The sequence below is a fragment of the Bos mutus genome, chromosome X, assembly GCF_027580195.1.
Source record: "Bos mutus isolate GX-2022 chromosome X, NWIPB_WYAK_1.1, whole genome shotgun sequence".
In the NCBI taxonomy this organism is placed as follows: domain Eukaryota; kingdom Metazoa; phylum Chordata; class Mammalia; order Artiodactyla; family Bovidae; genus Bos; species Bos mutus.
In genome coordinates, this window is record NC_091646.1 from 52,039,317 (window position 1) to 52,111,405 (window position 72,089).

Genomic DNA, 72,089 nt, shown 5'->3' on the forward strand with positions numbered 1-72,089 from the left:
AGTGTTCACAGCAGCATTATTTACAATTGCCAACATATGGAAGCAGCCTACATGTCCATAAAAGACTGCTGCTGCTGCTGCTAAGTTGCTTCAGTTGTGTCTGACTCTGTGACCCCATAGACGGCAGCCCACCAGGCTCCTCTGTCCCTGGGACTCTCCAGGCAAGAATTCTGAAGTGGATTGCCAGTTCCCTCTCCACCATAAAAAACTACTCAGCCATAAAAAAGAATGAAATTTTGCCATTTGCTGTAACATGGATAGACTTGGAAGGCATTATGCTAAGTGAAATAAAAAAGACAAATACTGTATGATATCACTTATATGTGGAACCTAAAAGATACCAAAAACTAGTGAATAAAAGATGCCCTAGGATACCCTCCATTCCTCTCATGTCCCACGAATACTTTCACCTTATTCCCTCCCACTCAGCTCCCTCCTTGACAAAAAAGACTCAGATATGAACTAGTGATTGGTTACCAGTGGGGAGAGGAAAGTGAGGAGGGGAAATATAGGGACAGGAGGAAAAAACAGAAAGTTAGCAGCCTAACTAACAATAGCAGCCACAGTGAGGGCTGACATGATGCTTTGGATGACACAAGGACACTCCTGCAGGGGCACATACTTTCATTCCTTCCTGTAATACACATATTTAATGATGATGTTCAGTTTGAGATTTCATATACCCTTTCATTCTTTGTGCCTAGAATTGTGTGTGAATATGATCTTGCCTTCAATTCTGTAAGCTCCCTAAGTTCAGGGACTTGGTTTTCTACTTCCGTGTCATCTAAAACAGTGTTTAGCATCACTAGAAGCATTGGGAACTCTTGATAAGTAATGATTGAATATCACTGAATTTAAGAAAATATGTACATAAGTTAATACATAGAATAGAATAAATTAAATGGTAGTTTTAGATTCAACAAAACATTGTTTATTGCAATTAGATCTTTACCTTGAGGTAAAGGGGATATTTTAGGGTGATAGCCCAGAAGTCTTTCTTAAAGAATCCCTGTTTTCAGTCCAGCCTAATGGTCTGAGTGAATTGACTCTTCTGTAAAACAGCCTTATTATGTGATTTTTTTTTGCATGGGTTCATGCTCATTTGGGCTTCCTTCGTGGCTCAGACAGTAAAGAATCCACCTGCAATGTGGGATACCTGGGTTCAATCCCTGGGTTGGGAAGATCCCCTGGAGGAAGGCATGGCAACCCACTCTAGTATTCTTGCCTGGAGAATCCCCATGGACAGAGGTGCCTGCAAGGCTACAGTCCATAGGGCTGCAAAGCATCAGACATGACTGAGTGACTAAGCACACCCGTGTGCTCATTCAAAAATTGCACAGCCATGTGTCTGGCTTGGTCAAGACTTGGTCCGTAGATGTGGATCACAGACTTATTTATAGAAACAAAGTAACTTACTGACTAGCCCAAGTTTTTAGTTCAAACCAGTGGTCAGTCTTTGACAGGAAAGGAAACAGATTTTTTTAGAATCTACTGGTCAACATCACATCCCCAAAGTGCCTTGGTCATCTAGCCCAGTGGTTTTCAAACTATAATTTTCAGCTTCAGAGGGCCCCATGGGGGTGCTTCAGGGAATTTCTTATATACTTTTAAAAATGATCTTTCTGTGAATAAGTGAATACAAAGTTATAAAAATACAGTACATGGTTTATCTTCTCTGGCTTCAGATCCCTCTTTGATTCAATCTAGTATGTTCATTAATTGATATCCTGCTCAGGCTCTAAGGTTGTGCTTATCTAATACTCCCCTTATCTAATATCCCCAAACTCAGAACTGGGCCTTTATATACTTGGCTTGGACTTTCCCATGTTTTATCTTTCTACCCAGGTTCCTTTTCTAAATCTGGATGCTTTGTACCCATTGCTAAAACCTGTCATGCACACAATGGCTGGAATGATTTTGCAAAGTCCCCTTATGGATTAATGAGAATCAGTTGTGTAATTCCAAAAGGAAAGTTCTTTCCAGTTGGGACTTGATATTTCTATATTTAATATAAGTGAAAATACATATATTAGCTCAAGTACAGTTACAACAATCCCAGGACATGCTATAGAGGGTGTTGATGAAATATCTTTTATATACTATTTACTAGGGAAATACATGGGGTAACAGTGGAAACAGTGTCAGACTTTATTTTTGGGGGCTCCAAAATCACTGCAGATGGTGATTGCAGCCATGAAATTAAAAGACACGTACTCCTTGGAAGGAAAGTTATGACCAACCTAGATAGCATATTCAAAAGCAGAGATATTACTTTGCTAACAAAGGTCCGTCTAGTCAAAGCTATGGTTTTTCCAGTGGTCATGTATGGATGTGAGAGTTGGATTTTGAAGAAAGCTGAGCACCGAAGAATTGATGCTTTAGAGCTGTGGTGCTGGAGAAGACTCTTGCGAGTCCCTTGGACTGCAAGAAGATCCAAACAGTCCATCCTAAAGGAGATCAGTCCTGGGTGTTCATTGGAAGGACTGATGCTAAAGCTGAAACTCCAATACTTTGGCCACCTCATGTGAAGAGTTGACTCATTTGGCCACCTCATGGGAAGAGTTGACTCATTGGAAAAGACCCTGATGCTTGGAGGGATTTGGGGCAGGAGAAGAAGGGAACAACAGAGGATGAGATGGCTGGATGGCATCACCAACTCAATGCACATGAGTTTGGGTGAACTCCAGGAGTTGGTGATGGACAGGGAGGCCTGGCATGCTGCAATTCATGGGGTCGCAAAGAGTCGGACACGACTGAGCTACTGAACTGAACTGAGACAGCAGATACATAGACTTTGTTAATATCCTAGGAGAGCTTGACTTTGACAGAATTATTTCCATTTTAAAATTCTATTTGGTCTAGCTCCACTCAATCTGATTCATCTTTTGGACTCTGAGTTACAGAAAGGTTAACAGGCACTGCAAAATACTCAAGGTTGAGTTGAAACACAAAGGTCTGAAACACAAAGGTTGATTATCATTGTGTGAGCAGGTTGTAATATAAAATCTTTCGGCAACTGTTACATCTGGGGGTTGCAGTTAATAACCCTTTTGGATCAGTTCCAGGACACAGATCTTCCATGTGCTCAGCCCTGCTAAGGTTGCAACCAATCTGAAGTAGGTGGGGTGGCAGTATAATAAAACAGCCTGATATAAACAGCAGATTAAAAGCACTAGTGTCATCATGTCTGCCTGGGAAAGGGTCTTTCAATGGTCATGTATGGATGTGAGACCATTGGTTGTTTTTTTCTTCCCCATGTATAGGGCAAGTATGTAAAAAATAAAGTTAGGAACTTTTTATTGAAATTTTTAATTAATACTTTAATTTTAGAGTAACTTTAGGTTCTCAGCAAAAGTGAATGAAATGTACAGAGATTTCTCATATACCTTCTGTCTACTCCCTAACACACAACATCCTTCACTATCAACATCCTAAACCAGACTGGTATATGGTATATGGTGTGTGTGTGTATACAACTATATATATACATATATATATATATGTGTGTGTGTATATATATGTGTGTGTATATATATATATATATATAGTTGCAACTAATGAACCTATGATCACCCAAAGTTCATAATTTACATCAGGGATAACTGTTGGTCTTGTACATTTGATGGGTTTTGACAAATGTATTATGATATGTACCCACCAGTAGAGTATCATAAGTAATTTTACTTCCCTAAAAATACTCTGTGCTCTGCTTATCTCTCCCTCCTCCTACTCCCTAATAACCACTCATCTTTTTACTGTCTTCATAGTTTTGCCTTTTCTATATGGTTGGAATAATACAATATGTAGCCTTTTCAGATTGGCTTTTTTTTTTTCACTTAGTAATATGCATTTAAGTTTCTTACATGTATTTTCATGGCTTGAGAGTTCATTTCTTTTTAGTGCTGAATAATATTCCATTGTCTGGATGTACCACAGTTTATTCACCTACTGAAGGATATCTTGGCTGCTTCCAAGTTTTGGCAGCTATGAATAAAGCTGCTATAAACATCCATGTGCATAAAATTTTTATTTTTTATGGACATAGGTTTTCAATTCTTTTGGGTAAATACCAAGGAGTGTATTTGCTGGATCATATGGTAAGAGTTGGAGAAGGAAATGGCAACCCACTCCAGTATTCTTGCCTGGAGAATCCCATGGACAGAGGAGCCTGGCAGGCTACAGTCTATGGGGTTACAAGAGTCAGACACGATTCAATGACTAAACCACCACTACCATGGTAAGAGTATTAAGAACTTGCCAAACTGCTTTCCAAAGTAGATGTACCATTTTGCATTCCCACTAGCAATGAATGAAAGCTGCTGTTGCTCCATATCTTTGTCAGCATTTGGTATTATTGTCAATGTTTTAGATTTGGGGTCACTCTAATCAGTGTGTAGTGGTATCTAATTGTTTTATTTTGTAATTTTCTAATGATATATCCTGTTAAATATATTTTCATATACTTATTATCATTTGTATGCCTGATTTGGTAAAATATCTGTTCATGTTTTCAGGTTGTTTTGTAATCAGGCGGTTTTATTATTGTACAGTCTTAAGAGTTCTTTGAATATTTTGGATAATAGTCCATCAGAGGTGTCTTTTTCAGATTGTTTTCCCAGTTTAGGCTTGTCTTCCCATTCTCTTGATATTGTCATTCACAGAGTAGAAGTTTTTAATTTTAATAAAGTACAGCTTATAAATTATTTCTTAAAAAAAGTCATGCTTTTGCTGTTATATCTAAAAAGTCATCACCATGCCCAGGGTCATGGAAGTTGTCTCCTATATTATCTTCTAGGAGGTTTCCAATTTTGTGTTTTACATTTAGTTCTATGATGCATCTTTTGTCAATTTTTGTGAAGGATGAAAGGTCTGTGTCTATATTCATTTTTTGCATATACATGTCCAGATGTTCCAGAACCATTTATTAAAGAGACTAATTTTGCTCTATTTTGTCATCTGATTGTTGTCAAAGATCAGTTGATCATATTTATTCAGGCCTACTTCTGGACTATTTATCATCTTCCATTGATCTGTTTGTCTAATCTTTCAGTGATACTACAGTATCTTGATTATGGTAACTGTACAGTAAATGTACAGTAAGCTGTGTATCATTAGTTCTCCTACTTTGTTCTTCTTTTTGAATATTTTGTTGGCTTTTCTGGATAGTTTGCCTTTCCATATAAACGTCAGAATCAGCCAGTTTAGTTTGTCAATGTCCACAAAATAACTTTCTATGATTTTCACAGATTGCATTCAATCTATATACCAAGTAGGGAAGAACTGACAACTTGAAAGTGTTTAGTCTTCCTGTCTACAATTATGGAATATCTTCCATGTATTTATTTCTTTGATACCCTCCATCAGGGTTTTGTATTTATTTTCACATGTTGTACATATTTTGTAAAATTTATACCTATTTCATCTTTGAGTGAAAATGGTAATGTGTTTTTAGTTTTCCCAAGTTATTGAATTTAACTGACATATGAGATTGTGTAAGTTTAAGGTATACAGTATGATGAGTTGATGCACATACACATATATACGTATGTAGTGAAATATTTATCACAATATGGTTAGTTAACAGATTCCTCACATCATATAATTACCATTTTGTTGTTGTTACAGTGAGAACATTAACTACTCTCATAGAAACTCTGAAGTATACAACAGAGTATTGATAACTATAGTCAATATATTGTACATTAGATCCCTGGAATTTATTCATCTTATAATTGAATATTTTATCCTATAAACATCTCTCCATTTCTCCCACCCCCTAGTCTTTAGCAACCACCATCTATTCTCTGTTTCAATTAGTTTGGCATTTTTAGATTCCACATTTAAAAGAGATCACACAGTATTTGTCTCTATCTATCTGACTTATTTCATTTAGTTGATGCCCTCAAGGTCCATCCATGTTGTTCAAATGGCAGTTTTTTTTTTCTTTTTCTATTTTATGGCTGAATAATATTCGTGTGTGTGTGTATGTGTGTGTGTGTGTGTGTATTATATACCACATCTTTTCTATCCATTCACCCATCCATTTAGTTTGGTTCCATGTCTTGGCTATTGTGAATAATGCTTAAAAGAACATGGGAATGCAGATATCTCTTTGAGATGGTGATTTCATCTTCTTTGGATTATATACCCAGAAGTTGGATTATTGGATTTATATGGTCATTTTTATTCTTAGTTTTTGAGGAACCTCCATGTTCACTTCCATAATGGCTATAATGCTTTACATCCCCACCAAGAGTGCACCAGGCTTCCCTTTTCTTTTTATCTCTTGCCTTTTTGATAAAAGATATGAGGTGATATTTTACTCAGGTTTTGATTTGCATTTCCCTAATGATTAGTGATATGGAAAAATCTTTTTTTGAACCTGTTTGGATATCTTCTTAGAAAAAATGTCTACTCAGATCCATTGTCATTTTTAAATTGGAATCATTTGCTATTTTGCTATTGACTTGTAGGAGTTCCTTATATTTTGGATATTAAATACTTATCAGATATGTGATTTGCAAATATTTTCTCCAATTTATAGATTTCCTTTTAATTGTATTAATCATTTATTTGGCTGTGCAGAAACTTGAGAGTTTGATATAGTCAAGTGAAGTTGATTTTTTCCTTTTGTTTCTTGTACATTTGGTGTCATATTCAAAATGCCACTGCCAAGACCAATGTCAATATGTTTTTTCTTTATATTTTCTTCTAGGAGTTTTATGATTTCAGGTCTTATATTTAAGTCTTTAATCCATTTCAAGTGAATTTTTGTGGGTCATGTACAATAAGGGCCCAATTTAATTCTTTTGCATGTTTATATCAAATTTTCCCAACATCATTTGTTGAAGAGATTATTCTTTTCTCTTTGAGAATCCCTGGCTCTCTTGTGAAATATTAATTCACTATGTCTACATGGGTTTATTTCTGGGCTTTTGATTCTGTTCCATTGATCTATATATCTTTATACCAGTAACATAACATTTTAATTATTGATACTATAACTTTGTAATATAGTTTGAAATCAGAGTGTCATGGCTCCAGCTTTGTTCTTCTTTTTAGAATTAAATAACTACATGGGATCTTTTGTGGGTCCAAACTAATTTTAGGATTTAAAAACAAATTCTGGGGAAAATGCCATTGGAATCTTGATAAAGATTGCATTGACTCTATAGATGGCTTGGGGTAGTATGGACATTATGACAATATTAATTCTTCCAAACAATGAACATTGTCTATATTTCCATTTATTTGTTTTCAGTTTCATTCATCAGTATCTTGCAGTTTTCAGTGACTAGATGTTTCATTTCCTTGATTAAATTTATTCCTATGTATTTTATTGTTTTTGATACTATTGTAAATGGGACTGTTTCCTTTCTTTCTCAGATAGCTCACTATTTTTGTATAGAAATGCAACTGACTTTAGTATGTTGATTTTTTATCCTGAAACATGACTGAATTCCTTGATTGTATCTAAGAACTTTTAGGTAGATTCTTTAGAATTTCCTACATATAAAATCATGCCATCTGCAAACAGACGGTTTTTATTGCTTTCTGATTTGAATGATTTTTATTTACTTTTCTTGTTAATTGCTCTGTCTAGGACTTCTAGTGCTATGTTGAATAGGAGTGAAGAGAGTGAGCATCCTTGTTGTGTTCCTGATCTTAGAGAAAAAGATTTCAACCTTTTACTGTTATATATGATGTTAGCTATGGACTTGTTTATATGATCTTACTATGTTCAAGTTTATTCTTCTATACCCAATTTGTTGATAGTTTTTATTATTTTTATATTAGAAGGTTGAATTTTGTCAAATGCTCTTTCTGCATCTATTTAAATCATTTGATTTTTATTATTTTTAATTTGCATATGTTGAACAATCCTTGCATCCCAGGGTTGAATCCCACTTAACTGTGGTGTATAAGCTTTTTAATGTCCTGTTGAATTAGGTTTGCTATTATTTTGTTGAGAATTTTTGCCTCTATATTCATTAGTAATATTGGCCTGTAGTTTTTTTCTTGTGGTGTCCTTATCTGGCTTTTTATGATAGTAGTGCTGGCCTTGTTAAAAAAAGAAGTTTGGCAGTGTTCCTTTTTCTTGAAATTTTTGTAAGGGTTTGAGTAGTTCAGTTCAGTCACTCAGTCGTGTCCAATTCTTTCCGACCCCATGGACTGCAGCATGCCAGGCCTCCCTGTCCATCACCAACTCCTGGAGTCTACCCAAACTCATGCCCATTGAGTCGGTGATGTCATCCAACCATCTCATCCTCTGTTGTCCCCTTCTCATCCCGTGTTCAATCTTTGCATCAGGTGGCCAAAGTATTGGAGTTTCAGCTTCAACATCAGTCCTTCCAAAGAATATTCAGGACTGATTTCCTTTAAGATGGACTGGTTGGATCTCCTTGCGGTCCAAGGAGATCTTCTCCAACACCATAGTTCAAAAGCATCAAATCAAAGAGTTTGAGTAGAACTGGTATTAATTCTTTAAATGTTTGGAAAAATTCAAGAGTGAAAGCATCTAGTTGTGGACTTTATTTGGTGGGGGATTTTGGATTATTGATTCAGTCTCCTTACTTATTATTGGCAGTTCAGATTTTCTATTTCTTCATGCTTCCATCTTGGTAGATAGTATGCTTCTTTCTAGGAATTTATTCATTTTTAAGGATGTCTAATCTGTTGATGTATAGTTAATAGTACTGTATTATAAGCCTTTGTATTTCTGTGGTATCAGTTACAATGTCTCCTCTTTAATTTATAATGCTATTTATTTGGATCCTTTCTTTTTTCCTTGATTAGCCTAGCTAAAGGTTTGTCAATTTTGCTTTTTCTTATTGTATTAATCTGTCCTATTGTTTTGTTAATCTCTATTTCATTTATTTTTGCTCTAATCTTTATTATTTCATTCTGCCTAGCTTTGGCTTTAGTTTCTTCCCCCTTAGTACTGCCTTTGCTGCATCATGTGAATTTTTATAAGTTATATTTTCACTGTAATTTAATTACAAATGTAATAAAATTTCTCGAGATATTTAATATGTGTTATTTAGAAGTATGCAGTTTAATCTTCAAGCATTTGGGGATTTTCTAGCTGTATTTTTGTTGTTGATTAGAGGATATATTATTTGAGTCCTATTGTTTAAAAACATTTTAAAGTGTGTTTTATGGCCTGGGATATTGTCTGTCTCGGTGAGCGTTTCATGTGTACTTGAAAAGAATGTGTATTCTGCTGTTGTTGGATGAAGTAATCTATAGATTCTTTATATCCAGTTGATTGATGGTGTGGTTGAGTTCACCTGTGTACTTTTGATGTTTTGCCTACTGGATCACTCTGTTTCTTACAGAGTGATGTTGAAGTTATCATACATTATAGTGGATTAATGTATTTCTCCTTATAGTTCTATCTGTAAGGGGACAAGTCTCCTGGCAATGTGTGTATATTAGGCAATTCAGTCATGTCCAACTCTTTGCAACCCTATGGACTGTAGCCTGCCAGGCTCCTCTGTCTATGGGATTCTCCAGGCAAGAATACTGGAGTGGGTTGCTGTGCTCTCCTCCTAACTGGCAATAAATTCCCTGGATTTTTGTTTGTCTGAGAAAGTCTTTATAGTTCCTTCACTTTTGAAGTATAATTTCAAAGGGTACAGAATTGTAAGTTGGTGTTTTCCCTTACGTTATAGTTCACTCTCTCTCTTTTTACCACACTGTGAGGTATGTGGAATCTTAGTTCCCCGACCAAAGATTGAGCCCATGCCCTCTGCAGTAGAAGCATGGATTTTTAACCAGTGGACCAGGAGGGAAATCCCTGACTCTACTCTCTTTTAGTTTGTAAGTTTCTGAGGAGATCAGATCAGATCAGTCGCTCAGTCGTGTCCGAATCTTTGCGACCCCATGAATCACAGCACGCCAGGCCTCCCTGTCCATCACCAACTCCTGGAGTTCACCCGGACTCACGTCCATCGAGTCAGTGATGCCATCCAGCCATCTCATCCTCTGTCGTCCCCTTCTCCTCCTGCCCCCAATCCCTCCCAGCATCAGAGTCTTTTCCAATGAGTCAACTCTTCGCATGAGGTGGCCAAAGTACTGGAGTTTCAGCTTCAGCATCATTCCTTCCAAAGAAATCCCAGGGCTGATCTCCTTCAGAATGGACTGGTTGGATCTCCTTGCAGTCCAAGGGACTCTCAAGAGTCTTCTCCAACACCGCAGTTCAAAGGCATCAATTCTTCGGTGCTCAGCCTTCTTCACAGTCCAACTCTCACATCCATACATGACCACAGGAAAAACCATAGCCTTGACTAAACGGACCTTTGTTGGCAAAGTAATGTCTCTGCTTTTGAATATGCTATCTAGGTTGGTCATAACTTTCCTTTCAAGGAGTAACCGTCTTTTAATTTCATGGCTGCAGTCACCATCTGCAGTGATTTTGGAGCCCCCAAAAATAAAGTCTGACACTGTTTCCACTGTTTCCCCATCTATTTCCCATGACGTGATGGGACCGGATGCCATGATCTTCGTTTTCTGAATGTTGAGCTTTAAGCCAACTTTTTCACTCTCCACTTTCACTTTCATCAAGAGGCTTTTGAGTTCCTCTTCACTTTCTGCCATAAGGGTGGTGTCATCTGCATATCTGAGGTTATTGATATTTCTCCCGGCAATCTTGATTCCAGCTTGTGTTTCTTCCAGTCCAGCATTTCTCATGATGTACTCTGCATAGAAGTTAAATAAACAGGGTGACAATATACAACCTTGACGTACTCCTTTTCCTATTTGGAACCAGTCTGTTGTTCCATGTCCAGTTCTAACTGTTGCTTCCTGACCTGCATACAAATTCTCAAGACACAGATCAGGTGGTCTGGTATTCCCATTTCTTTCAGAATTTTCCACAGTTTATTGTGATCCACACAGTCAAAGGCTTTGGCATAGTCAATAAAGCAGAAATAGATGTTTTTCTGGAACTCTCTTGCTTTTTTCATGATCCAGCAGATGTTGGCAATTTGATCTTTGGTTCCTCTGCCTTTTCTAAAACCAGCTTGAACATCAGGAAGTTCACGGTTCACATATTGCTGAAGCCTGGCTTGGAGAATTTTGAGCATTACTTTACTAGCGTGTGAGATGAGTGCAATTGTGTGGAGTATTCTGAGGAGAAGTTGGATATAATTCTTATTGTTGCTCCCTTCTTGGTAAGGTGTTTTATTCCTCTGGCTTCTTTCCAGATTTTTACTTTGTCTGATTTTATGAAGTTGAAAAATATGTCTAAATATAGGTGTTTGTTTGTTTGTTTGTAACTATCCTGCTTAGTGTTCTCTTAGCTTCCTGGATTTTCGTTGTGTTGTCTAATGTTAGTTTTGGGGAAATTCTCAGGCATTATTGCTGCAAATGCTTCTTTTTCTTTTCTTTTCTTCTTCTTGTTTTTTTTTTTTTTTTTTTTTTGGTATTGCCATTACATGTGTGTTATGCCTTTTGTACTTGTCCCACAGTTCTTGGACATTCTGGTTTTTTGCAGGCTTTTTCCCTTTGCTTTTCACTTTGGAAGTTTCTTTAGGTATATCCTCAAACTCAAAGATTCTTTCCTCAGCCACGTTTAGTCTACTAATGAGCCCATCAAAGATATTCTTCATTCCTTTTAGAGAGCTTTTGATCTCTAACGTTTCTATTTGAATCTTTCTTAGACTTTCCATCTCTTTTCTTACATTATCCATGTTTGTGCATGCTATCTACCTTTTTTTTTCATTAAAGCTCTTAGCATATTAATTATAGTTTAAAAAAAAATTACTCTCCTGTAAATTCCAACATTCCTGCCATACCTGACTCTGGTTGTGATGCTTGTTCAGTGTCTTTGCACTGAGTTTTTTACCTTTTTAGTGTGCTTTGAAGTTTTTGTTGAAAAGCAGACATGGTGTACTGTGTAAAAGGAACTGTAGTAAATAGGCTTTTTGTAATGTAGAGGTAAGCTGTGGGGCAAGGGGAAGAGTTCTATAGTCATATGATTAGGTTTCAGTCTTTTGAGGACTCTCTGTCTCTGGACTGTGAGATTCACCAGTGCTTCTCAGTTTTGTCTTTCTCTCCTTAGGTGAGATAGGATGGCTATAGAGACCTAGAGTTTTATATTTTCCTTTCCCCATGTTAGAAGAGGGGTTGACATTGGTTATCTCACTTCTCCCAAGCTGACTGGGCTCTGATAAAACCCCAGCAGGCTAGGTTCTGGTAAAATAGTTTCTCATGAGGGTAGGCTGTATTAAGCAGACTGTTTTGGCATATTTCATAATTGTTCCTTTTACCCTCCTGCTGGAAGCATGAAGGGATTTTTCTCCAATATTCACTATAAGAACCAAGTTGAGTTCATGGAGGTAAAACTCAAAAAATGTGATTCTCCCTATGGTTGGGCCTCCCTGTTTTAACTCTTAGAGTTGTCCACATCTAGCCTCCAGCAATTTGTCATTATAGTCCAGATTTTTCTACCCAGAACTGGTTTCCATGGAGGTTTCTGTTTGGGGTTTCTGATCTGATAAATAATGATTCTCTGAATTCTCCATCTATTGCTCCAATTTGGGAAGCAGTGGTTTGCCCTGTGACCTTACTTCTTTATTAGACCTAAGAGGAGTATTGATTTTTTTTCCCAGTTTTTTCAGCTTTTTACTTTTGTTAGAATGGAGTGGCAACTTCTCAGCTCCTTACATGCCAGACTAGAAGCCAAAAGTAAAGCAATAAGTTTGTACCTAAAATTTTTAGTTGTATTCTGGGCCCTCCAGATCCAATCATGGATCTCATGCCCCATGTTAGTGAGTGGATCCCTAGGTAAAGCCACACCAATACTCACGTACCACCAGCACTACCAAGCATCACAAAATATTCACAACCCCTTACACATGTTTAAGTTCTTCTTCAAAACATACTCACACTGAATATCAGCTAGGTATCCATTTGCTTTCTTCTCAAGAAGACAGTTCCATGTGTTTGGAGCCTCTTGTGTGATTGTCTATATTTTATGATACAACTTCTGTGTACTTACTATTCTTATCTTCTTGAGAGTTTTATGAAATAGCGTTACATTATTTGGGGAGTTTTTTTTTTTTAATTTTAGGGAAATACATTTTGTAAAGGAAATAATTTTGAAAGAGGTAATTGCTAAATAATCCCCATGCCCTCATGGTCCATATCCAGTAACTGACTTCTCTTAGATTCAAGCTAATTTTTGGCAGGAGTAATGGAGGTGGAAGGGAAGCAGAAGGTTCCCAGAGAGGAAGCTGAAGGAAAATTCAGGGTGAGGCAGAGGCTAGAAAGAATCCAAAATGAGCCAAGGAGTATTATGTTGAGAACTATTGACAAAGCATAAACAAAGGCTTTTAAATTTTCTTTTTAATCCTTTTTTTCCCTTAAGGGTATTATAATAGTCTATTAAATCTAAGCACACATGTCTTATTTTCTCTTTTACCTTTTTAAGAAGGATATTTATCAGATGGTCATGTTCTAATGAAAATTTTTCATGTGTTTTAATTTTATTATAAATAACATACCAGAGGTTTCTCCTAAATTAACTTTGTTTCACTTCTTCTTTATCAAAATTGATTTGCTAAGGATGTTTAATGAGAAACATGAAAGTGGGATAAAATGGTAGAATGGAGAAGTCATAGATATTTGAAAAAAATCTTAATCTCTACCTCACAATGGAAGAAAAAAATCTTGATAATTGAAGGTGCCAAGGCTCTCATTTCCTCATCTGTGAGTATGGGCATTTCAGGCTAAATCATGTTATTTTAGAAAAATGAATAGGTCTTATAAAATTACCAGCCTCCTCCTGAACGCAGAACAGTGTTTCTAGAAGCAACTATGATTTGTTGCTCTGTTCTATGTGTATACTTACAGAAATCGATGAGAGATATGGAATAACTAGATAACTCCTTGGCAGTCCCTGATAAGTTACTTTTCCTTCCATTATGAGAGGAGAAGAATATTTTATCATTATGGAAATTCCAGAGTAAATTTCCACTGCCTTCTCTGGCACCCCCACTGAGAAGTATAACCTAAGCTCTGTTGTTCAGCATAACTTTCAGTCAGTTCTTTTAGGCTCAGTTCTGTTCAGTTCAGTTTCTCAGTCATGTCTAACTCTTTGCGACTCCATGAATTGCAGCACGCCAGGCCTCCCTGTCTATCGCCAACTCCTGAAGTTCACTCAAACTCACATCCATCGAGTCGGTGATGCCATCCAGCCATCTCATCCTCTGTTGTCCCCTTCTTCTGCCCCCAATCCCTCCCAGCATCAGGGTCTTTTCCAATGAGTCAACTCTTCCCATGAGGTGGCCAAAGTATTGGAGTTTCAGCTTTAGCATCATTCCTTCCAAAGAAATCCCAGGGCTGATCTCCTTCAGAATGGACTGGTTGGATCTCCTTGCAGTCCAAGGGACTCTCAAGAGTCTTCTCCAACACCACAGTTCAAAAGCATCAATTCTTTGGCGCTCAGCTTTCTTCACAGTCCAACTCTCACATCCATACATGAATACTGGAAAAACCATAGCCTTGACTAGATGGACCTTAGTTGGCAAAGTAATGTCTCTGCTTTTCAATATGCTATCTAGGTTGGACATAACTTTTCTTCCAAGGAGTAAGTGTCTTTTAATTTCATGGCTGCAATCACCATCTGCAGTGATTTTGGAGCCCCAAAAAATAAAGTCTGACACTGTTTCTACTGTTTCCCCATCTATTTCCCATGAAGTGATGGGACCTTTTAGGCTGTTAGACACAAAACAGGTCACAAACATTAATTCTTCTGCATGGGCCATTTCCTCACCATTCAGACAAAGGCAGCAGTCAACCTGGAACCCCAGTGGAAGTCACAGAATAGCCTACTAAACAAGAAATATCGGACTACTGTTGAGGGTATTTGAGCCCCATAGTGGATACTCTATCCTTTAAATTTACCATCTATAAAACACGAAAATCAATGTCTTTCACATACTAATTATAATGGAGATGAACAAATTCCACAGAAAATCCTCCAAATTACGTTACACATGGGCTTCTGCCTACTTTCTTATCTCAGCCATCATAGCTTTCTACATCTTTGCCCTGGGGAAATTATTGGGAAACAGTGGAATGGTAAACAGTGGATGGAGGGATGCAGAGGCAGTAAGAATGGAAGAGTTTCCACCAATTAAGGAACTGATGCTTCTCTCAACTCCAGCATATTTGTTACCAGGTCACCGCTACCAGACATTTCAGCACAATTAGTTAAGAACATAGGGCTTTTGTGTTAGGTTTGGGTTTGAATTTTGGTTCTACCACTCACTTACTCACTGTGGGGTCTTGGACAAGCACCTACTCTTTCAGGTTCAATTTCTTCATCAGTAAAATGAAGCTAAGAATGCCTTCATTAGTTTCCTTTCATGACTAAATGAAATTACTGATGTAAAAGTAGTGTAGCATGCAGCCCCAAAGCAGTACTCTGTGAGTGGAGTTTGTGGTAGTGGTGTTTATATTTGTTGTCTTTCTTTGGAACCCATATCCACCAGATGTTTGGTTTCTTTTAACATTATTGTTGAAGGCAGGTTCAGTTCATACTGTGTAAGCTGGTACAAAAGGCCATTGCTCTGAAGCCATTGAATACCTGTTTTTGTCATTTTTAAAAGATGATTTTTGTTTTTGTAAAATTTCTACTCATCTTTACAAACACAGGTTGACTTTGTGTCATGACTCTGGAGCCTAGAGAATTGCCAGGGGTTCAACAAAAAGTCAGGTGACATGTATAGAAAGAGTAACATGGAAACTTACGGGGTGGGATGGGGAAGAAGATGGGAGGGAGTTTCAAAAGGAAGGGATACCTATGGCTGATTCATATTGAGGTTTGAAAGAAAACAGCAAAATTCTGTAAAACAATTATCCTTCAATAAAAAGAAATTGATTAATACAAAAAGTAATGATTAGCTGGTTGTCATTACTAACTAACCAGAACTTTAAGCAAAAGTTCCTTCCTAACTAATCTGCTGATAGAGAAGCCATTCAATCAAACTGAACCAAGGCCTTGTGTTTCAGGCCTATCATTCTTCACTAAGTGGTAAGGCCTGTGAGAGGGAGTGTTAAACTATGGGTCATGAAACCAGAAAAGTTCAGTCACTTGTGAGATTATGGAAGCTGCTAGGCTTTAAAATAATGAATTCTAGAAGGGATGAGTCAAGATGGCAGAGTAGGAGGACCTAGAGTTCACCTCTCCACACAAATACATCAAGAATACATCTACAAATGGACCAGTTCTCATACAGCACCCACTGAACACTATCAGAGGACCTCAGACACCTAAAAGAAAAAGAAAGACCTGGGTAGGATGAAAGATAGAAGGGAAAAAAAGAGGAAGCAGTATGTAAACTGTGTCCTTGAGGGGAGCTGAAGGAGAGGTTCCTGCACCCAGGGAAGCCCCCACACCAGCAGGGATATCAACTGGGACAGAAGGGGGGGTGCTTTGGGGACTCGGAGAACAGCCCAGCAACCAGTTTGTGGTAGGCCAGATAGAGTAAGACCTACACAGATAGTCTGTGCCATAGCCTATGGCCCCAGTGTAAGAAATGTATCCACTGCTGTGGACAGGAGCTGGGGGCTGGAAAATGGGGTTGGGAGAGAGGACTGCTGTTGGCTGCAAAGAGATAGCCTGAAGAGATGGGAGTGAGGAGTTTTGCAACCAGGAATGTTCATGGAAGAAGCCCAGGGCACCATAGAAATGAAGTGCCATTGCTGAATAGCGCATGAAGGTGAGGCCACCATTGCAGCATCTTTCCCCAGATGCTGGCCCTCCCTCTGCAGGCACTAGGCAGAGCTCCTGCCTAAATAGGCTCATATGCCCTGGTACGTGGCTGCCTCAGCCCCTTGCACCTGGGCAGGCTAGTGTGCTCCTGGGCAGCCTCATGAGCAGATGCCAGTGGATGGCCCATGAACAGAGGTGGGGCTGAAACCACAGTTGAGCCCCAGGACCATGCAGGTAAGCAAGAAGAGTTGAAATCTCCCATCATGACTGTGTGAACCATGAATTTACACCCCTACTGCTGGCTTTGTGAACTCAGTGCCCACAGAACAGACCACAAGTGCTCTTGAAGCTGAGGTGGGTCTAGCTTTAGCAACTGTGGCTTTGTAGGCATGTACATGTTGGGGCTGGTTACAGCCCAGAGTCTGAGCTTCCTCTATAGCACCCACAGCAGGCCCAGATGCAAGATGGCTGCAGTCTTGGGACTTGACTTCAGTATATCTACACTGATTGCCTGGTGCAAATAATGCCTGTGAGATACCAGAGCCAATTACCAGCATATCCATGGTTATGGTGGTGCCAAGAGCAGTGACAATTAGTACAATTTGTGAGCTTGCAGAATGGGTGAAAGATGACACAGCAGAGCAAATCCACAGGTAAACAGCTCCAGAGGAGGAATACTCAGTAGATTCTCTCCCAGTGACTTCTCTCCTAGTGGAAGCACTCCAATCCCACATACCTCACACTGCATATCAGAAACACGGCTAAGAAACCAATCTGGGGGGCCTCTACAATAACAACAGAGCATACCCCACCCCTGACAGGACAGTGGGGGCAGTGACAACCACAGAGCAAAAGGGAAGCCCCACTCAATATTCAGTGCAGGTTCTGGTCACCACAAAACCAGTCACATCTCCTATCAAAGGGATAATGGCCAGCAAACACTGAGGAAGGAGGCAGCAGATATCCATAGTAAAAACAGCCCTTGCACCAAAAGATATTAAACCCACATAGGCTACACAGGGCTATTTCCACATAAAAATAGTCCTCTAAGACAGTCTGAGAGTCTGGTATTGGGAGGAAGAACCTACAGAACATATAGCCTTGAGAGGGAGAGGGGCTTGAGTATAGGAGTTCCACAGGGCTGGGGGAAATGGGACTCCACTCTTGGAGGGCATGTACAAAGCATGCCTGAGCACCTCCATAGAAACCTGAGCTAGACATACATAGGGGTCTTGGAGGGGCACCTGTAATTCATTATGGGGTAAAGGGGCAAGGATATTGGTAGCAGAGGCCTCAAGGAATATTGACTGGTGTGAGCTTTCCCAGAGGTCCCCATTTTGGCACTAAGATCCAGTCCCACCCAAGGGCCTATAGGCTTCAGCGCTGAATGCCTCAGGCTAAACAACCAGCAAGATGGGAACATAGCACACCCATCAACAGACTGGCTGCCTAAAGTCATATGGAGCTGACATCCACCTCAAAACACACCCCTTGACATGACCCTGCCCACCAGAGGGCCAAGACCCCAGTTCTACTCACCAGAGGGCAGGCTCCAGTTCCTCCCATCAGAAAGCCTGCACAAGCTGTAGACTGGCTGAATGGATACAAAACAAGAAAATATATATGCTCTCTATAGGAGACCCACTTTACACCTAGTGACATATATAGATTGAAAGTGAGAGAATGGAAAAAGATAACCCATCAAAATGGAAGTTAAAAAACTGGAGTAGCAATACTCATATCAGAAAAAAATAGACTATAAAATACTGTTACAAGAAACAAGGACACTACATAATGATCAAGGGATCAATCCAAGAAGAAGACATAAATGTAAATACTTATGCACTAGACATAGGAGCATGGTAAAGAATCTGCCTGCGATGCAGGAGACCATGCTTCGATCCCTGGGTCAGGAAGATCTTCTGGAGAAGGGAAGGGCAATCCACTCCAGTATTCTTGCCTGGAGAATCCCATGGACAGAGAAGCCTGGTGGGCTATAATTTGTGGAGTCACAAAGAGTTGGACACGACTGACTGACTAACACACGCATACACATAAGAGCACCTTAATACATAAGGCAAACACTAACAGGCATAAGAATGTAAACTGAGAGTAACAAAATCATAATGGGGGACTTTAACACTCCACTTACAGTCTTAAATGACACAATAGACCAAACAAACTTATTGATATTTATAGGGCATTCCACTTGAAACCAGCAGAATAGATTTTCTTTTCAAGTGTACATGGAACATTCTCCAAGATGGATCACACCTTGGACTACAAATTAAGCCTCAGCAAATTTAAGGAAATTGAAATCATATCAAGTATCTTTTCTAACCACAACCATATGAGATTATAAATCACTTACAGGAAAAACATGTTAAAAAACAAAAAAACTAACACGGGGAGGCTAAACAGTATGTTACTGAGCAATCAGTGGAGCACTGAAGACATCAAAGAGGAAATTAAAAAAAATACCTAGAGGCAAATGACAATGAAAACATTATGATCCAAAACCTATGGGATGCAGCCAAAGCAGTTTCTAAGAGAGAAGTTTAGAGCATTACAATCTTACCTCAGGAAACAAGAAAAATCTCAAGTAAACAATTTAATCATACACCTTATGCAACTAGAGAAAGAAGAACAAACAAAACCTGAAGTTAGTGGAAGGAAAGAAATCATAAAGAACAGAGCAGAAATTAATAAAATAGAGACAAAGAAAACAATAGCAAAGATCAATGAAACTAAAAGCTGGTTCTTTGAAAAGGTGGACAAAATAGATAGACCTTTAGCCAGACTCATCAGGATAAAAAGGGAGAGGGCTCAAATCAATAAAATGAGAAAATAAAAAGGAGAAGTTACAACTGACACCACAGAAAGGCTCATTAGAGACTACTATAAGCAACTATTTTCCAATAGAATGGACAACCTAGAAGAAATGAAGAAATGGAATACAGTGTTTAAAAGGCTTCCAGGACTGAACAAAAAAGAAATAGTATGAACAGACCAATCACAAATACTGAAATTTAAACTGTGATTTTAAAAACTTCCAACAAACAAAAGCCCAAGACTAGATGACTTCACTAGCAAATTCTATCAAATATTTTGAGAATATTTATCTTTATCAACAGTGAAAAACTAAAAGCATTTCCTCTAAGGTCAGGAACAAGAAGGGTGCCCACTCTCACTACTTTTATTCAACATAGTTTTTGAACTCCTAGCCATGTCAATCAGAGAAGAAAAAGCAATCCGGATTGAAAAAGAAGTAAAGCTGTCAGCATTTGCAGATGACATGGTACTATATATAGAAAACCAGAAAACTACTAGTGTTCATCAATGAATTTGGTAAAGTTTCGGCATATGAAAGTAATACACAGAAATCTCTTGCATTTCTATACACTAACAATGAACAATCAGAAGGAGAAATCAAAGAAGCAATCCACTTACCATTACATCAAAAAGGATAAACCTACCTAAGGAGACAAAAGCCCTGTACTCCAAAAACTATAAGATGCTGATGATGATCAAAGATGACACAGATAGAGAGACGCACCATGTTCTTGGATTGGAAGAATCAATATTGTGACAATGACTATAATACCCAAAGCAATCTACAGATTCAATGCAATCCCTATAAAATTACCAATGGCACTTTTCACCAAATTAGAACAAAAAAATTTTACAACTTATATGGAAATACAAAAGACCATGAATAGCCAAAGCAATCTTGTCACAGAAAAACAGAGCTGGAGGAATCAGGCTCCCTGACTTCAGACTATACTGCAAAGGTACAGTCATCAGAACAGTATGGTACTGGCACAAAAACAGAAATATAGATCAATGGAACAGGATAGAAAGCCTAAAGAAAAATCCATGCACCTATGGTCACCTAATCTATTACAAAGGAGGCAAGAATGTACAATAGAGAAAAGACAGTCTTTTCAATAAGTGGTACTGGGAAAACTGGACAATACATGTAATTGAATGAAATTAGAACATTCCCTCGGAGAAGGCAATGGCACCCCACTCCAGTACTCTTGCCTGGAAAATCCCATGGACAGAGGAGCCTGGTAGACTGCAGTCCATGGGGTCTCGAAGAGTCAGACACGACTGAATGACTTCACTTTCACTTTTAACTTTCATGCATTGGAGAAGGAAATGGCAACCCAGTCCAGTGTTATTACCTGGAGAATCCCAGGGACAGGGGAGCCTCATGGGCTGCCGTCCATTGGGTCGCACAGAGTCGGATACGACTGAAGCGACTTAGCAGCAGCAGCAGAACATTCCCAAACACCATATAGGACTTCCCTGGTGGCTCAGACGGTAAAAGCGTCTGCCTACAATGTGGGAGACCTGGGTTCGATCCCTGGGTCGGGAAGATTCTCTGGAGAAGGAAATGGCAACCCACTCCAGTATTCTTGCCTGGAAAATCCCATGGATGGAGGAGCCCGGTAAGCTACAGTCCGTGGGGTCGCAAAGAGTCGGACATGACTGAGCAACTTCACTTTAAATCCATACAGAAAAATAAACCCAAAATGGATTAAAAATACCTAAATGTAAGGCTAGATACTATTAAACTGTTACAGGAAAGCATAGGTAGATACTCTTTGACATAAATTACAGCAATATCTTTTTGGATACATCTCCTTGAGTAATGGAAATAAAAACAAAAATTAATAAGTGGGACCTAATTACATTTAAACAGAGAAGGTGATGGCACCCCACTCCAGGACTCTTGCCTGGAAAATCCCATGGATGGAGGAGCCTGGTTGGCTGCAGTCTATGGGGTCGCTAAGAGTCAGACATAACTGAGCGACTTCACTTTCTCTTTTCACCTTCATGCATTGGAGAAGGAAATGGCAACCCACTCCAGTGTTCTTGCCTGGAGAATCCCAGGGACAGGGGAGCCTGGTGGGCTGCCGTCTCTGGGGTTGCACAGAGTCGGACATGACTGAAGCGACTTAGCAGCAGCAGCAGCAGCAATTACACTTAAAAGCTTTCGCACAATGAAGTAAACCAAAATGAAAAGATAACATATGAACTAGGAGAAAATATTTGCAAATGATGCTACTGACAAGGGGTTAATTTCTAAAATATACAAACAGCTCAAATAGCTTAATTTCAAAAAAAGCAAACAACCCAATAAAGAATGGGCATAAGACCTAAACACACATTTCTCCAAAGAAGACATACAGATGGCCAACAGGCACCTGAAAAGGTGCTCAACATCACTAATTATTGCTAAGCTAAGTCACTTCAGTCGTGTCCGACTCTGTGCGACCCCATAGACGGCAGCCCACCAGGCTCCCCCATCCCTGGGATTCTCCAGGCAAGAACACTGGAGTGGGTTGCCATTTCCTTCTCCAGTGCAGGAAAGTGAAAAGTGAAAAGTGAAAGTGAAGTCGCTCAGTCGTGTCCGACTCCTAGCGACCCCATGGACTACAGCCTACCAGGCTCCTCCATCCATGGGATTTTCCAGGCAAGAGTACTGGAGTGGGGTGCCATTGCCTTCTCCCCACTAATTATTAGAGAAATGCAAATCAAAACTTCAGTGAAGTATCACCTCACTCCAGTCAGAATGCCCATCATTAAAGTCAACAAATAATAATTTCTTGACAGAATATGTAGAAAAGGGAACTGTCCTACTCCATTGATAGGAATGTAAATTTGTACAGCTACTATGGAGAACAATACGGAGGGTCCTTAAAAAACTAAAAAGATCTACCATATGATCCGACAATCCCACTCCTGGGCATATATCTGGAGAAAATCATAATTTGAAAAGATACAGGCACCACAATGTTCATTGCAGCAATATTTACAATAGCCAAGACATGCAAACAATGTAAATGTTCATCAACAGATGAATGGATAAAGAAGACATGGTACATGTATACAATGGAATATTACTCAGCCATAAGAGTGAAATAATGCCATTAGCAGCAAAATGGATAGACCTAGATATTATAATACTGTGAGAAATCAGGCAAAAAAAGACAAATACCATATGATATCACTTATATTTGGAATCTTAAAAAAATGGTACAAATGTTCTTATTTACAAAACAGAAATAGAGTCACAGATGTAGAAAACAAACTTAAGGTTACCACAGGGAAAGGGGAAGAGGAATAAATTATCAGATTGGGAGTGACATATACAGGCTATGGTATATAAAATAGATAATTAATAAAGACCTACTATATAGCACAGGGAACTCTACTCAATATTCTAATATTCTAACTCAATATTCTGATATTCTATGCTCAATATTCTATATGGGAAAAATCTAAAAACATGGATGTGTATATATGTATAACTACGTATGTATAACTGATTCACTGTATATATATAACTATATACGTATAACTGATATATATATGTATGCATAACTGATTCACCTTGCTGTATACCTGAAACTAACACAACACTGTAAATCAACTATACTTCAATAAGAACGAAAAATAAATAAAATAAATTCAGGGGTGAGGGGTGTCCATACAGAGCCCAGAACCAGGAAAGTAAACCTATCAGCTTCCTCCAGTTCCTCATAGCTCCATCTCCTTATAGGCTTCTCTTGTAAGCCTCAACTTACACTGGTTCTTCTTTTTATTTATTTATATAATTTATTTATTTTCATTGAAGGCTAATTACTTTACAATAGTGGTTTTTGCCATCCATTGACATGAATCAGCCACGGGTATACACGTGTACCCCATCCCAAACCCCCATCCCACTTCCCTCCCCATCCTATCCCTCTGGGTTGTCCCAGTACACCAGCTATGAGTGCCCTGTTTCATGCATCAAACTTGGACTGTCTATTTCACATATGGTAATATACATGTTTCAATGCTATTCTCTCAAATCATCCCACCCTTGACTTCTCCCACAGAGTCCAAAAGTCTGTTCTTTGTATCTGTGTCTCTTTTGCTGTCTCACACTGGTTCTTGGACCAATACTGATAGAGTCATGAGGGCTTTACACTGATTAAACCACTACCACTAAATCAAAGGTAGGGAGTATGGGGATCTGAAATGAAATATTGCTTTAGCAACACTGTGTCAATAGTGAGGTTAATGGCCAGTTTGCAGCATTCTCATATCCTCTGCAATGCTGGCCAAACTTGACTGAGTTAACATACAAATAAGTAAAATAAGTACAAATAACAAGGGATATCGCTGGGAACTTTTTACTCTGGCACTGCTTCAGGGTCTCACTGCAGACTGAATCCCTGATGCCTGGTGGCAGATCACAACAAGTTTCCTTTATGATGACACATTCTTATAGAAGACAGGAAGACTTGACAGTCTGACAGATACTTGAAGTGTGAAGATGAATAAAAGATACATCACTAGTGATGGGTGTATGTGTGTGTATATATATATATATATATATAAGCTGTCAGTCAATGTAAGCAGTATTCTAAAAACATACAATACCATATCAGTGCTAGAAGATGTTGGATACAAAAAAGAATTGGCAGATGGACAATTTGATAGTCAGGTCTATGTGGATGTAAAAACCAAGCTGAGGAGGAGTAGCCCTGATTTGAGAATCAAATTTGGAAGCTTTGCTTTCTTTCCCTTTGACTTCCCTCAAGGGCTATATTATTAGCCAGATGATCATCTAGGTACTACGTTTAATGTGAGTGACATCAGGCATGAAATTCTACCTGAAACATCTTACTCACTGCCTGTTGTTTTGTCTGAAATTCTACCATCAGAGATTCTTATATGGAGCATACTACAACTCAGATACTCTGGGAAGAGGAAATCTCTAGCTTACTCTAGTGAAGATTGATTTCCAGCCATTTCTGCTACTATGGAATTAAGGATTGTGGGTTAGCCAGAAGTCAGGTGAGAGGAAAGAGAACGGGAACAAAGAATCATAAGGCACAGAATTTCAATATTATCTGCTTCACAGTGTCATAGAAATATCTGAGGATATTCATCTAACCTTTTCCTGGTATATGAATCTGCTTAAGAACATCCCCATGAAATGTTCATCCAGTTGCTACTTGAAAACGTCTAATGATAGGAAGGGCCTTAATTATTAAAGTTCACTCTATTATAAGGCAGTTCTAAAATCTAGTAAGTTCTATGCTATAGGAATCCCAAATTTTCCTCCTTGCATCTTCCATACGACTACTGTTTGTTCTTTATAGACTGCCTCCCATGAAGGCTCTCTGGACAGGTACAGGCATCTTTACTGATTCCCACACAATTTGTGTATGTTAGTCACTCAGTTGTGTTCGATTCTTTGTGACTCTGTGGACTGTAGCCCTCCAGGCATCTCTGTCCATGGAATTCTCCAGGCAAGAATACTGAAGTGGGTAGCCATTTCCTTCTCCAGGGGATCTTCCTGACCTAAGGATTGAACCCGGTTCTCACTGTAGGCAGATTCTCTACCATCTGAGCAAACAGGGAAATCCCACTGATTTCCTACCCCTAGGTAATAAATAAAGCTTCTCCTCCCACTTCTTACCACATTTCTCAAAGAACATAAAGGTAGGATGATAGTGACCAGCCAATAGCAGAAAGGTCTAATGGCTCAATGTGCTTTTGGAGCTTCTCTAAAACCCCATACAAATAAAATGTAAAAGACTGACAATGCCAAATGTTGGCAAGGGTGTATGACTAGAATACTCGTATACTGTTGATAAGAATACAAAAGAGCATAGTCACTTTGTTCAGTATCTTATGAAGTCACACATTCTTACCACATGACCTACACCTCAGTATTTAACCCATGATAAATGAAAATATATGTATGCACCCAGACTTATACACAAATGGTCATAGCAGCTTTACTTGTAATGACCCCAAATTGGAAACAACCTAAATATCCATCAGTAAGGCAAAACAAGATGTGTTACATCCATACCACAAAATATTTTTGGCAATAAAAAGGAATGAGGTCCTGATATATGCCACAACATAGATATACCTCAAAAACATGCCAAGTGAAGGAAGTCAATCACAAAATACCACATACTGTATGATTACATTTATATGAAATGTCCAGAAAGGGCAAATCTATACAACTAGAAAGTAGATTCATGATTACCTGGGGTCAAGGGGGAAACTGACTACAAAGGAATGTGATAGAATTTTGAAATAATGGAAATATTTTACATCTCAAATATGGTGGTTTATACACCACACACACACACACACATTTGTCAAAACTCATTAACTCTACATACTAAATTGATGAATTTCATTATGTGTAAATTATATCTTCAATATATTTTCAGATTTTTTAAGGTCAGGCAGAGCCCACCTTTCTGCAGAATCATGTTACTGCTGGTCTCTTTGCATCCCCAGTTATCCTCTGGGAACTCTATTTGCCAATGTCAGTACAGACACTGCCAATCCTCAATACAGAGGTCACCAAGAACACAGGTTCACAAGTAGGCGGAAAGAGCTAAGTCTTATTGGAAATATGATTCAATGAGAAAAGATGGAGAAGTAGATGTGACCTTACTGAAATCTGGAGCTCAAGACAGAAGGGCTTTGCAAAGAGGGCATTTTGAGTTTATTATGAGCAAAGGCCGTAAATCCAGTGACAGCATTTTCTCACCTGTGATGGATGTGAAGAAGGGAGCTGTCTACTTGTCATTTATGAAGTAGTTCCCTGCCATAATATCTGTACTTAGAGTGCCATCAGAGTTGGCCCCTCTAACAATAGTTCTTCCCTTTACTTTTCTTTTTGCTCCAGACAAATTTCAAGCAGTTCAAGAGATACTTTCCTTGAAAGGCCTTTTATTTTTGGTCCAACTAGACCTGTGTCAGTACTGAGTCATTAACTCTTAGAGGGAGAAGACTTGCGGGGAGTTTCATATTATTCTTATATGATCTTCCAGAGCTTATAAATCAGTTAAGATCATTATTAGTTACTTTACAGGCCAGGAAATTGAGGTATGTAACATTAAAAAATCTTGCCCAAGTTGTCCTAATATGTGGAGCTCATATTCCGATAGAACTGGAACCCCATTGTGACTCCAGAGCCTGGACTTTTAACCGTCGTATCCTTATATTTCAGGCTGTTAAAATAATAACTATAAACAGTTGTTATGAACTGGGTTCTGAGACAAGCAGTTTGCATAACATTACTTCAATAATTCTAGAATGCCTGTGCTCCATGAGGACTCACTACTGCTTTCCAGTTCCCAACACAGCACCTAAAATATTACAGATACTCAACCAAGATTTATTATGTAAAAGCCCTCTGTAGTAGATATTAGTGGCCACATTTTTGTTAAAAAAAAAAAAAAAAAGAACTTCAAGGATATGAACTTGCTGAGTTTACAGAGCTCTGAGCTGGCAGAGCCCCAGGTTCTATCACCTCGTACCTGGTATCTGTCCCAATCAGTGTCAGGGCACTGGGGACTGTCAGCCAGTGAAAATGGAGCACTCTAGCAGTCAGACCACAGAACTAAGGTTGCTGCTGCTACTTGAGATGCTAGAGATTCCCACTACTTCCTATTTCACCTTTTTCCATCCTCCAGAATCTGCTCCACTGCTGAAGCTTGTGACCTGCCTATGTTTGGAGCACAAAATGGGAGAGGTAAATAATTCTGTCTTCACTTAAGGTGGTTGAAAATATTATATTGTTAAATAATTCTTGCCTGGATCATTTTGTATTCATTTTCTTTCCAAATCTGATGGATAATTTTTTTGACCTAATGGCACCCCATTCCAGTACTCTTGCCTGGAAAATCCTACGGATGGAGGAGCCTGGTAGGCTGCAGTCCATGGGGTCGCTAGAGTCGGACACGACTCAGCGACTTCACTTTCACTTTCCACTTCCATGCATTGGAGAAGGAAATGGCAACCCACTCCAGTGTTCTTGCCTGGAGAATCCCAGGGACGGGGGAGCCTGGTGGGCTGCTGTCTATGGGGTCGCACAGAGTCAGACATGACTGAAGCGACTTAGCAGCAGCAGTAGCAGAAGGGCCTAGACATATCTGAAACTCTTCTAAGAAGAGAATAGCCACAAACTAAATGACCCATTTGCCCAAGTGTAGTACATTCTCACGACTTCCCTGGTGGCTCAGATGGTAAAGAATCAGCCTGCAATGTGGGAAACACGGGTTCAGTCCCTGGGCTGGGACGATGCCCTGGAGGAGGGCATAGCAACCCACTCCACTGTTCTTGCCTGGAGAATCACATGGACAGAGGAGCCTGATGGGCTATATTCTCAAAGATCTTTAAGGCTTCTCACTGCTCTGGCTAAGGTCACCATAAGTCCAGGGCTGGAACATCTTCCTCCTGAGCATTAGTCTTACTGCCACAAGTCTTTCTTTGTCTATATTTCTATCTAGTTAACTCAGGTTATCTGTAATGCAAAAACATGATGATATGCACTGCAGCAGGGCTAGCTTGTTCAGTCACTTCAGGGACAAATAATAGAAGTTATATCAGGAATGGGAAACAGTAAAACCAATTAGCTACTATCTAGTTTTAACTGTGTCTGCCATGGGCAGACATTATAAATTCAGCAAAAAATTACTGAATGCCTCTATGTCTAAAGAAGTATGCTAGGACCTAGGGATACAGAGTGAAACTACATGACTCTTATCTTGATTAACCCATAGTCCAGTAGGAAAAACAAGCAGGTAATAATTAAGTACAAGTATTACAATTGCTATGACTGCTACAAAGGAGAAAAACTGACAGGTTTTTATGCTAAGTGACTTAGTTTAAGCCACTTGCTCAACACCAAGAATCACCTTCCTCCCAGATGGTGAGGACACTGGAGCTGGTGACAGGGATATTTGAAAGGTAACCTTTCAATGTCTGCAGAAAACATGCTGTCAGGGGCATCTATCATTGCTGTCTGCTGAATGCCAAGAGTTTTATACACAGTATCTCAACTCATCACAGCTACTTTGCACTACAGATTTTACAGATGTTAAAACTAAGGTTCAGAGAGGTAACTTGCCCAAGCTATCAAAGCTTTGGCTTTGAATTTAGATTGGGATTTTAACCTAAATTCTATCTAACTCCCAAGCCCATGATTTTTCACTGTTTCAAACTACTTTTAGGATGCAGTGTTGTTAGGAGCAAGAGTTGAGGATTCTAGTCCAAGATCTAATACTAAATAGTTGTATAAGTGTGTTAGTCACTCAGTCATGTCCAACTCCCTGTGACCCCGTGGACAGTAGCCCACCAGGTTCCTCTGTCCATGGAATTCTCCAGGCAAGAATACTGGAGTGGGCAGCCATACCCTTCCTCAGGCGATCTTCCCAACCCAGGGATCAAACCCGGGTCTCCTTCATTGAAGGCAGATTCTTTACCATCTGAACCACCAGGGAAGATAAATAGTTATATATCCTTAGACAATTCTTTTTTATCTGTTGGTGGGAGTGTTGAATACATGCCTTGCTTACTTTGCAGTTTAGAAAGATGATAAATGAGACAGTACGAGAAGACTTAGATGAAACAAAATGCTCTGGATATGTGTGGGATGTTACCAGTTATTGAATACTTTAAAAGGTTTCCTCTATCATACTCTCATAATCCCTGCATTGCGTGTTCACTCATCGTCAAGCCTGGGAGAGGAAAGAAAGGCTAACTGGAAAAGTTTGGGATTGGAACCTAGCAAAGAGAGTCATAACATGACCTGAATAATTTTCCAATTCCTGAGCCTTAAATTCCTCATTTCTAAAGTTGCTTCTTATAATTGAAAAACATGATATGTACTAAGTTGCTTATGTTAATTTTTCCCCACCTTGACCAGGGCTGCAGATTGCCTGCATAGCACAGGGACCTGGCAAAGCAAAAAAAAAAAAAAGTTTAAATCTAAGTGGGCTAGGCTCTGTTAGCTCATCAGTTGCAAGTGGTGTTCAGCACTAAGTGAATTGCACTTAATGAATTAAAGACGAAAGAGGCAGCAGGGAGCACGAATGCAGGAGAAGACCTTTCACTTCAAATTTAAAGAGCTCATTTTATGACTATTTGAGATCTGCAGATCAGAATGTTTCCATTCTTCCTCTAATTGTTTACTTGAAACAGTATATGCTCTTTAAAATGATGGAGGCATGGGGAATGAACAGAGGAATCAAGCTAAGTCCTCAAATTGGTAAACAAAACCTGCTGTATCTTAGTGACTGAGTCTCCTGTAGGAACAGGAGCTGTGAGGTAGGTGGACAAGATGGGTAAGGTTCAGGTTGGCTGTAGATCTGAGGATCAGATTCTAGATTACATAAAATAATGGTCAGTGTCATCGTCTGTCTTTTAGCTGTGTGCTCAAGCAAATTATAGAATCTATAGCTTTGAGATGATTACAGCATCTTCATGGTGCCTCCCTTTTATCTGATTCATGGAGTCTCCACTCTAATAAATCTCTGAGCAGTAATCCTAACTCTGTTTACATTTTTCCAATATATGAAACTCATAAATTACTTCACGGAGGTAATCATCCAGTTTCCACCCCCAGCCTCCCAAATATATCTTCAGGTAGCTCCTTCTTTGTCTCTGAGAATAAGTATTCCACACAAGAGCCCTTCAGAACAGTTACACGTGTACCAAGCTTCCCTTTTGACCCTTGACTTTGCTTTACATCTCAGTATCTTAGTTTTCTGACCTGGAAAAAGATAAAATTGCAGTCAAAATTGAATGTGATAATATTAAAGTGATTTTTAAGATACTTAAATCTCTATACACATAGACAGTGAAGCTCTGTGAGGATGAGAACCTAATCATTCTTTTTTGGTTATTCTTTTAATATTTTCATGTATTGATTAGATAGGTGTGGTGATAGCTCCACCCAGATTTATGGAGATGGTCCCAATTTAAAAATGTTATCTCATTATTCTTATAAAACAAGACAAGGTACACATTCAGTTATGCAAAGCACTCTCCCAGATCGCTTTCTTGAACCTAGAAGTAGTAAAGAAGTCTTCGTCAGACATCATCATTTGTTTCGCTTTGCCAAAAAAAAAAAAAAATCACTGAATTTATGGGATTTAAGGAAGTAGGGAAGATAGTGAATGTAAAGCCCAAAACTGATGATAATAATGCCTGCTAGTCCTTCCTTCAAGCTCAGATCACTTCTACAGAGTTGCTATTCCCTGCTCTCACTCAGCTTCCTAACATTTGGACAAGATTTTCATGGCTGGATTCCAGGTCTGATTTTTCTTATCACAATTTTAACCTCGTGCTAAGTCGCTTCAGACATGTCTAACTCTTTGCAATTCTATTAGGCTTCTCTGTCCTTGGGATTCTCCAGGCAAGAATACTGGAGTGGGTTGCCATTTCCTTCTCCAGGGGATCTTCCTGACCCAGGGATCAAACCCATGTCTCTTCCATCCCCTGCATTGAAGGCACCACCTGGGATGTGCAAGGTATTGAGGGAGCTTAAAGGAAAGAACATACAATCATGTGTCCTTCATGGAATGAATAAGTTGTAAGGGTGTGAGTAGTCAGAGAGACTGTATTGAGGAGGGTGAACTTAAGGTGAGTATAGGAGGAAAAGAGCTTTAGAATGAGGGGAGAAAGAGAAAAAAAGCAGGAGTGGGCATGACTACATGTTCTGAAGTGGAGGTAGGAGCTTGGTTTCCTTACATGTAGAATGCATATAATCATACCTACATTGAAGACCGCTGTGAGGATTATAAGGTCTAAGAAAGAGGCAACAAATACATATTCAGCGTGGTGTAGTTACTGCTCCAGAGCCCATGCAGACATTGACAGTCCTTCACAACATTCTACCAGTGAGGCCAGTCACAGGCCCAGGATCCTCTTACACACAGCACCAGGCAGCCAGTACCAATCAGAGTATGCAGTTGGCATAAATTAGGTACTCAAGAAGTCTTAAGTGTTATAACCCCCCAAGACCCACAAAATGTTGGGTACAGCTGAAGGAATGCAGAGCTTGTCCTTCCTAATCTTACTAAACACAGGTGAAAGTCCCTGCATGTACAGTGTGTCAGAGGCCTGCCATGTCTTCATCACTTGAAGGTCTGACATGAGACTCAGAGATAACACTTATGAGCTGTAAGTAGCAGCATACTTGATCTTTAGGAGTTGAAAAACCTCCAGAACATGGCTACTTTCCCTAATGTCTTAATTTACCACTCATATAATTGTTGGTACCCCTTAGGGCCTAAATCAAGTTGGAAAGTATAACCAAGAAGCAATACTGTCTGTTTTGGGGATTTTTCCCTAGACTCTATCTAATGCTCTGTGTTCAGCCCTAGTGATAGGAGGTCTGCATGCATGCTAAATTGCTTCAGTCATGTCTGAATCTTGTGACACAATGCACTGTAACCTGCCAGGGGCTTCTGTACATGAGATTCTCCTGGTAAGAATACTGGAGTGGGTTGCCATGCTTTTCTCCAAGGGATCTTCCAGACCCAGGGATTGATCCCATGACTCTTTTTTTTTTTTAATTTTATTTTATTTTTAAACTTTACATAATTGTATTAGTTTTGCCAAATATCAAAATGAATCCGCCACAGGTATACATGTGTTCCCCATCCTGAACCCTCCTCCCTCCTCCCTCCCCATCCCATGACTCTTATGTCTCCTGCATTGGCAAGCGAGGTTTTGTTGTTGTTGTTGTTGTTGTTTTACCACTAGAATCACCTGGGAATCTAATATGATGTCTACCTATTGGCAGATCACCTTGCCTTCCATCCAGCATCCAAATCCTTGCTTTCCCAGAAAAACTTTCCCAACACTTCTAGACCTTCTTCTTTGTTGAATTGAGAGAAAAGATCAGTGTAAATGGGTCGTGTATTGCAGGGAAGATGTTATTCTGGCTGGTGCCTGAGCAGAATCATTCAAACATGTGATCTGGCTGCCAGCAGAGAGTAGGCAAAGGAGAGAAGGTAGATGAAGGAGAAGACTGGGAAACATGACCTTAAGAGGAATGTTAAATAGGTACATAGAGCAGGGAGGCTGAAGAAACTCCTTAATAGTGCTGTGCACATTAGGAAGGAAAACTGGGAAACTGACAGGGAATATTGGAGAGACATGCTGAACTTCATAAGCAGTTGAACTTAGAAAGCAGCTACACCATGGGTCCAACTGAGCCAGAGGAGGGTTGAAGCTTAAAGGAAAATATGAGGCCTGAGTTATAGCAATAGGTAAATTGATCCCAGCTGTACTACTGTGTCTCTAATATGGGGGTATGAGGACAGTTTTTCAACCTCATTTACAAGGCAGAGTAAAATAGTGTATAACTCTCAGCAGGAACTACAGAGTCCTGAGAGAAGGGTCAACTCAATTGTTACTCTCTCTTTCCTCTGAGGTGTTACATGCCCCAAGCCTGAGCCAGGTCTGTTCTAGCCCACTGTTTAGAGGTGACCATGCAGCCCCAAGTAGAGTCTAGGAATAAGCAAGCCACATCTCACACATTTCAGAGGCCACGTTTGTAGTCAAATGTTTTCTACGCTCAAAAATGTAGATAGTCCCAAAGCAGAAAGGGCATTTGGAGACTACTCAGCTTAGAGTTTTTTTTTTAATGTTGCTGGAGAAAGTTTCACAATAGTATTATCCATGGAGCTTAATTGGAATCCAAATTATCTGGTTTCATCCCAGACCCACTGGACTATACTGTCTAGGGGTGAGTCCCAAAAATCTGTATGTTAAAATTCCAGGGGATTCTGGTGAATGCTGATATTTGAAAATCTCTGATAAATATAGGAGTTCTGTGTGGGCAATCACACAATATTCCCAAGGTAAAATCTGAAGACCTCTTAACACAGAATAATTTGGGGTGCCTATAAAAATTCAGATTCCTAGGTCTCCTGCTAACCTTCTGAATCATAATTTCTTATCTTAATAAACCTTAAGAAACCCAATCCTGTCATTATACAGATACAGAAAATGACCGAGAGAGAGGAAGTGACTTGCCAAAAGTTATCATCTATACAATCTATACGATGGTGGCAGAGTTGGAGTCAGAACCAACTCTTCAGAGAAGTCCAAACAGTATGCCCCTTATGGGCATAAGTAGTCACCTTATTAGTGTTATTTGTGTATCAGTTTAGCTCCTATGGGCTTCCCTAGTAGCCCAGATGATAAAGCATCTGCCTAGAAGGCAGGAGACCCAGGTTGATCCCTGGGTCAGGAAGATCCCCTAGAGAAGGAAATGGTTACCCACTCTAGTATTCTTCCCTAGAGAACCCCATGGACAGAGGAGTCTGACAGACTATAGTCCATGGGGTCACAAAGACTCTGAAAAGAGTGAACAACTAACACATACACATTTAGCTTTTTTTTTTAATTTTATTTTATTTTTAAACTTTACAAATTGTATTAGTTTTGCCAAATATCAAAATGAATCCGCCACAGGTATACACATTTAGCTTTTATATTAGCATCCTGTAGAAGATCTGGAGACCACGAGTAAGAATGCAACTACTCTGGGTAGTTGTATAACCCTAGTTCAAAGTGTCTCCTCCAATGGGTTATGTAGAACAGCTTGAAAATAAAGCAGGGTAATGTCTCAAAGCTCTCTTATAAGCAGCAGGGAACGATAGGTCCTTCTCTAAACGAAGTCTCAGGGAACCCCAAAGTGGAGTAATTTTATATCTGGGCAAACTCTTAACTGTGGCTTTGAGTTGAACTGAACACAAATATCAAAGTGACCTGCAATAGTTTACTAAGCCTATTTTTGTGCTATTGCTTTCACAGTTGAAACTCATACTGATTAAGGAAAAATTTAGACATGTGCAGTTTTCCATCAGACCTAGTCCAGGCTTACAAGTTGAATCCCTCGAGACTGTTCATTTGAGTTACAAGCTCTGTTTCTACTTCATCTCCAAAAGATTGTGGTCTGGAACTCCTCCAGACTGTCAGCTCAGCCCCAGGATCTGCTGGGACAATCCAAAGGAAGGCCACTGACTGCTAAAAAGGAGAGTGATTTTCAAAATGATATGTCAAGATAGATTTTCACTGAGGGATTAAGCAATTGTCATTGACAACAGTGCCATTGTATTATTTGAATTTGGGCTAAGGCCTATAATTTTAGCAAGTGTTTCACCAGTGCTACATTAACTAGAAAAAATTAAATTATCTGCCACTTTCAAAACATAATTCTGTGAATAAACAAGAGACCTTAACAGATATTCTGGAACTCCTGAGAGTAGAGGGATAGGGCAGAAAGAAGGGACAGAGAAGGAAAAGTGAATGCAGAGTTCCAAAGAATAGCAAAGAGAGATAAGGAAGCCTTCCTAAGTGAACAATACAAAGAAATAAAGGAAAAGAAGAGAAAGGGAAAGACTAGAGATGTCTTAAGGAAACTTAGAGATACCAAGAGAACATTTCATGTGAAGATGGGCACAATAATAAACAGAAACAGTATGGACCTAAAGAAGCAGAAGAGAGTAAGAAGAGGTGGCAACAATATACAGAAGAACTATACAAAGATGATCTTAATGACCCAGATAACCATGACGGTGTGATCTTCACCTAGAGCCAACATCTTGGAGTGTAAAGACAAGTAGCCTTAGGAATCATCACAATGAATAAAGCTAGTGGAAGTGACGGAATTCCAGCTGAGCTATTTCAAATCCTAAAAGATGATGCTATTAAAGCGCTGCACTCAATATATCAGCGAATTTGTAAAACTCAGCAGTGGCCACAGGACTGGAAAAGCTCACCTTTCATTCCAATACCAAGGAAGGGCCATGCCAAAGAAATTTCAAACTACAGCACAATTGCATTCACTTCATGTCCTAGCAAGGCTATGCTCAAAATCCTCCAAGATAGACTTCAACAGAATGCGAACTAAGAACTTATAGATATACAAGCTGGATTTAGAAAAGGCAGAGGAAGCAGTGATCAAATTACCAACATCTGTTGGATCATAGGAAAAGCAATAGAATTCCAGGAAAATGTCTAGCTCTGCTTCATTGACCACACTAAAGCCTTTGACTGTGTGGATCACAATAAAAGTGGAAAATACTTAAAGAGATGGGGCTACCAGACCACCTTACCTACCTCCTGAGAAACCTGTATGCAGGTCAAGAAGCAAAAGTTAGAGTCAGATATGGAACAACAGACTGGTCCCAAATTAGGACAGGAGAATGTCAAGGCTATATATTGTCATCCTGCTTATTTAATTTATATGCAGAGTACATAACATGAAATGCTGGGCTGGATGAAGCTCAAGCTAGAATCAAGATTGTTGGGAGAAATATCAACAACTGCAGATATGCAGGTGACACCACCCTATGGCAGAAAGCGAAGAAGAACTAAAGAGCTTCTTGATAAAGGTGAAAGAGGAGAGTGAAAAAGCTGGCTTAAATCACAACATTCAGAAAACTAAGATCATGGTATCTGGTCCCATCACTTCATGGCAAATGGATGATGGGAAAACAGTGGAAACAGTGGCAGACTTTATTTTCTTGGGCTCCAAAATCACTGCAGATGGTGACTGCAGCCATGAAATCAAAAGATGCTTCCTCCTTGAAAGTAAAGCTATGACAAACCTAGACAACTCATTTAAAAGCAGAGACTTTACTTTGCCAACAAAGGTCCATATAGTCAAAGCTATGATTATTCGAGTACTCGTGTATGGATGTGAGAGTTGGGCCATAAAGAAGTCTGAGCACTGAAAAGTTGATGCTTTTGAACTATGGGTTGGAGAAAATTCTTGAGAGTCCCTTGGACTGCAAGGAGATCAAGCCAGTCAATCAGAATATTGATTCAGAAATAATTTCTGAAGATTCATTAGAAGGACTGCTGCTGAAGCTGAAGTTCCAATACTTTGGCCACATGATGGGAAGAATTGACTCATTAGAAAAGACCTTGATGGTAGGAAAGATAGAAGGCAGGAGAAAAAGGGGGTGAAAAAGGATGACACAGACGGCATGAGCTTGAGAAAGCGCCAGAAGATGGTAAAGGACACAGGAAGCCTGGTGTGCTGCAGTCCGTGGGGTCATGCAGTCAGACAAGACTGAGTGACTGAACTCCCAAAAGAGTTTGATAGATTTTCACAAACCTTATCTTCAATTCTGAAATCAAAAAGCTCTATACAGCATAATAATTTTTTTTATTAATTTGGTACCAAAACTTATTTTGCTGAAAAACCTGACCCAAACTCACATGAACATAGTCTCATAGTCTTTGAATATTCAGACATTTTTTTTCCTGTAGAAATGTTAATGGCTTAATTATAGGATGTTTTCCCAGACACTACTGAGAGTGTTATCTAATAAACAGTACATACTCTGTGTTGCCTTTCTAAAATTTGACATAATTTAAATTCTAAAACATGGACTGTGGACCTAGAATAATGATAACTAGCATTTATGGAGCATTCACCATCTATACGAAGCTGTACTAATCTCTTTTTATCTCATTTACCCTCATGACACCATGAGGCAGGTATTAAAATCATCTCCATTTTAAAGTTTGGAACTGATTCTCATAGAGTTTAAATAACTTGTCCAGAGTCACACAGCTTTTGGGCAAGCCAAGGTTTTTACCCAGATCAGTATGATTCTATAAACTTCATGCTGAACTCTTGCTCTCTACTACCTGAGAGATATGAACAGTTGTTAAGGACACTGTGGATTATTTGTGGGCTTTATTATGGAGAGAGAAGAGCTTACTACCTATTCTGTTTCATTTCAAAGTCAACCTCCTATGCCCAAATGTCTCCTCCCCATTCCTACTTCTCAGAGATGCAACTAATATGGGTTTATTCCATGATGTTTGTGTGTATGGCTTTTCTCACAAGGACCACCAGCAAAAGGAATCTGCTAGCCAACTGGTACAGGTTCCTGGTATCCATCCAGACTTACTGAATCAAAATTGCTAGAGACTGTGACCAAGCAGATTCTTATACACATTGAGGGGGAAAAAATGAATGCCCTGAGAAAGGCTAATCATTAACCTTCAATAATTAATTAACATCAGTTGACACCTAGCTGTATTGGCAGAAGTAAACTTATGGATGGGCCCTGGAAAGTGAAAGATGTCTGAAAGGTGAATAGGAAAATAGGTAGATGAGATATGGAAAACAAGATATAGAAAACAAGAAAAGATGTATGACAGTAACTTCCTACTTTGGTATCATGTGATGAGGATAGAGTCTCAGCTTTGGAATTGTCAGCTACATTGGAACAGTCTTGGAAGCAAATCACTCATTTTTTGTTGATACTCAGAGCACCTATCTATTGTATTATTGTTACAACAGCCTTTTAAAGTAGACAAGATAGTCATCCTCATTACATAAAAGAGAAAATCGACAAGCAAACAAGTTCTTCAAATAATCCAGCTGACAGTGTTTGGGTTAGTTTCTAGCCCCCAACTTTACCCTATTTCACTCTTCCAGTAATAACTTCCATAGGTCTAGAGAGGTGGTACCATCATATAAAACCTAGGGAATCAAATCTTACATTCAGTGACATACATTTCTTTTTCCAGTGAGGGCCAATTTAAATGCTGTACTGCACAAAGAAAGGACAATAAGAGAAATTAAATATGTAATAGAATAGTTCAACCAATATATAATATGTTTGGGTTTGTTTTAAATTTTTCCTGGATTCTTTATTCTTGCTGTCTTTTCAGAGAAGACTGAACATTTTGAACTTTATACTTTAAGAATATTCTGTTCTTGTCTCTGAGGTTCTCAATCTCACCTCTTCATCTTGCCTGTGATATTTTAATCATCTCCATGGCAAACAATGTGACCTCAGACACAGACTAGAAAGCCAGAAAAAATACATTAACCATTACCACAGCAATAAGATCCCCACAGCACTGCAGGCTGTGGTTGGAGCACTGAGGATCAAGTTCAACCAGTAAGTATTCCAATTCTGTCAAAGTATTCTCTAGAACAGCACTTCTCAAACTTCAGTGAACATTCAAATCACCTGGAGAATCTTGTTAAAATGGAGTACTGACCCAGTAGTTCTGGGATTGGGCCTTAGAGACGATATTTCCAACAACCTCCCTGGCGATGCCAAAGCTGCCGGTTCCCTAATAGGTTTTGGTGTAGCAAGGGCAAAAAACTGTCATTATGCCAAAGTAGTGTAAGCACATTTGTAGTCCTGGAGGAAGTGCTATTTTGAACAGCAGTCCTGCTGAACATGCCACCTCTGATATTAACTAGTTGTGTGACCCTGGGTAAACATTTTTCATCTCTGGGTCTCTGTTTTTCTCCTCTGTGAAATTATAAATTTGGCCTGGATAATTTTTAAGATCATTTTGGATTGTGATCTTTAGATCACTAAAATTGTTTGAGTCTCTGATTCTCTGACAAAGAAACTAGAACCAAGATTAACATATGGCAAAATACACATATATTACCAAGAAAGGGAGTGGAGAAAGCGATCTACTATATCTTTTGTTTTTATATACTTAATTCCAAAACTTCTATGTGTCCTAAGGTAATTTTTTTTCTTTTGAATGTGCAGAATATTGGCATTCTCCATGAAGAAGATGCAACGTTGAATGGTGGACAACAATTTTGAGCATTTCTCAGCTGTCAGCATACATTTGTGATCTCATAGCTAACAGCTTTGTCTACTTTCTCATGATGCCATTGCTCTGATCACAAAGTAAATCCACTGTCTGCCCACTAGTATCCAGTACTGATACTCAATTCTGCCTAGGCCCACTTGATGGCAGAAGATACAATAGACAATTACAGGGAATCACCAACTATCACCATTGTTGAAGCAGAATGAGAACTTTCTTCCCAAGTTCCAGCAGTCATTTGATGAGCCCACAAAACAGGAAATGAACCGCCTGGTGAATACTAAGGTTGACAAAGAGGACAACTTCTCTCAGCAAAATGCCAGTACATTCCACCTCCTTCCTCAGAATCTGAGATATGATGGATTCAATCAGAGTGATCACTTCCAAGAAGAACCAGCTGACCCCACTCAGGATGAAGTAAGTGGTCCAGATCTGTTGGACAATCTCCCAGACCTTATCACTCAGTGTATTCAGTTGGACAAGAAACACAGTGAGTGGCCAGAGCTTCTAGAGTCAGAGGTCCAGATGCCAGTGTTGGCTCGCTGGATCCACCACCAAGCCTTCTCCAACCCCACAGGTCCAGCACCCAAGGAAGACCGTATACAGCTGCGAGGAAGCCAGCCACCTCTCACTCCAGCCAAACGAGCCCGCCAGCAAGAAGTTCAGGCATGCCTCTACTGCAGCCAGGCTGGTCATGTCACATTAGATTGCCTTGCCAAACGTTCTCGAGCCCCAGAAAGGATAAATAACCCAACTCATCAGTAAGAGGAATCCAGGCAAGACACATTGTAAACATAGCCCGCTCACCTCCAGACTTACTGATTTATATCGTGCATTAATGTTTAAAATACAGATGCAGAACCATGATACCACTTTATGGACAGTCATAAACTCATGCTTCTGAGCATTTCAACAAACAAATCTTGTTCATCAACAAATCTGATCCAGCAATGACGAAAACAACTTCCATGCACTTTCTGAAGCTGGGATTAATTATCCAAGAGGACTAAAACCCAAAGGCAAAACTCTGCCTAGTCTGACCCAATGGAAACCACTTGGCAATGCATTGGAACACTCCATCCACACCAATGGTTAAAAGATACCTGGGTTGAGTTTGCTAGCCCAAGTCTTTGTGTCTATAGTTGGGACCAGGCCTTTTACCTTCATGCTCACTGCTCTGTATCCTAGTTCCTGTAGATTTAGAACTCATGGCTGAGGTCCTGGTTACATTTCCACTGGTTGCAACTAAACAATAACAACTAGTTATCATTGTGTACTCTTTATGTACTTGAACTTTTTACATATAAAAATACCACTTTTTTAATGCGGGCTTCCCAGGTGGCACTAGTAGTAAAGAACCAAACTGCAGCAGATGCAAGAGATGCAGTGTCGATCCTTGGGTTGGGAAGATCACCTAGCGTAGGAAAAGGCAACCCACTCCAGTATGCTTGCCTGGAAGATTCCACGTACAAGGGAGCATGGAGGGCTACAATCCACAGGGTCAAAAAGAGTTGGAGATGAGTGAAGCATGTAATATACATACACTCTATTTTATTCAGAAGAGTTTCCCTCTGCAGCAACATAACCTCCTTCCCCAGATTTCATCACCTCTCAGAACAGACAATTAAACCTGGGCTATGAAGTCCAGTTCACCTCAGGCTTCTAGAAGCCACTTGTTGAGAAATTCCCAATCAGGGACTTCTTGTTCTCTTCGTGACGCCATCCAAGAGCCAGACTGAGTGTATGAATAGGATGCTGGGACAATGCTTTACTTCCTATTAGCTAGCAGTCATTTTGTTTACCACTTCAACATGTTGTTATAGTGACACCATACTCTTCAATTAGGATGAGTTAACTATTTAGCAGAAAGAGAGTTACATGGATGAGTCTTATACCTAAGTCAATTTCTCTGAGAGTAAAACTAAGTAAAATCTGCAGAGAACAAATGACATGTACCCTACTCAGAGGTGCAGTCTGAAATTGCAAAGACTTGGGGAACCTCCAGGTCCAATCAAAGTTGTAGTTTCAGAGGGGCAGATTTGCTACATGATTGATGCCAGCAAGAAGGAAAGAATATAATCATTTTACAAGTCTGAAGAAGGAATCATTAGCAAGTGAATGGTTGGTTTTCATGGGATCTAGAAGTGGGAGGGAACAATTAAAGAGCCATAGGGCGTCATTAATTCTCCAGAGTCAGGGGATATTGACAAGATGATTGGGCAGGTCCATATACAATGGGATAGAGGCACTGGGTCATCCCAATTTATGCCATTAGCCATTAAGATAGTCACCTAGCTCACCTTGCTCTGACTCCGTGCTCTAAGATATAATCTAATATTAATTACTTTCCCACATATACTTTGTTATGGGGAGAAAATTTGCCAACAAGTTCACACAAAGTGTTCTAGCCTGCTTTGCAGTTAATTCTCATTATAAGTGAATAAATTGGTGTTTTACTTATACAGTAGTTTCTGTGGTTTTAATAGCATCGATCCTCCAGACCTCCTAATCACCTACGAGCACACTGGACACAAAATAAGATTCTCACCATGCAAACTCAGCATTCCCAGCATGAACTACAGTGAATTCACGGAAGATTGACCACCCCACCACCCGCCCCCCCAGGAGCCTTGCCTCAACAGTCTCCCTGTTTCTCTCTCTCATATGTCTACAACTCTAATAATATTTCTAATAACCTATGGTTTTCACTTCCTGCACTTACTTCCTACTAAATATCCAGTACCATGGTACCTTGCATAAGTAATTGCTTCTTATAATACCATATAGTTTAATCTAATCATCAGAATATACTGCCCTGGATGAAGACACAACACATGACTGTAGACACGAACCCCTGGCACACACGTTTAGAGAGAGAAGGGTGTATGATTGACCTAATTCTCACCACCTCCATTCTGTTCTGTTGGCAACACATGAGACTTATGTCACTGCCTTCACCTCTATCCATGATGGTTAAAACAAATATCATCTATTTTGGGGACTCTGGAACATATTCACCCAGAACCATCTTGCCTATGACCATAATAGTCATTGCTGAAACAAAATAGAGAATTTAAAGTATACCAGCATCTTGGCAAAATCTGACACCTAATGCCCTTTTGAGAGCTCTGAAAGCTGGTGTTACATCTGTAAACCCTTTTACAAGGATGGCGAGGCTTTCTTACCTCACTATGAGTCCTCAATCCTTGTGTCTCACTTTTCCAGAAAATGGAAAAAAACATTCAATGGACTATAGTGTCACAAATTTTCACTGTCACCTTTGTGTGAGTCACTGCTCACACTTTACAAACAAAAGTACTAGAAGTGAGTTATACTTTAAAAGGTGTAGAATCAGTACAAATAACTTAGTATCTGGACCACACTTTACAGTCATTGATTGCCTCTATAACTTTGAGTTTTCATGCATTAAATTATTGGTATTACTTCCTGGTATTGGCTTTAATTCTGCAGTCTGTTTAAACCTGCTTCTTGCTCACTGATTTCTAGTATATACCTCACATGGCACTGGTTCTCTTATATCTCCACCTCAGTGATAAGCCAACTGTGATTGCATTCTACCCATCCCATTTACTTTGAGATGGAAAACCTTGTAGAATTGCAGTTTTCCCTATGAGTAGAAGACATCCCTTTCAGCATAAAGTCTGGCTTTGTGTGCATCTAGAGAAAAGGAATTAATAATTGGTTTATGTCAGACATCGTGCTCAGTGCTCTGTTAATGATACTCATTGAATTTCACATTACTAAAAAATATAATATCCATTTCTGATATTTAATTTAAGAATTAAATTACATTACAGGGCAAGGTTTTATTATTCAATAACTTATCCACCCTCAGTTCAGTTCAGTCACTCAGTCGTGTCCGAATCTCTGCGACTCCATGAATTGCAATACGCCAGGCCTCCCTGTCCATCACCAACTCCCGGAGTTCACTCAAACTTCCATCCATCGAGTCGGTGATGCCATCCAGCCATCTCATCCTCTGTCGTCGCCTTCTCCTCCTCTGTCATCCCCTTCTCCTCATGCCCCCAATCCCTCCCAGCATCAGAGTCTTTTCCAATGAGTCAACTCTTCGCATGAGGTGGCCAAAGTACTGGATTTTCAGCTTTAGCATCATTCCTTCCAAAGAATACCCAGGACCGATCTCCTTCAGAATGGACTGGTTGGATCTCCTTGCAGTCCAAGGGACTCTCAAGAGTCTTCTCCAACACCACAGTTCAAAAGCATCAATTCTTCGGTGCTCAGCTTTCTTCACAGTTCAACTTTCACATCCATACATGATCACTGGGAAAACCATAGCCTTGACTAGACGGACCTTTGTTGGCAAAGTAATGTCTCTGCTTTTGAATATGCTATCTAGGTTGGTCATAACTTTCCTTCTAAGGAGTAAGTGTCTTTTAATTTCATGGCTGCACTCATCATCTGCAGTGATTTTGGAGCCCCCCAAAATAAAGTCTGACACTGTTTCCACTGTTTCCCCATCTATTTCCCATGAAGTGATGGGACCAGATGCCATGATCTTTGTTTTCTAAATGTTTAGCTTTAAGCCAACTTTTTCACTCTCCCCTTTGACTTTCATCAAGAGGCTTTTTAGTTCCTCTTCACTTTCTGCCATAAGGGTGGTGTCATCTGCATATCTGAGGTTATTGATATTTCTCCCAGCAATCTTGATTCCAGCTTGTGCTTCTTCTAGCCCAGCGTTTCTCATGATGTACTCTGCATATAAGTTAAATAAGCAGGGTGACAATATACATCCTTGATGTATTCCTTTTCCTATTTGGAACCAGTCTGTTGTTCCATGTCCAGTTCCAACTGTTGCTTCCTGAACTGCATACAGGTTTCTCAAGAGGCAGGTCAGGTGGTCTGGTATTCCCATATCTTTCAGAATTTTCCACAGTTGACTGTGATACACAGAGTCAAAGTCTTTGGCATAGTAAATAAAGCAGAAATAGATGTTTTTCTGGAACTCTCTTGCTTTTTCCATGATCTAGGGGTGCCGGAGTCCAGATCCAGGGGCCAGAATCCAACCTGAAGAGATGAACGGTGTCAGCGAGTAATGAGACAGCCTCTCAATTTTCTTGGACTGCCTATTTATTTCAAGTTTAAGATTTTCTTTTATACTTTTACAAAAGCATTAGGTCAGAGGTTTGACATTTTCAGTTCCCCCTCACCCAGATGTATTATGTCCATAAATCATTGTTGCTCTTCAAACAGAGTTCCTGCTTCAGTGATTCTCTCAGAATCAACCTTACCATCTATTATCTACTTCTTCTAATGTGTCCTATAGTTAACTTGTGATTTACATTGTGCTACATTTACATTTAACTTGTGATTTACTCATGCTACATTCCTTAGTTTACTACCTATCTTCCTAAATCCTGTTTGCCCCTAGCAACCTGAGCTCACTATCTCTTAAAAAGGCTTCTAGCTATAGTGTCTTTAAAAATTCCTAACTTCTATAAGCTATAGTAAAGTATGCTAACTTTACAACATTCCTTAAATCTTTAACTTCTAACTATTTTAATTATTTCTAAGCCCTAAATTCAGTAAACTCCTTTGCCATAAACATTGTCTTCACAAATAGGCTTCAGATAGCAATCCCTCCCATGGCCTCAAGCTACAGCCTATGTGCTCATCCTGGAACACTCTTTTGTAAAAGTCATTGCTCAAGAACAATAAGCACCTTAATATTCCTTTTCAGTCAGCTCAGCGGAGGAGAGGAAAAAACATGTCAGAATCACAAGGCCTAACTCCTTCATCCTGGGTCCATGCCTGAGAAATGAGGGGAGGGGGCTGGGGCCGTGCCTCCATTTTGTCAGTAATGCCTAATGCAGCTCCCTACACAGCAGATGTTGGCAATTTGATCTCTGCTTCCTCTGCCTTTTCTAAAACCAGCTTGAACATCTGGAAGTTCAAGGTTCGTGTATTGCTGAAGCCTGGCTTGGAGAATTTTGAGCATGCCTTTACTAGCGTATGAGATGAGTGCAATTGTGCTGTAGTTTGATCATTCTTTGGCATTACCTTTCTTTGGGATTGGAATGAAAACTGACCTTTTCCAGTCCTGTGGCCGCTACTGAGTTTTCAAAATTTGCCACACAAAGCTAGTAAGTGGCAGAACTAGGATTTGAAACCAGTATCTTGCTAATGGCAGAACTTATCTCTGATAGAGAAGGGCAACTCTCTTAAGTCACACCCTTCATGACCAGACTAACTGACCCAATTACACCTCCCAAAGCCACTCAGTAGAGAAAGGCCATTCTAATAACTGGTATTCATATAGCAACTGGTTGAAATGCATGTTCTGGACTATAGTCTATAAAAGAAGAACATAGCAAATCAATGCCTTCCAGAACTTTGAGATTTCATTTGTGTTTCTAATAGTTGTAGAAAATTCCTTGAGAAATCTGAACATACAGTGTGTCTGTTTTATGTGACGGGATAGGCTTTTGCTTATTGAGTCAGGATTTTAACAAAAGTTTCTGGCTATCACAAAGCCTCTGTTTTTCTGCAGATTTTATTTAAAAACTAGTCTTTTTGAATAATAGTTCAATAATGTTTATAGTGTTTTTACAATGCCAAGAGACAATAAGGACTTTGAAGTTTTCTGATGGTTGTTACCTGCCATTGTCATAGGAATACCAAAATTAAAATGAGTGATTACTTCTGACAGTAGTTTGCAAGGCATTTAAACTTGAGTTATGCCCATACTATATTGACCTCAGGGAATTCTGAGTTATCTCTCTAAGAAGCATTTCTAGGAATATAGCCATTGTCTCTTTTATGTTAACCATGATGTTAGCAAGAACTGGAGTAGGTTGCCATTTTCTCCTCCAGGGGATATTCCCAACCCAGGAATTGAACCCCCATCTCCTGAGTCTTCTACTGAGCCTTCTGGGAGAGATCCTGGAGAAGAAAATGGTAACTCACTCTATTATTCTTGCCTGGGAAACTCCAAGGAGAGAGGAGCCTGGGGGGCTACAGTCTATGGGGTTGCAAAATGTCGGACGCTAATGAGCACACACAAATCAGAAAAAACTATCAAACATCATGTTCCCTTACTAACCCATGATAAGTCTGTCGTGTATATATCCTTTATTAAATATATTTTCATTCTTTAATACTTCATGGAGGCAACGGATACCATTAGCTTACAGTCTGCTATTAATTTAAGAATTCCCCTTATTCCATTAGCTTTATCTAGGTATAATTTAAAGGCATTCCGTTCCCCCTTCAATTGTTCCAGGATATGGAAGAGTCTGTCTTGATGCTGATCATTTCACACATGATTTTAGAGCCTTCAAAATTGTCACTGAGTGCTCACAATGTGCTGAACAAAAAGATTTGGGGGCATAATCCTTACAGTAGTCCTGTCAGTATTTGCATTTTAACAGGTGAAAACAAGTAAACTCATAAGGTTTAAGTAATTTGTCCAAAGATTGAAGCTAATATGTCATGGAGCCGGGATTCATCTCCAGATCTATCTAACAGAAAAGGACATCTACTTGAGCACTGTGCTACCTGTCCCTCCCACACTGACGTCCCAGGCTGAAAAGTCTTAGTCTTTTATGCAGGCCAGTAATCTCTTCAGCACACCCTTTCTAAACCTTCTCTATCTCCACTCTGTCTTCAGTGAAAAACTACCCACACTTATCCAGAATTCCTTGTGTGGACACACAAAAATCTGAACAGCATTTTCTTTTTTGTTACTAAAGCTTTTAAAAATAATATCCAATAATTTTTTGGCCTTTTGGAGATTCATCAGTATCTTGAGGAAAGAGTCCTTGTAGACCTTTCCCTGAAGGTTGCTATTCTCTTTCCTGAGATGTAATTCATGACAGAAATCCCACTACCCTAGAAATGTAGTCGGAATGTTTAGTAAATAGGTATCCTTAACTTTGGGCTTCCCAGGTGGCCCTAGAGATGAAGAGCGCACACAACACTGAAGCTCATCTTTCTTCCCTCTCATAAGATTTTCTTATAGTTTTTTTTTTTTTTCTTCCTCCATTGACTTTACAATACTACCAGGTATCAATACTAACCACTTAGTACATACCAGGCATTGTGCTTTAGGTGCATTTTTCTCTTTTAATTCTTACACCAATGCTCATAGACATCTGTTATTTATATACCTACTAAGCAGATGAGGAAATTGAGGTTTAGAATAGTAAAGAAAATTATGCACAGAACTAGTAAGTAAAAGGCAAGACTCAAATCTAGATACTTCTAATAGCAGAGACCAGACTCAAACACAGTACATTACTATGGATCTAGAGCCAGAGTCAACAATTGCCAACTGTGAGCCAAATCCAGCCTACTGGGTGTTTTTAATAATACAATTTTATTGGAACTCAGTCACACCCATTCATTTACATGTTGTCTTTAGATGCTTTCATGCTGGGACATGAATGGCCCACAAAGCCAAAAGTATTATCTGTTCCTTTACAGAAAAAGCTTTAACCCCTGATCTAAACATATTAAAATATTAAATCAGACCAGCTCATGGGGCATCTCATTGTTTATATTTCTCATTTCAAATGGCCCATTTATCCCTACCATTTTTTTCTTGCCTCTAAATTAGTCTCATCTACATAATGAAACAATAGGATTTTTGTAGAGGCTTAACACTGGATGTTTTTGGTATTCTGATTAAATTTCCTTGGTGGTCCATTATCAAATGCATACTTTCTGCATGTGAAGTGAAAGTCACTAAGTTGTGTTTGACTCTTTGCGACCCCATTGACTATATAGTCCATGGAATTCTCCAGGCCAGAACACTGGAATGGGTAGCCTTTCCCTTCTCCAGGAGATCTTCCTAACCCAGGGATCAAACCCAGGTCTCCTGCACTGCAAGCAGATTCTTTACCAGCTGAGCCACAAGGGAAGCCCACTTTCTGCATGAGACAACTCTAATAGATTGTTCAGGTGTGGCTGAAGTGCACGTTTACTATTTGCCCCCAACCCATCAAGCATTATTGAAGGTGGTGACAGAGGATGATACGGTGAGATAGAATCAACAATTCAATGGACATGAATCTGAGCAAACTCTGGGAAATAGTGAAGGACAGAGGAGCCTGGCATATTGGGGTTCATGGGATTACAAAGAGTCAGACACAACTTAGAGACCTGACAGCAACAGTAAGCATTGTATTTTTGGCAATGGTCCCTAATTTTCATATAGAGATCCAACTTCTTTCCCAGTGCAGTCTACTTTTCTGAGTGGCAGTCCACCTTGAAGCCTGAAACGTAGGCCTAAACCAATAATCTAGTGGCATCTACCTGGCCACTGTGACTGTTCCAGGTATGGCTTTGTGTCTTAAATGTGTCTAGAAAGAGTGAGTTTTATGGCCTTTCTTGGATACGTTACAAAATTACTCTTATTTTTCACCCCACCAGAATCAGATATAGAAGGATAGAGCTGTGGTGATTGCTGACAACACTTCTGACAAAGACAGGAGAGCCCATTTAATAGTGGAGGCTTCCTGGGAAAGTAGAATTTAGGGGCAGAGAGGAAGAACTCAAGTCCTGATGATGATTTTTCGGTATAAATTATTTATTGAAATATAGTTGATTTACAATATTAGTTTTAAGTGATATCATAGTGATTCAATATTTTTATAGATTATACTTCACTTAAAGTTTTTACAAAATAAGTTATTGGGTTGGCCATAGGGTTCATTTGGGTTTTGATATTACAGAAAAATCCAAATGGACCTTTTGGCCAACTCAATATATTTACCTGTGCTGTACATTATATCCTTGTAGTTTATTTATTTTATACATAGTAGTTGGCACTTCTTAATCCTATAATCTTGTCTCACTCCTCCACCTTTCCCACTCTCTACTTATAACCACTAGTTTGTTTTCTATATACCTGAGCCTGTTTCTGTTTTGTTATATTAGTTTATTTGTTTTATTTTTTAGATTCTACATATAAGTGATTTTTTTAGATTCTACATATACTGTTTGTCTTTGTCTGACTTATTTAACTAAGCATAATACCATCCAGGTCCAACCATGTTGTTACAAATGGCAAAAAATTTCATTTTATGGCTGACTAATATTCCATTATAGATTATACCACATGGTCACCTCATGCAAAGAGTTGACTCATTGGAAAAGACTCTGATGCTGGGAGGGATTGGGGGCAGGAGGAGAAGGGGACGACAGAGGATGAGATGGCTGGATGGCATCACCAACTCGATGGACATGAGTTTGAGTGAACTCTGGGAGTTGGTGATGGACAGGGAGGCCTGCCATGCTTCAATTTATGGGGTCGCAAAGAGTCGGACATAACTGAGTGACTGAACTGAACTGAACTGAACTGAACATCTTTATCCATTCATCTGTTGATGGGCACATGGGTTGTTTCTATATCTTGGCTATTGTAAATAGTGCTGCTATGAATATTGGGGTGCATATGCATGATGATAGCATTTGAATCACTAAATCCACTTATCATTGAAGGTGTTTAGCCTAAAATCATTTTACAGAAGCAGAAAGAATTCTGATACAATGATTTTCCCTGCTATAACTATAATATTTTTAGCTCAGTCTCTTATATCATTTTGAGGAGTCAATGCCTAGTAACAGAAAAAAAGTTTCTACATTGCAGTGCTGGTATTGGACGAAGAACAGACTTATGTACTCTGACCCAAGTTTAAACCTCTAATATAGAAAGTCCCAGCATTTCTGCTAGCAAAAGCTTTGTAGAATCATCAGGATTCATGAATTTTGTTTGGGCTACTGGGCAGAAACAGACTAATCCCGTGTAAACCCATCACTTTCCAAAAGGAATACAAACTTCTACCCCAAAATTCAGCCATTACTTAAATGTGAGATGGCTTGTTAACATTTGGAGGACAGGTCGTGGCTTAGGACTTCTCTTCCCATCATTAATACCTGCATCTTTTCCAAGTATAAAGCAAGACAGGAGAGTATAGTGGGTTAAGAATGAGGAACTCTGCCTGGGTACAAATACTGGAATCTTCCTCTCACTAACTAAATGAACTTTCTCAGTTTCCTTAACCTCTCTGTGCCTCAATTTCCTACTTTGTATAGATTATCAGGGTTTCCATGGTGATTCAGACAGTAAAAAGTCTGCCTGCAATGCACAAGAACCAGGTTCAATCCCTGGGTCAGGAAGATCTGCAGGAGAAGGGAATGGCAATCCACTCCAGTATTCTTGCCTTGACAATCCCATGGACAGAGGAACCTGGCAGGTTACAGTCAATAGGATCACAGCAAGGGCACAACTGAGCAACTAACAGACACATAGAATCAATGAATCTAAATTAATATTTATAAAAAACATAACATAGCACCTGGTACACAATAACCACAATGAAAGTATTTGTTACAATAATGAATAAATACCATACAAGTGCTACTAACATTTGACATATATGCAGAGGATTTGTCAAAAAAAAGACATGGTCCCAAACCAATAGGATACATGATGGAAAAACAGCACAGATATCTCTGGATGAGAAACATATTTAATTCTGATACATAGGTTAGGATATTCTATCCTATCCTACTCACAATCCCATATCATGAATTCTTGTTTTCATCCATTGGGACAATTTCAGATGTAGTGTTGGTTGAAAGCTATATATGCACAGAAGTCAATATGAACTCAACATATAGTCTTTGCCTTTCCCAACTAGGGAAGCATTTATACATCCCTCCCTTTATTTCATCCTCAAAATGATACAAGTCAATTTCAGAGCTGTGCTTTTGTTTCATTTTAGTAACCTAGGAAAAACTAGGTTCAGATTCTCAAATTTCTTCTCCTATCTCCCACCTACCCTAAACTCCCTCTGTGTGCTCAGTCATGTCTGACTCTTTGCAACCACATGGACTGTAGGCCACCAGGTCCCTCTGTTCATGGGATTCTCCAGGCAAGAATACTAGAGTGGGTTGCCATTTCCTCATCAAGGGGATCTTCCAGACACAGGGATCCAGCATGGGTCTCCTGTGTCTCTTGCACTGCAGGGGAATTTTTAACCACTGAGCCACCAGGAAAGACCCTGTATAGTTAGAGGAGACTGTTTTGAGGAGGCTGAATTTAAGCTGAACACGGTAATAGGGCTTTTAGGTGAGGGGAAAGAGAGATTAAAAGCAGGACTGGGAATGACTCTACTTTGTAAGAACACTGTGAAGATTATAAGGTCTAGGAGAGAGGTAACAAATACATTAGCCTGGGACAGTTATGCCTCCAGTGCCCATGGTAGACATTTACAGTCCTTTACAACATTCTACAAGCAAAGCCAGTCACAGGCCCAGAATTCTCTTACATACAGCTCCAGGCAGCCAGTACAATCATGGTATGTAGTTGGCATAAATTAGGTACTCAAGAAATCATAACTGCTATTACCCCCAGGGACCCACAAAATATTAGGTACAGTGGAAGAAATGCAGAACTTGTCTTTATTATTCTTACCAAACAGAATGAAAGTCCCTGCATTTACAGTGTGTCAGAGGCCTGCCATGTCTTTAGCACTTGAAGGTCTGACATGACACTGAGACCCAATCCTGCTATAACATCTCTTATGAGCTATAAGTAGGAGCTTGATCATTAGGAGTTAAGAAACCTCCAGAACATGGCTACTTTCCCTAATGTTTTCACTTACCACACAAAGAAATGTTGGAATCCCACAGGGCCTGAATCAAATTGGCAACTACAATCAAGAAGCAATAGAGTCTGTCTTTGGGGTTTTTTCTTGACTACATGTAATGCTCTATGTTCAACCCTAGTGCTATGATGTCTGCCTAATGGCAGATCACCTTGCCTTCCATCCAGCATCTAGATACTAGCCTTCCTAGAAAAACTCCCATTGCTTCTAGGCTTTCTCCTTTGTTGGACTGAGAGAAAAGAATAGTGCAAGTGGGTCATGTATTGAGGGAACCATGTCATTGGATGTGTATTGCAGGAACAAGATGTCTGAACACTAAGATGTCTGAAAGTTACATAGGAAAATATGTAGTTGAGACATGTAAAAGAAGAAAGGTATGACAGTAACTTTCTACTTTGGTATTATGTGATAAGGTTGGAGTCTCACCATTAGAATTGTCCAGCTGCATTGAAACAACCTGGAGGCAAATTTTATGTTTCTACTCAGAGCACCTATCTATTGTTTCACTGATACTCACAACACGGCTTTGACAAAGACAATATGGTCATCCTCAGTAGATATCAGAAGAAACTGAGAAGCAAAGAAATTCTTCTATCAGATCATCCAACTGATGATATAGCTAAGTTTCTAGCCCTCCATCTATCATTATTTCATTCTTCCAATATTATCTTCCATAGGTCTCGGCAGGAGGTGGCGTTAAATAAAACCTAGGGAATCAAAATTGCATTCAATGACACATACTTTTTGCCCACTGATGGCTAATTTATTTGTTTTTGTTGTAATTTTATTTTTTAATTAATTATTTTTTTACTTTACAAAATTGTATTGATTTTGCTATTCAGTCACATGAATCTGCCATGGATGTACATCTGTTCCCCATCATGAACCTCCCTCCCACCTCCCTCCCCATCTCATCCCTCTGGGTCATCCCAGTGCACCATCCCCGAGCACCCTGTATCATGCATTGAACCTGGACTGGCAATTCATTTCACGTATGATAATTTACATGTTTCAATGCCTTTTTCCCAAATCATCTCACCCTTGCCCTCTCCCACAGAGTCCAAAAGACTGTTCTATACATCTGTGTCTCTTTTGCTGTCTCGCATACAGGGTTATGATTCAGTTCAGTGTAGTTCAGTCGCTCAATCGTGTCCGACTCTTTGCGACCCCATGAATTGCAGCATGCCAGGCCTTCCTGTCCATCACCAACTCACGGAGTTCACCCAGACTCATATCCATGGAGTCAGTGATGCCATCCAGCCATCTCATCCTCTGTCGTCCCCTTCTCCTCCTGTTCCCAATCCCTCCCAGCATCAGAGTCTTTTCCAATGAGTCAACTCTTCGCATGAGGTGGCCAAAGTACTGGAGTTTCAGCCTCAGCATCATTCCTTCCAAAGAAATCCCAGGGCTGCTCTCCTTCAGAATGGACTGGTTGGATCTCCTTGCAGTCCAAGGGACTCTCAAGAGTCTTCTCCAACACCGCAGTTCAAAGGCATCAATTCTTCGGCGCTCAGCCTTCTTCACAGTCTAACTCTCACATCCGTACATGACCACAGGAAAAACCATAGCCTTGACTAGATGGACCTTTGTTGGCAAAGTAATGTCTCTGCCTTTGAATATGCTATCTAGGTTGGTCATAACTTTCCTTCCAAGGAGTAAGCGTCTTTTAATTTCATGGCCGCAGTCACCATCTGCAGTGATTTTGGAGCCCAAAAAAATAAAGTCTGACAGCTTCCACTGTTTCCCCATCTATTTCCCATGAAGTGATGGGACCAGATGCCATGATCTTCGTTTTCTGAATGTTGAGCTTTAAGCCAACTTTTTCATTCTCCACTTTCACTTTCATCAAGAGGCTTTTTAGTGCCTCTTCACTTTCTGCCATAAGGGTGGTGTCATCTGCATATCTGAAGTTATTGATATTTCTCCCGGCAATCTTGATTCCATCTTGTGTTTCTTCCAGTCCAGCATTTCTCATGATGTACTCCGCATATAAGTTAAATAACCAGGGTGACAATATACAGCCTTGACGTACTCCTTTTCCTATTTGGAACCAGTCTGTTATTCCATGTCCTGTTCTAACTGTTGCTTCCTGACCTGCATACAAATTTCTCAAGAGGCAGATCAGGTGGTCTGCTATTTCCATCTCTTTCAGAATTTTCCACAGTTTATTGTGATCCACACAGTCAAAGGCTTTGGCATAGTCAATAAAGCAGAAATAGATGTTTTTCTGGAACTCTCTTACTTTTTCCATGATTCAGCAGATGTTAGCAATTTGATCTCTGGAAAACCAGCTTGAACATCAGGAAGTTCACAGTTCACATATTGCTGAAGCCTGGCTTGGAGAATTTTGAGCATTACTTTACTAGCGTGTGAGGTGAGTGCAATTGTGCGGTAGTTTGAGCATTCATTACCATCTTTCTAAATTTCATATATCTATATTAGTATACTGTATTGGTGTTTTACATTCTGGCTTACTTCACTCTGTATAATAGGCTCCAGTTTCATCCAACTCATTAGAACTGATTCAAATGTATTATTTTTAATGGCTGAGTAGTACTCCATTGTGTGTATGTACCACAGCTTTCTTATCCATTTGTCTGCTAATGGATATCTAAGTTGCTTCCATGTCCTGGCTATTGTAAACAGTGCTGCGATGAACAATGGAGTGCACATGTCTCTTTCAATTCTGGTTTCCTCGGTGTGTATGCCCAGCAGTGGGATTGCTGGGTTGTATGGCAGTTCTATTTCCAGTTTTTAAGGAATCTCCACACTGTTCTCCATAGTGGGTGTACTAGTTTGCATTCCCACCAACAGTGTATGAGGGTTCCCTTTTCTCCACACTGTCTCCAGCATTTATTGCTTGTACACTTTTGGATAGCAGCCATTCGGACTGGAGTGAAATGGTACCTCATCATGGTTTTGATTTGCATTTCTCTGATAATGAGTGCTGTTGAGCATCTTTTCATGTCTTTGTTAGCCATCTGTATGTCTTCTTTGGAGAAATGTCTGTTTAGGTCTTTGGCCCATTTTTTGATTGGGTCATTTATTTTTCTGGAATTGAGCTTCATGAGTTGCTTGTATATTTTTAACATTAGTTTTTTGTCAGTTGCTTCATTTGCTATTATTTTCTCCCATTCTGAAGGCTATCTTTTCACCTTGCTTATAGTTTCCTTTGCTGTGCAGAAGCTTTTAATTTTAATTACGTCCCATTTATTTTTGCTTTTATTTCCAATATTCTGGGAGGTGGATCATAGAGGATCCTGCTGTAATGTATGTCAGAAAGTGTTTTGCCTATGTTTTCCTCTAGGAGGTTTATAGTCTCTGGTCTTACATTTAGATCTTTAATCCATTTTGAGTTTATTTTTGTGTATGGTATTAGAAAATGATCTAGTTTCATTCTTTTACAAGTGGTTGCCCAGTTTTCCCAGCATCATTTGTTACAGAGATTGTCTTTAATCCATTGTATATTCTTGCCTCCTTTGTCAAAAATAAGGTGTCCATAGGTGCGTGGATTTATCTCTGGGCTTTCTATTTTGTTCCATTGATCTATATTTCTGTCTTTGTGCCAGTTCTATACTGTCTTGATGACTGTGGCTTTGTAGTGGAGACTGGAGTCAGGCAGGTTGATTCCTCCAGTTCCATTCTTCTTTCTCAAGATTGTTTTGGCTTTTCAAGGTTTTTTGTTTTTCCATTCAAATTGTGAAATTATTTGTTCTAGTTCTCTGAAAAATACCATGGGTAGCTTGATAGGGATTGCATTGAATCTATAGATTGCTTTGGGTAGTATACTTATGTTCAATATATTGATTTTTCTGATCCATGAACATGGTATATTTCTCCATCTATTTGTGTCATCTTTGATTTCTTTCACTAGTGTTTTATAGTTTTATATATGTAGGTCTTTTGTTTCTTTAGGTAGATATATTCTTAAGTATTTTATTCTTTTTGTTGCAATGATGAATGGAATTGTTTCCTTACTTTCTCTTTCTGTTTTCTCATTGTTAGTGTATAAGGATGCAAGGGATTTCTGTGTGGATTTTATATCCTGCAACTTTACTATATTCATTGATTGGTTCTAGTAATTTTCTGGTGGAGTCTTTAGGGTTTTCTATGTAGAGGATCATGTCATCTGCAAACAGTGAGAGTTTTATTTCTTCTTTCCCATTCTGGATTCCTTTTATTTCTTTTTCTGCTCAGATTGCTGTGGCCAAAACTTCCAAAACTATGTTGAATAGTCATGGTGAGAGTGGGCATCCTTGACTTGTTCCTGACTTTAGGGGAAATGCTTTCAATGTTTCACCATTGAGCATAGTGTTTGCTGTGGGTTTGTCATATATAGCTTTTATTATGTTGAGGTATGTTCCTTCTATTCCTGATTTCTGGAGGATTTTTATCATAAATGGATGTGGAATTTTGTCAAAGCCTTTCTCTGCATCTATTGAGATAATCATATGGTTTTAATTTTTCAATTTGTTAATGTGGTGTATTACATTGATTGATTTGCAGATATTGAAGAATCTTTGCATCTCTGTGATAAAGCCCACTTGGTCATGATGTATGATCTTTTTAATATGTTGTTGAATTCTTTTTGCTAGAAATTTGTTAAAGATTTTTGCATCTATGTTCATCAGTGATGTTGGCCTGTAGTTTTCTTTTTTTGTGGCATCTTTGTCAGGTTTTGGAATTAGGGTGATGGTGGCCTCATAGAATGAGTTTTCAAGTTGACCTTCCTCTGCAGTTTTCTGGAAGAGTTTAAGTAGGATAGGTGTTAACTCTTCTCTAAATTTTTGGTGGAATTCAGCTGTGAACACGTCTGGTCCTGGGCTTTTGTTTGCTGGAAGATTTCTGATTACAGCTTCAATGTCCGTGCTTGTGATGGGTCTGGTAAGATTTTCTACTTCTTCCTGGTCCAGTTTTGGAAAGTTGTACTTTTCTAACAATTTGTCCATTTCTTCCAAGTTGTCCATTTTATTGGCATATAGTTGCTGATAATAGTCTCTTATGATCCTTTGTATTTCTGTGTTGTCTGTTGTGATATCTCCATTTTCATTTTGTTGATTTGATTTTTCTCCCTTTGTTTCTTAATGAGTCTAGCTAATGGTTTGTCAACTTTATTTATCTTCTCAAAGAAACAGCTTTTGGCTTTGTTGATTTTTGCTATGGTCTCTTTTGTTTCTTTTGCATTTATTTCGCCCTCATTTTTAAGATTTCTTTCCTTCTACTAACCCAGGGGTTCTTCCTTTCTTCCTTTTCTAGTTGCTTTAGGTGTAGATTTAGGTTATTTATTTGACTTTTTTAACATTTCTTGAAGTATGCCTGTATTACTATGAACCATCCCCTTAGCTTTTACAGTGTCCCACAGGTTTTGGGTTTCTGTGTTTTCCTTTTTATTCGTTTCTATGCATATTTTGATTTCTTTTTTTTGATTTCTTCTGTGATTTGTTGGTTATTCAGCAGCCTATTGTTCAGCCTCCATATGTGGGAATTTTTAGTAGTTTTTCTCCTATAATTGAGATATAATCTTACTGCATTGTGGTCAGAAAAGATGCTTGGAATGATTTCAAATTTTTTGTACTTACAAAGGCTAGATTTATGGCCCAGGATGTAATCTATCCTGGAGAAGGTTCCGTGTGCACTTGAGAAAAAGATGAAATTCATTGTTTTGTGGGAAAATGTCCTGTAGATATCAATTAGGTCTAACTGGTGTATTGTATCATTTAAAGTTTGTGTTTCCTTGTTAATTTTCTATTTAGTTGATCTATCCATAGGTGTGAGTGGGATATTAAAGTCTCCCACTATCTTCTGCCTCTGTTATTCTACTGTTGGTTCCCTCCAGAGTGTATTTGATCTCATTTATTGCATTATTCATTATATATTGAGTCTTTTTTATTTCTTCTAGGTCATTGTTAAACCTTTCTTGCATCTTCTTGATCCTGTCTCCAGGTTATTTATCTGTAACTCCATTTTGTTTTCAAATTTTTGGATCATTTTCTCTATCATTATTCAGAATTCTTTATTAGGTAGATTCCTTATCTCTTCCTCTTTTGTTTGATTTGGTGACCATTTATCCTGTTACTTTACCTGTTGGGTATTTCTCTGCCTTTTCATCTTGTTTATATTGCTGTGCTTGGGGTGGCCTTTCTGTATTCTGGCAGTTGGTGGTTTCTCTTTATTGTGGAGGTTCCTCATTGTGGGTGGCATTGGACAGGTGGCTTGTCAAGGTTTCCTGGTTAGGGAATCTTGTGTCAGTGTTCTGGAGGGTGGAGATGGGTTTCTTCTCTCTGGAGTGCAATGAAGTGTCAGGTAATGAGTTTTGAGATGTCAATGGGTTTGGTGTGACTTTGGGAAGCCTGTATATTGAAGTTCAGGGCTGTGTTCCTGTGTTGCTGGAGAATTTGTGTGGTATGTCTTGCTCTGGAACTTGTTGGCCCTTGGGTGGCGCTTGGTTTCAGTGTAGGTATGGAGGCGTTTGATGAGTTCTTATTGATTAATGTTCCCTGGAGTCAGGATTTCTCATGTGTTCTCAGGATTTGGACTTAAGCCTCCTGGTTCTGGTTTTCAGACTTAATCTTACAGTAGCCTCAAGACTTCTCCATCTATACAACACCAATGATAAAACGTCTAGGTTAAAGATGAAAAGTTTCTCCACAGTGAGGGTCACCCAGTGAGGTACACAGAGTTACATGGAGAGGAGAAGAAGGAGGAGGGAGATCGAGGTGACCAGGAGAAGAAGAGGAGTCAAAAGAGGAGAGAGCAAGCTAGCCAGTAATCACTTCCCTATGTGCGCTCCATGGTCTTGACCGCTCAGAGATGTTCACGAAGTTACACAGAGAAGAGAAGAGGGAGGAAGGAGACAGAGGTGGCCAGGAGGATTAAAGTTGGAATCAAAAGGAGTGAGACAGATCTAGCCAGTAATCAGTTCCCTAAATGTTCTCCACAGCCCAGAACACACAAAGAGATTCACAGAGTTGGTTGGAGAAGGGGGAGGGAGGATATAGAGGCGACCTGGTGGAGGAAAAGGAGAATCCAAGGGGGGAGAGAGCAGTCAAGCCAGTAATCTCGCTCCCAAGAAAAAATGGGTACTGAAGATTGGGTTCTTAAAGGTACAAAAATGGTAACAAATACCAAAAAGCAAAGATGTAAAATCTAGGCTAGAGGTTGGATTCTCAAAAATATAATATTAAAGAAAAAAACAAAGTCACAAAAAATATAAAACATATATATATTTAAGTTTGCTTTAAAAATATGGTATTTTTATGCAAAGTAATAGTAATGTTATAAAAATGAAAATCAAAGGCATAATAGAGGACTTAAAATTTTAAAAAATAAAAAATAAAATAAAATAAGATTTTTTTTAAATAAAAAATGATAATAGTAAAAATATATCTAGGACTTTCTCTGATGTTGTTGTGGACAGTGTGGGGTCGGTTCATTTTCAGATAGTTCCTGGATCTGGCTTATACTTCTCAATATCTATAGGCCCCTTCCTATGTCGTTGGTGATAACTACAGGATTTTAATCTATTGCACCTGTCACTTCCAAGGCGGTTCCCTCTGTTTTCGCTTCTTCTGTTTGCTGGTCTCTTCAATGTCTAATTTCCACCCTGACACAAGGGGATGGTGGTGGACACTTTTTTAGGCTCACTTGTTCACTCATGCTGTGGTGAGGGAGGAACACTGCAAACAAATATCACTGGTGTGTGCTCATAGTGTCTTGGCCACACTGGGTTTGCCCCTGCTCACAGCGTCCATGCTTTCCCAGTCTACACAGCTTAGGCTCTAGGTTGCTCTGCTGGGAACTGTCTGAGGCAGGCCTGGGGTTGTATGTACTTCCCAGGTCTAAGCCGCTCAGGTTCAAGTTCTCGGGTACTCCACAGAGGCGCAGACTTGGTTGAGTCTGTTTTTTGTGCTCTTCCCAGGTCTGAGCAACTCAGGTGACCAGATGCTTGGTGACCCCGGTCGCCACCAGGTGGAAGCTGTGACCTATCGCCTTCCCTGTCCCAGCCACTCAGGTTTTCTGGGTGTACAACTGGAGCGCCTTCTCAGGTGTGCCGTGTGTCTCTTCTGGGGAGCTGATCTCTGGCTGTGACCCTCCTGGCGTATGTCGACCGTCCAGAATCCTAAGAAGTCTTGGTTAGTAATGAAGCCTTCCAGCAGTTTGGTAGATGATGCCTCTCTGGGGCCGCAATTGCCCCCTTCCGGGTCTGGCTGCCCCCGCCTGCCTGTCTCCGGCGGGGGATGGGCCAGTCCTCAGCCTGCTAGCTCTGCTCAGTCCTTTGTTCTGTGAGCAGGCTTGGCGGTATCTTATGGTTAGGGCTTTTTCCGGGATAGCTATCCCACAGTCTGGGTTGCTATCTCAAGTAAGTTCCCTCAGATTGCCCTCGGGGCATCAGGCCCGGTCCTTACTCTAAGCAATGCAGCCGGTGCCTCCCTGTCCGGCCCCTTCTTGCTAGTGGTGGATGCGAGCGGAAGCGCTGCTTCTCCACTGGGTGTTGCCGTTAGGCACGTAATCTGTGGGTTTTAATTATTTATTTATTTTCCCTCCCAGTTATGTTGCCCTCTGAGGTTCCAGTGCTCACCACAGACTCGCCAGTGAGAGTGTTTCCTGGTGTTTGGAAACTTCTCTCTTTTTTAAGACTCCCTTCCCAGGATGGATCTCTGTCCCTCCCTCTTTTGTCTCTCTTTTTATCTTTTATATTTTTTCCTACCTCCTTTCAAAGACAATGGGCTGCCTTTCTGGGTATCTGATGTCCTCTGCCAGCATTCAGAAGTTATTTTGTGGAATTTACTCAGTGTTCAAATGTTCTTTTGATGAATTTGTGGGGGAGAAAGTGGTCTCCCCATCCTATTCCTCTGCCATCTTAGGACCGCCCTGGAGATAATTTTTTATTTCTTCTGTTTAGCTTCCACATTGTTGTGGTTGTTCAGTCACTAAGTTGTGTCCAGCTCTTTGCAACCCCATGGACTGCAGCATGCCAGGCTTCCCTGTGTTCACTGTCTCTCAGAGTGCATTCACGCTCATGTCCATTGAGTCAGTCATGCCATCCAACCATCTCATCCTCTGTCGCCCCCTTCTCCTCTTGCCCTCAATCTTTCCCAGCATCAGGGTCTTTTGTAATGAATTGGCTGTTTGCATTGGGTAGTCAAAGTATTGGAGCTTCAGGTTCAGCATCAGTCCTTCTGGGAATATTCAGGGTTGGTTTCCTTTAGGATTGACTGATTTGATCTCCTTGCTATCCAAGGGACTCTCAAGAGTCTTCTCCAGCACCACAATTCAAATGCATCAATTCTTCCGTGCTCAGCCTTATTTATGGTCCAACTCTCACATGCATACATGGCTACTGGGAAAACCATAGCATTGACAATATGGACCTTTGTTTGAAAAATGACGTCTCTGCTTTTTTATGTGCTGCTGTCCACGTTTGTCATAGCTTTTCTTCCAAAGAGCAAGTGGGTTTTTGTTTGTGTGTGTGTGTGTGTGTTTGGTTACCATGAGGGTTATTTACAACACCATGAGGGTTAATTAAAGCATCTAGATAACACGGTACATATTATGCTGATAGCAATTTATCTTTATTCACCCACAAAGGCTCCATCCTTTTACTCCTATCTATTATGTATTGAATGTCAAATTTGCCTCTCTTTATGTTGTATATCTGTTATTTTATAGGAGCTAGATTTGTTAATGCTCTTTTTAAACTTTATACTATATAGTTCAGATATCATTCTAATATGCAATGATAATTTTCCAATTCTGTCTATATTTTACCAATTCTGTAAATTCTGTCTATATTTTACCAATTTTCCAATTCTGTCTATATTTTACTGTCTATATTAGAGTGTTGTGTGTTTTAATATGTTTTCGTGTCATTAACTAGCATCTTTCTATTTCAGCTCCAAGAGTTTTCAGTATTTCTTGCATGGCAGATCGAAAAGTGAACTCCTTTAGTTATTGCTTCAGTTCAGTTCAGTTCAGTCACTCAGTCATGACTCTTTGTGACTCCATGAACTGAAGCACGCCAGGCTTCCCTGTCCATCACCAGTTCCCAGAGCCTGCTCAAACTCATGTCCATTAGGTCGGTGATGGCATCAAACCATCTTGTTCTCTGTTGTCCCCTTGCCTTCAATCTTTCCCATCAGGGTCTTTTCCAATGAGTCAGGTCTTTGCATCAGGTGGCCAAAATATTGGAGCTTCCTCTTCAGCATCAGTCCTTCCAATGAATATTCAGGGTTGATTTCCTTTAAGATTGACTGGTGTAATCTCTTTGCAGTCCAAGGGCTCTCAAGTGTCTTCTCCAACACCACAGTTCAAAAGTATCAATTCTTCAGCCTTCAGCCTTCTTTATGTTCCAACTCACATCCATACATGACTACTGGAAAAACCATAACTTTGACTATATGGACCTTTGTTGGCAATGAAATGTCTCTGCTTTTTAACATGCTGTCTAGGTTGGTCATAGCTTTTCTTCCAAGAAGCAAGTGTCTTTTAATCTCATGGCTGCAGTCACCATCTGCAGTGATTTTGGAGCCCAAGAAAATAAAGTCTGTTACTCTTTCCATTGATTCCCCATGTATTTGTCATGAAGTGATGGGACCAGCTGCCAGGAAAGCCTTTATTTTTCCATATATTGAGATAAATTTTCCAGATAAAGTATTCTTGGCTGAAAATGCTCATTTTCAGCATCCTGAATATGTCATTCCACTCTCCCCTGGTCTGTAGAATTTCTGCTGAGAAATCCACTGATAGTCTAGTGGAGGTTCCTTTGTAGGTTACATTTTTTTTTTTTTTTCTGGCTACTGGTATGCAGGGGTAAGGCAGGTTTGACAGCTCCTTTGGGTCCACAGCCCTCTATGAAGTCCTACTTATTTTTCAATGCACAGGTAGAATAGAAACCCCCAGGATCCTTTGGTGTAATATGAAGAGGTATTTTTGTTTGATATGGATGTTTAATATTTTTTTTTCTTTTGCTATTGTTAAAAAAAAGGCAGACAGAAAGTGGAAATCATTTATGCCACTTGATGCTGACGTTAGTCCTTTGGAATGCCAATTTCTTTGGCCAGGCATTCGTTGGTTGTTAGCCCAGGGTAGGGGTTATTTCACAAGAAATAATGCTGCAGAGTGCACTTTGATTACATTTCAGAACAGTCTTTCTTCATCAGGGTCATCTCGGTGGTGAGGCAGAGTTAGACAAAAGGGTAAAAGTATTATAAAGACTTCTCTTGATCTGTATTCAAATTCGAGGTGCAAGCCCATGCCTTCTGTTTATGCTATGCAGAAACATTCGAACTCTACTGGAATCTATTTTTACTTTATGGATACCCCTAATGTCATGCTGAATTGCACAGAGAGTTTGTATATGTATATTACAAAGGGTATCTAACAATGAACTAGATAACCATACCAACTACTAACAGACCATAGTGAAACATGGGAAGAAAAAACAGAAGCCAAAAGAAAGCCATCAGAAAGGAAGATGTAACAAGTTTAAATTTTTAAGAAAATATAATATATGGGGCAGTCCTAAGATGGCAGGGGAATAGGATGGGGAGACCACTTTCTCCCCCACAAATTCATCAAAAGAACATTTCAACGCTGAGTAAAGTCCACAAAACAACTTCTGGAGGCTGGCAGAAGACATCAGGCACCAAGAAAAGCAGCCATTGTCTTTGAAAGGAGGTAGGAAAAAATATAAAAGATAAAAAGAAAGACAAAAGAGGTAGGGATGGAGATCCATCACAGGAAGGGAATCTTAAAAAAGAGAGAAGTTTCCAAATACCAGGAAACTCTCTCACTGGTGAATCTGTGGCGAGCCTTGGAACCTCAGAGGGCAACGTAACTGGGAGGAAAAATAAATAAATAATTAAAACCCACAGATTTACCACAATGGTAAATCCCAGCGGAGAAGCAGTGCAGACGCCTGCACCTGCCACTAAAAAGCAAGGGCCAGACAGGGAGGCGCAGGCTGCATTTCTTAGAGTAAGGACCGGGCCTGAATGCCCTGAGGAAAATCTGAGGGAACTAACTTGAGATAGCAAACCAGACTGTAGGATAGCTATCCCAGGAAAACCCCTAACCTAAGACACCACCAGGCCCGCTCACAGAACAAAGGACTGAGCAGAGCTAGCTGGCTGCAGACTGGCCCATCCCCCGCTGGAGACAGGCAGGTGAGGGCAGCCAGAGCTGAAGGGGGCAATCACGGCCCCAGAGAGGCATCATCTACAAACTGCAAGCAGACTTCATTGCTAATCAAGACTTCTTGGGATTCTGGATGGTTGACATCTGCCGGGAGGGTGGCAGCCAGAGATCAGCTCCCCAGAAGAGACACACATGGCACACCTGAGAAGGCATGCCCATTGTACATCCAGAAAACCTAGAGGCTGGGACAGTGAAGGGGATACCACAGCTCTCAACTGGGGTGACTACGTGCACCAAGCTCCTGGTCACCTGAGCTGCTCGGACCTGGGATGGACACAAAACGCAGGCCCAACCAAGTCTGAGCCCTTGTGGAGTACCTGAGAGCCTGAACCCGAGAAGCTTAGACCTGGGAAGTGCATGCAAACCAGGGCCCACATCAGACAGTTCCCAGCAGAGCAACCTAGAGTCTGAGCAGTGTATACTGGGAAAGCACACACGCCATGAGTGGGGGCAAGCCCAGTGTGGCTGAATCACTGTGAGCACATGCCAGTGATATTTGTTTGCAGTGTTCCTCCCTCCCCAAAACATGACTGAACAAGCAAGCCTAAAAAAATGTGACCACCACTGTGCCCCTTCTGTCAGGGCGGAAATTAGACACTGAAGAGTCCAGCAAACAGAAGAATATAAAATAAAAGAGGGAACGTCTCTGGAAGTGACAGGTGCAATAGATTAAAACCCTGTAGTTAGCACAAACTACATAGGAAGGGGCCTATAGCCCTTGGGAAGTACAAGCTGGACCAAGGAACTATCTGAAAATGAACTGACCCCACACTGTCAACAACAGCTCCAGAGAAAGTCTTAGATATATTTTTGTTATCATTTGTAAATTAAAAAAATATATTTTATTATTTTTTAAAATTTTAAGTCCCCATTACTCCTTTAATTTTCATTTTTGTACTCCATTGCCTTGCCAAAAAAAAAAAGACCCTATTTTTAAATCAAACTTCATATATATGTATATATATATATTATAATTTTGTGACTTTGTTTTAATATTGTAATTTTGAGAATCTAACCTCTTTATTTTGGGGGGCCCCAAAATCACTACAGATGGTGACTGCAGCCATTAAATTAAAAGATGCTTACTCCTTGGAAGGAAAGTTATGACCAACCTAGATAGCATATTCAAAGGCAGAGACATTACTTTGCCAACAAAGGTCCGTCTAGTCAAGGCTATGGTTTTTCCAGTGGTCATGTATGGATGTGAGTTGAACTGTGAATAAAGCTGAGCGTCAAAGAATTGATGCTTTTGAACTGTGGTGTTGGAGAAGACTCTTGAGAGTCCCTTGGACTGCAAGGAGATCCAACCAGTCCATTCTAAAGGAGATCAGCCCTGGGTGTTCTTTGGAAGGAATGATGCTAAAGCTGAAACTCCAGTACTTTGGCCACCTCATGCGAAGAGTTGACTCATTGGAAAAGACTCTGATGCTTTTCCATCAGAGTCTTCCATGGAGGGATTGGGGGCAGGAGGAAAAGGGGACAACAGAGGATGAGATGACTGGATGGCATCACTGACTCGATGAAGGTGAGTTTGAGTGAACTCCGGGAGTTGGTGATGGGCAGGGAGGCCTGGCGTGCTGCAATTCATGGGGTCGCAAAGAGTCGGACATGACTGAGTGATTGAACTGAACTGAACTGAACTGAACTGAATCTCTACTCTAGATTTTTAAACTTTGCTTTTTGGTATTTGTTATCAACTTTGTACCTTTAAGAACCCAATCTTCAGTACTCATTTTTACTATGGAGCAAGATCACTGGCCTGATTGCTCTATTCCCCTTTTGACTCTCCTGTTTCTCCAACAGGTCGCCTCTATCTCACCCCTCCCCATTTTCTTCTCTACCCAGTTCAGTGAATCTCTTTGTGTGCTGCGGGCTGTGGAGAACACTTAGGGAACTGATTACTGGCTGGATCTGTCTCTCTCCTTTCATTCCCCCTTTTATCCTCCTGGCCACCTCTGTCTCCTTCCTCCCTCTTCTCTTCTCTGTGTAACTCCGTGAACATCTCTGAGGAATCCAGACTGTGGAGAGCACGTAGGGAAGTGGTTAATGGCTAGTTTGCTCTCTCCCCTTTTGATTCCCCATCTTCTCTTCCTGGTCACCTCTATCACCCTCCTCCCTCTTCTCTTCTCCATGTAACCCTGTGTATCTCTCTGGGTGTCCCTCATTGTGGAGAAACCTTTCATCATTAACCTAGATGTTTTATCATTGGTGCTGTATAGAGAGAGAAGTCTTGAGGCTACTGTAAAAATAAGACAGAAAACCAGAAGCAGGAGGCTTAAGTCCAAATCCTGAGAACACCAGAGAACTCCTGATTCCAGGGAACATTAATTGATAGGAGATCATCAAACTCCTTCATACCTACACTGAAACCAAGCACCACCCAAGGGCCAACAAGCTCCAGAGCAAGAAACACCATGCATATTCTCCAGCAGTACAGGAACATAACCTTGAGCCTCAATATACAGGCTGCCCAAAGTCACATCAAATCCATTGTCATCTCAAAACTCATTACTGGACACTTCATTGCACTCCAGAGAGAAGAAATCCAGCTCCACACACCAGAATACTGACACAAGCTTGCCTAACCAGGAAACCCTGACAAGCCACCAGTCCAACCCCACCAACAGTGAGGAACCTCCACAATAAAGAGGAACACCAACTGCCAGAATACAGAAAGGCCACTGAAACACAGCAATATAAACACGATGAAAAGAAGAGAAATACCCAGCAGGCAAAGGAACAGAAGAAATGGCCACCAAACCAAACAAAAGAGGAAGAGATAGGGAATCTACCTGATGAAGAATTCTGAATAATGAGAGTGAAAATGATCCAAAATCTTGACAAGGATCGAGAAGATGAGAGAAAGGTTTAACAAGGACCTAGAAGAAATAAAAAAGAGTCAAGATATAATGAATAATGCAACAAATTGTGATCAAAAACACTCTGAGGGAACAAACAGTAGAATAATGGAGGCAGAAAGTAGGATAAGTGAGGTAGAAGATAGAATGGTAGAAATAAATGAATCAGAGAGGAAAAAAGAATTAAAAGAAATGAGGGCAACCTCAGAGACCTCTGGCACAATGTTAAATGCCCCAACATTCGAATCATAGGAGTCCCATAAGAAGAAGACAAAAAGAAAGACCATGAGAAAATACTTGAGGGGATAATAGTTGAAAACATCCTTAAATGGGGAAGGAAATAATCACCCAAGTCCAAGAAACTCAAAGAGTACCGAACAGGATAAACCCAAGGTGAAACACCCCAAGACATATATTAATCAAATTAACAAAGATCAAACACAAAGAACAAATATTAAAAGCAGCAACGGGAAAACAACAAATAACACACAAGAGGATTTCCATAAGGATAACAGCTGATCTTTCAATAGAAGCTCTTCAAGCCAGAAGGGAATGGCAGGACATACTTAAAGTGATGAAAGAAAAATAGACTACAGCCCAGATTACTGTACCCAGCAAGGATCTCATTCAAGTATGAAGGAGAAATCAAAAGCTTTACAGACAAGCGAAAGCTGAGAGAATTCAGCACCACCAAACCAGCTCTCCAACAAATGCCAAAGGATCTTCTCTAGACAGGAAACACAAAAAGCGTGTATAAACTTGAACCCAAAACAATAAAGTAAATGACAATGAGATCATACTTATCAATAATTACCTTAAACGTAAATGGGTTGAATGCCCCAACCAAAAGACAAAGACTGGCTGAATGGATGCAAAAACAAGACCCCTATATATGTTGTTTACAAGAGACCCACCTCAAAACAAGGGACACATAGAGACTGAGAGTGAAGGGCTGGAAAAAGATATTCCATGAAAATAGAGAACTGAAAGAAAGCAGGAGTAGTGATACTCATATCAGATAAAATGGACTTTAATAAACAAAGGCTGTGAAAAGAGATAAAGATGGACACTACATAATGATCAAAGGATCAATCCAAGAAGAAGATACAACCATAAATACATATAAACCCAACATAGGAGCATCACAATATGTAAGACAAATGCTTAAAAGTATGAAAGGGGAAATTAACAATAACACAATAGTAGTGGGAGACTTTAATACCCCACTCACACCTATGGATAGATCAAATAAACAAAAAATTAACAGGGAAACACAAACTTTAAATGATACAATAGACCAGTTAGACATAATTGATATCTATAGGACATTTCACCCCGAAACAATGAATTTCACCTTTTTCTCAAGCGGATATGGAATCTTCTCCAGGATAGATCACATCCTGGCCCATAACTCTAGCCTTGGTAAATTCAAAAAAATTTGAAGTCATTCCAAGCATCTTTTCTGACCACAAGGGAGTAAGATTAGGTCTCAATTACAGGAGAAAAACTACTAAAAATTCCCACATATGGAGGCTGAACAACACACTGCTGAATAACCAACAAATCACAGAAGAAATCAAAAAAGAAATTAAAAAAACCTTCGGGACACTGTAAAAGCAGTGCTAAGGGGAAGGTTCATAGCAATACAGGCATACTTCAAGAAACATTAAAAAAGTCAAATAAATAACCTAAATCTACACCTAAAGAAACTAGAAAGGAAGAAATGAAGAACCCCAGGGTTAATAGAAGGAAAGAAATCTTAAAATTAGGGCAGAAATAAATGCAAAAGAAACAAAAGAGACCATAGCAAAAATCAACAAAGCCAAAAGCTGGTTCTTTGAGAAGATAAATAAAATTGACAAACCATTAGCCAGACTCATCAGGAAACAAAGGGAGAAAAATCAAATCAACAAAATGAAAATGGAGATATCACAACAGACAACACAGAAATACAAAGGATCATAAGAGACTATTATCAGCAACTATATGCCAATAAAATGGACAACTTGGAAGAAATGGACAAATTCTTAGAAAAGTACAACTTTCCAAAATTGAACCAGGAAGAAGTAGAAAATCTTAACAGACACATCACAAGCATGGACATTGAAGCTGTAATCAGAAATCTTCCAGCAAACAAAAGCCCAGGACCAGAGGTGTTCACAGCTGAATTCTACAAAACATTTAGAGAAGAGCTAACACTTATCCTACTCAAACTCTTCCAGACAATTTTAGAGGAAGGTCAACTTGCAAACTCATTCTATGAGGCCACCATCACCCTAATTCCAAAACCTGGCAAAGATGCCACAAAAAAAAGAAAACTACAGGCCAATATCACTGATGAACATAGATACAAAAATCCTTAACAAAATTCTAGAAAACAGAATCCAATAACATAATTAAAAGATCATACATCATGACCAAGTGGGCTTTATCCCAGGGATGCAAGAATTATTCAATATCTGTAAATCAATCAATATAATACACCACATTAACAAATTGAAAAATTAAAACCATATGATTATCTCAATAGATGCAGAGAAAGCTTTTGACAAAATTCCACACCCATTTATGATAAAAATCCTCCAGAAACCAGGAATAGAAGGAACATACCTCAACATAATAAAAGCTATATATGACACACCCTCAGCAAACATGCTCAGTGGTGAAACACTGAAAGCATTTCCCCTAAAGTCAGGAAGAAGACAAGGGTGCCCACTCTCACCACTACTGTTCAACATAGTTTTGGAAGTTTTGGCCACAGCAGTCAGAGTAGAAAAATAAATAAAAGGAATCGAGAATAGAAATGGTATAGACCTAACAGAAGCAGAAGATATTAAGAAGAGGTGGCAAGAATACACAGAAGAACTGTACAAAAAAGATCTTCACGACCCAGATAATCATGATGGTGTGATCATTGACCTACAGCCAGACATCCTGGAATGTGAAGTCAAGTGGGCCTGAGAAAGCATCACTATGAACAAAGCTAGTGGAGGTGATGGAATTCCAGTTGAGCTATTCCAAATCCTGAAAGATGATGCTGTGAAAGTGCTGCACTCAATATGCCAGCAAATTTGGAAAACTCAGCAGTGGCCACAGGACTGGTAAAGGTCAGTTTTCATTCCAATCCCAAAGAAAGGTAATGCCAAATAATGCTCAAACTACCACACAATTGCACTCATCTCACATGCTAGTAAAGTAATGCTTAAAGTTCTCCAAGCCAGGCTTCAGCAGTACATGAATCGTGAACTTCCTGATGTTCAAGCTGGTTTTAGAAAAGGCAGAGGAACCAGAGACCAGATTGACAACATCTGCTGGATCATCGAAAAAGCAAGAGAGTTCCAGGAAAACATCTGTTTCTGCTTTATTGACTATGCCAAAGCCTTTGACTGTGTGGATCACAATAAACTCTGGACAATTCTGAACGAGATGGGAATACCAGACCACCTGACCTGCCTCTTGAGAAATTTGTATGCAGGTCAGGAAGCAACAGTTAGAACTGGACATGGAACAACAGACTGGTTCCAAATAGGAAAAGGAGTATGCCAAGGCTGTATATTGTCACCCCACTTATTTAACTTATATGCAGAGTACATCATGAGAAAAGCTGGGCTGGAAGAAGCACAAGCTGGAATCAAGATTCTTGGGAGAAATATCAATAACTTCAGATACGCAGATGACACCACCCTTATGGCAGAAAGTGAAGAGGAACTAAAAAGCCTCTTGATGAAGGTGAAAGAGGAGAGTGAAAATGTTGGCTTAAAGCTCAACATTCAGAAAATGAAGATTATGGCATCCAGTCCCATCACTTCATGGGAAATAGATGGGGAAACAGTGGAAACAGTATCAGACTTTATTTTTTGGGGGTTCCAAAATCACTGCAGATGGTGATTTTATCCATGAAATTAAAAGACGCTTACTCCTTGGAAGAAAAGTTTTGACTAACCTAGATAGCATATTGAAAAGTAGAGACATTACATTGCCAACAATGGTCCGTCTAGTCAAGGCAATGGTTTTTCCAGTGGTCATGTATGGATGTGAGAGTTGGACTGTGAAGAAAGCTGAGCACCGAAGAATTGATGCTTTTGAACTGTGGTGTTGGAGAAGACTCTTGAGAGTCCCTTGGACTGCAAGCAGATCCAACCAATCCATTCTGAAGGAGATCAGTCCTGGGAATTCTTTGGAAGGAATGATGCTAAAGCTGAAACTCCAGTACTTTGGCCACCTCATGCAAAGAGTTGACTCATTGGAAAAGACTCTGATGTTGGGAGGGATTGGGGGCAGGAGGAGTAGGGGACGAGAGAGGATGGGATGGCTGGATGGCATCACTGACTTGATGGACGTGAGTCTAGTGAACTCCGGGAGTTGGTGATTGACAGGGAGGCCTGGCATGCTGCAATTCATGGGGTTCAAAGAGTCGGACAAGACTGAGAGACTGACCTCAACTGAACTGAACTGAGAATGGAAAAGAAGAAGTAAAACGCTCACTGTTTGCAGATGACATGATCCTCTACATAGAAAACCCTAAAATTTCCACCAGAAAATTACTAGAGCCAATCAATGAATCTAGTAAATTTTCAGGATATAAAATTAGCACATGTAAATCCCTTGTATTCCTAAACACTAACAGTGAGAAAACAGAGAAATTAAGGAAACATTTCCATTCACCATTGCAACGAAAAGAATAAAATACTTAGGACTTTATCTACCTAAAGAAACAAAAGACCTATATATAGAAAACTATAAAACACTGGTGAAAGAAGTCAAAGCGGACACTAATAGATGGAGAAATATACAATGTTCATGAATTGGAAGAATCAATATAGTGAAAATGAGTATAGTACCCAAAGCAATCTATAGATTCAATGCAATCTGTATCAATCTACCAATGGTATTTTTCACAGAACTAGAATAAATAATTTCACAATTTGTATGGAAATACAAAAAAAAAAAAAAAAACCTTTTTAACCAGAGCAATCCTGAGAAAGAAGAATGGAACTGGAGGAATCAATCTGCCTGACTTTAGTCTCTACTACAAAGCCACAGTCATCAAGAGAGTATGGTACTGGCACAAAGACAGAAATATAGGTCAATGGAACAAAATAGAAAGCCCAGGGATAAATCCATGCACCTATGGACACCATATATTTGACAAAGGAGGCAAGAATATACAATGGATTAAAGACAATCTCTGTAACAAATGGTGCTGTGAAAACT

General features: G+C 39.7%; 1 protein-coding gene across 1 annotated transcript; it reads left to right on the forward strand.

Annotated features, from left to right (window-relative positions):
- Window positions 1–19,949: 19,949 nt before the first annotated feature.
- RTL4 (retrotransposon Gag like 4) lies at window positions 19,950–41,604 on the forward strand. Its single transcript, XM_070366581.1, has 3 exons — window positions 19,950–20,021; window positions 27,099–27,293; window positions 39,332–41,604. Exons 1-3 carry the CDS (start codon window positions 19,950–19,952, stop codon window positions 39,932–39,934), a joined length of 870 nt encoding a protein of 289 aa, XP_070222682.1. The 3' UTR covers window positions 39,935–41,604.
- Window positions 41,605–72,089: the final 30,485 nt, after the last annotated feature.

Coding starts and splice junctions, on each gene's coding strand:
- RTL4 (XM_070366581.1), top strand. CDS start 19,950: ATGTCAATCAGAGAAGAAAAAGCAATCCGGATTGAAAAAGAAGTAAAG. Junction 20,022..27,098: donor CAGCATTTGCAGATGACATG/GTACTATATATA, acceptor TGTCCCAATCAG/TGTCAGGGCACTGGGGACTG. Junction 27,294..39,331: donor TGGAGCACAAAATGGGAGAG/GTAAATAATTCT, acceptor AAGATACAATAG/ACAATTACAGGGAATCACCA.